Below are 71887 nucleotides of genomic sequence, written 5' to 3'. Positions count from 1 at the left end.
AACACATGACCAGAGATCCAATGATGTTTTCCTCTCTAGATGAGAATGTGGGTGGCTATAGTGACATCATCTTTAGTGACAATAGCCGGGGCAAAGTCAAAGGAGTTGGTACAATTCCTATCTCAAGTGATCATTCTCTTTCAAAAGTATTGTTGGTTGATTCTCTCAAGTTTAATTTCTTAGCGGTCACTCAAATTTGTGATTTTGGATATAAGTGTAGTTTCACTAAAGATGATGTGGTAGTTACTAGCTTGGATGGAAAAGATCACATCTTTACGGGATTTAGACATGAGGATGTATATCTTGTGGATTTTGCTACTAAAGAGGCAAACTTGTCTACTTGCTTGTTCACTCAATCATCTTTGGGTTGATTATGGCATAGAAGGCTTGGTCATGTTGGCATGAAGCAACTCAATCGACTTTTGAAGCATGATTTAGTAGTTGGCTTGAAGAATGTGAAGTTTGAAAAAGATAAGTTATGTAGTGCATGTCAAGCCGGAAAGCAAGTTGCAAATACTCAACCCACTAAGAGTGTCATGTCAACCGAGAGACCATTGGAATTATTGCATATGGATTTATTTGGTCCTACAACATATAGAAGTATTGGTGGGAATTGCTATTGTCTTGTGGTAGTGGATGATTACTCAAGATATACATGGGTTTTCTTTCTTCATGACAAGGGCAATACATATGACACATTCAAGAAATTCTTGACAAGTGCCGAAAATGAATTTGAGCTCAAGGTGAAGAAAGTGAGGAGTGACAATGGAAGTGAGTTTAGGAACACAAGAGTTGAGGAATGGTGTGATGAGAGAGGAATCAAGCATGAATTCTCAACCAAGTACACTCCGGAACAAAATGGTCTTGTTGAGAGAAAAAATAGAACCTTGATTGATATGGCAAGATCAATGCTCTCCGAATACAATGTTTCGGATAGCTTTTGGGCCAAAGCAATCAACACGGCTTGTCATGCCTCTAATAGATTGTATTGCCATAGATTTCATAACAAGACTCCATATGAGTTGCTCATTGGAAGAAAGCCAAATATCTCATATTTTAGAGTGTTTGGTTGCAAATGCTATATTCTCAAGAAGGGAACTCGGTTATCAAAGTTTCAAAGCAAATGTGATGAGGGTTTTCTTGTTGGGTATTCATCTTGTAGCAAGGCTTATTGGGTCTACAACAAAACACATGGCATTGTTGAAGAAGCATATGATGTTGAGTTTGATAAAACCAATGGGTCTCATAATGAACAAGAAAATCTTGATGATGTGAGAAGTGATGGTTTGAGAAATTTAATGAAAAATATGTCAGTTGGTGATGTTGGACCAAGAGAAGAAGATGAAGATGAAGATGGTCCTTCTATCTCTATTAGAGTTAATCCTTCAACTTCTATCTCAAATGATCAAGCACAACCAATTGTACAAGATTCAAGTAATGATGATTCTCAAGTACAAGATCAAGTTGGTTCATCTAGTGCACCTTCTCCATCAACTCAAGAACCCATTGTTCCTCAAAGAATTCATCATATTCTTGCAAAGGATCACCCGGTGGATCAAATCATGGGTGATATTAGTAAGGGTGTCCAAACTCGATCTCGCATTGCTTCATTTTGTGAACATTATTCTTTTGTATCTTTTCTTGAACCTAACCGTGTAGATGAAGCATTGAGAGATCCGGATTGGGTGAATGCTATGCATGAAGAATTAAATAATTTCTCCCGGAATCAAGTTTGGTATCTAGTTGAGAGGCCCAAGAATTATAATGTTATTGGCACTAAATGGGTCTTTAGAAACAAGCAAAATGAAGATGGAATGGTTGTGAGAAATAAGGCAAGATTGGTAGCTCAAGGCTTCACTCAAGTCGAAGGTTTGGATTTCGGTGAAACTTTCGCTCCCGTTGCTAGATTAGAAGCTATTAGAATTTTATTAGCTTATGCTTGCTCTCACAACATAAAACTTTTTCAAATGGATGTGAAAAGTGCTTTCTTGAATGGCAAGATTAGTGAACTTGTTTTTGTTGAGCAACCTCCCGGTTTTGAAGATCCCAAGAAGCCAAATCATGTATACTAGATCTCTAAAGCTCTTTATGGTCTTAAGCAAGCTCTACGAGCTTGGTATGAAAGATTGAGGGACTTTCTTATCTCTAAGGGCTTCGAAATTGGTAAGGTTGACACTACTTTGTTCACTAAAGAAATTGGTAAGGATTTATTTGTTTGTCAAATTTATGTTGATGATATTATCTTTGGTTCAACTAACCCAAGTTTTTGTGAGGAATTTGGTGAAATGATGTCTAGGGAATTTGAGATGTCCATGATTGGTGAATTGAGTTTCTTTCTTGGACTTCAAATCAAGCAACTCAAGGAAGGCACCTTTGTGTGTAAATAAAAATATGTGAAGGATATCTTGAAGAAACTTGGTATGGAAAATGCAAAACCAATCAAGACTCCTATGGCCACCAATGGGCATCTCGACCTAGATGAGGGAGGTAACCCGGTTGACCAAAAGCTTTACCGTTCTATGATTGGTAGTTTGCTTTATTTGACCGCATCTAGGCCCGACATCATATTTAGTCTTTGCATGTGTGCACGATTTCAAGCCGCACCTAGAGAATGTCATTTGACCACCGTCAAAAGGATCTTGAGATACTTGAAATATACTCTTAATATTGGCTTATGGTATCCCAAGGGTGCTCATTTTGATTTGGTTGGATTTTCGGATTCGGATTATGCGGGGTGCAAGGTTGATAGGAAGAGCACTTCCGGTGGTTGCCAATTTCTTGGAAGATCTCTTGTTTCTTGGTCTTCAAAGAAGCAAAATTCCGTGGCTCTTTCAACCGCCGAAGCGGAATATATTTCGGCCGGAAGTTGTGCACAATTGTTATGGATGAAGAAACTCTTCTTGACTATGGTGTGAAATTTGATGAAATTCTCTTGTTGTGTGATAATGAAAGTGCTGTGAAGATTGCTACTAATCCGGTTCAACATTCAAGAACCAAGCATATTGATATCCGCCATCATTTTCTTAGAGATCATGTGAACAAGGGTGATATCAAGATTGATGGTATTGGCACGGATGATCAATTAGCCGATATATTTACCAAGCCTTTGGATGAATCTCGGTTTTGCAAGTTAAGAAATGAGTTAAATATCATTGACTTCTCAAATGTGGCTTGAAAACTAGCACATATGGCATATGGTTCTTTCTTGCACGTTTTGTTTCATTTTTCTGATTTTTTGAGGTATTTTTGAGTCATTTATGAGTTTTCATGATTTTACTTGATTTATTTTTGAATTCTTGTTGTAACTTGCTCATATGAGTCTTTTGGAGGTTTTCATGCAAGATTTGAGATTTTTGGATTTTTATATGAGCAATGATCCCAAATTGATGTTGGAATTGAGAAAGTTGGCAAAATTTTGGGCTGTCTGAAATTTGGTACAGCGGACGGTCCGCGGGTAAGAGGCGAACAGTCCGCCGTTCATGAGACTTGTTCACCAGAGGCTCTGCAGAGAAGTTCTCAACCACAAAATTACACTGCGGACGGTCCGCCAAAGGACCGCGGACGGTCCGCTTATCATCGGTTCATCCGGCAAGCTTCGGATACACCGGTGGTTTGCCACTGAGCAAGGAGCGGATGGTCCGGCGTAGGTCTGCGGACAGTCTGCCTGTGTTGGGAAGAATTTGCCAGAGGCAGTTTTAGTCGGGTGTCAGTGTAAAAATTCATAGGCGGACGGTCCGCCAGGATACCGCGGACAGTCCGCGACTGGACAGAATGGTGGGGTCGGCCAGACTTGACTTATAATGGGTGTCCCTCTCACTACCCCCACCAAACCGCACACCTCATCCAAAAGCTCTCTCTTTCTCTCTCAAGCACGTGGAGGAGACGACAAGGTCAAGGCTTTTTGGCGTGGTTCCCGGACAGTCCGAGAACATCCCCGGACTCTTCTCAAGATTGTACATCGTGTCCTCTCGGTATTTTGACGAATCCCTAACTCTTGTTCTTGGATAACTTTATTGGAAAGAGTTAGGGTTAGATGCTCCGATCTGTTTTTGGACCATGGATTCTTGAAAATACTTGGGGGATCTTGTTCCTAGTGATGAGGAGATGCTATAGTTAAAATTTGGTTGGTGGATTTGAATCAAAACTCAAAATATGGGTGAATCAAAGTTGGGGGCGATTTTGTGTTCCTGCGCAGAACAGATGGGTCGCGGACAGTCCGCCTGCTGAACGCGGATGATCCGCCGTGGTGGTTCATGAACCGCGGACGGTCCGCTTTCAGAAGTGTGGACGGTCCGCCAGTGTCAGATTTTTCAAATGCCTGCTGAACTGACTTATATCATTATGGATTGGTTCTATTGCTTTAGTAATTGTTCTTGTGGTTAAATCTTGATCTCAGGCCACCCCGGAAGACACTCAAGGCCACTACTTCCAAAATCAAGAAGGTTGTGTCTTCCAAAATACAAAGAGACAGTGATGACTCTGATGATGTGGATTACGCTCCCAATCTCAGTGAGATGGCTGCAGCATCTTCAGTGAGTAATGTTGGTGATGAATCTTCAGAGGAAGAGACTGAGCAAGTTGAGGATGATGTTACAGATCTGATGGGGCTAGATCTTCCTAGCCGACAGTGGACTGCAGAGAGCTATGCCAATGCTAGAGCAGTGAATTAGTTCAGCTTGCCTCGTGACACCAACATCCTCTTCTTCAAAACTGAGGTACAGAAAGATGCTTACTTTGGTCATCTAGTTAAGAAGAATGTATTCAAACATCAGACCATTGACCCATGCTATATGAGATCACAAGAAGTCATGTCTGATCTAGTTGATAGATTTGAGGCTATGGGGTTAGTAAATTTTTCTGCAACATAGATGTGATTGGAATGAAACAGTCATACGTCAGTTCTATGCCACCTTAGAGATCAATATGGTAGAGGAAACATTTTGGTGGACAACTGGGAAGAGAACTTATTTTGCTATATTTGCACAGTTTGCTAAGGCTAATCAGTTGGATTATGATTTCATCACTAGTGAGCAAAGTGTGAATGTTGTGTTAGAAAACCCTCTAGATGAGAATGACTACCCCATGTACTATGAGCCTGCACTATCTTGGTATTGCTAGAAGCTTTGGGGGCACTCAGGGTCTGAGGCATCATCCTGCAGTGATTAATAAGATTGTCAGAGTCACATTCATGCCTAAGAGTGGCAACAAGGACAAGATTAGAGGGCTCTATTGGAATGTGATATCTCATATCATGAACGGAAATAGAATAAATGTCATTGCTCTTATTATGGATCAGCTTGCAGATTTAAGGCTTAACATGGAGATGAACTTATATTTTGCTCCACATATTATGTCCATCATCAAGGTCAAGTCTATCTTCAGAGGGATATGTGAAAGCAAGCACACTCCTTTCAGGCCATTCAAGAATGATAATACTTTTCTTTTGAGGCCTTTGACTCCTTTCCCTGGAGATGATATGGATGCTGAAGCACAGGGGTAGGATGGTGCTGATGATAGTGATGATGATGCTCACATGGCAGCAGTGGGCTCCTCCAGCTGGCTACTTTGACCCTTACTTTGCATCCATGCAGGAGAGCATGTCCTCTCAGATTGCGGGGTTGGCTAGTCAGATGCAGAATCAGATGAACCTCAACTTTCAGAATATGCAGCAGTAGATGTTCCAACCCATGATGGCTCAGATGCAGGGGGTTCAGCAGAGTTTACACTCAGACATAGCAGCTCTTGACTCACGCTTTGAGGATTTGCCCTCTTCTGAGCAGTTTGAGCAGCTTGAGCAGAGGCAGGAGCAGCTAGAGCAGCGCTTTGATACTTTCAGCACAGCCTTCACCGGGTTTTCTGACCACTTCTACTCAGTATTTCCGGCTCCAGTGCCGCCTCCAGAGTTCTACCCGCACCAGCCGTTCTACCCACCACCACCTCCTCCACCGCCGATGAATTGACTTTCTTGGCAATTGATGCCAAAGGGGAAGAAGGAGCTTTGGAGTGCTTGGATCTAGGGGGAGCTCATGGAATTCTCATGGAGATCATTAGCTTTCGGCTTCCGCTTGCTACTCGTGTTTATTTGTGTTGAACTATTGCATTACATGTTTATGATTTGTGTCTTGCATGAACTCGATTTGAGACTTGTGTTTGGATTTGAACATTTGGTTTGTAATGTGTGATAAACTATGTTGGTTTGTGTTACTCTTATCTATTTATGTTCATCTTGTGGTTGTGAGGTTGTGCTAACCAAGCTAAAATTCATATCATATATATCTTGTATCTTGTATGCCTCGATTTCCACTTGTAGGGAAAACTCCGTCAAAATTTTCAAATATATATATGTGCTCTTGGTATTCATGCAAATTTATATGCACATATCAAGGGGGAGTTCTCTCTACTCATCGAATTTGGTGAATTTATTCATACCATATTCTGAAATTTTCAATTCAAAGTCCACCTTATGCCTAGTGTATAAAGTTGACTTGAACACTTTTATCACTCCAAAATTTAGTGATGTCATCAATTACCAAAAAGGGGGAGATTGAAAGCATCTAGGCCCCTAATTTTAGTTTTGGTAATTAATGGCAACAGTTTGTGGATTAACGATTTCATTTGAGATAATAAGTATAGGTTGATCCACGGATGAAAGAGATTTGGTTGTGAATGTGTGGAGTTTTGGAGATGATGAGCAAAGCTCGGGCTCAAGGCAAAGGTATAAAATAGGGGTTTTGTATTTTACCGGTCACAAGGTGTTTAGTGGATGAAAAGTGACCGGATTTATTGAATAGATAGCCGTACTATCAAGAGGGGTCGAGTACTCGTGCTTGACGGGTCGTTAGTGCCATTTTGCTCAAAATATCTAGGTGCATGCATGAGGGCTAACGACGTTTTGAAAAGATTTGAAAAAGATTAAGTTTGAGAGCTGACTGCACAAGCGCGGACAGTCCGCTCCATGGAGAGCGGACGGTCCGCACTCGTACCAGTGAGCATGTTTGGCTCTGGTGGAAATTAGATGTGACTGGCGGACAGTCCAGCCCAGGTGGGCGGATGGTCCGCAGATCTAACTCAAATTGTACTAGAGAGGGTGTTTTCTCTGGTTGAGGTTATGACCTGTGCGGCGGACGGTCCGTCCCTGGGGCGCGGATGGTCCGCCGGCTATTTGACAGTTTGTACCAGAGACATTATTGTCTCTGGTGGATTTCAAGGATGAACGGCGGACAGTCCGGCCCTAGGGCGCGGACGGTCCGCCGGCCTTTTTCAAAGTTGTACTAGGGACGATGACCGTCTCTGGTGGTGTGGAACACATAACTGCGGACGGTCCGCACCTGGGGCGCAGACGGTCCGCCAGGGCTGTAATGGCTAGTTCTGACACGCATTAAATGCTCTCTGACTCACTGGTTTATAACGGCGGACGGTGCGATTTTTGAACCGCAGACGGTCCGCGACTTCGTAGAAAAGAGTGTAACGGCTAGTTTTTGAAGGGATGTCTATATATGCCCAATGCCCGGCCATTGGGTCACTCTCTTGGCCATTTGGGCTGCATACTTGACACTATAGAGCTAAGGCATCCCTCTCTCACACACACTTGCTTGGAGATTGCATTCTTGAGAGTGTGAGGGCTTCCTAGTGCATTGCATCAATAGTTTGAGCTTTGTGGCACTAGGAAAACTTCAAGCAAGCATCATCGACTTGGTACTCTTGGGAGTTGCCGCTCCCTAGACAGCTTGGAGAAGAGGATTTCGTGGAGCTCCTCCAAGGAGATTGTTGAGGAGCCCCAATTTCGGTTGTGAGAGGTCTTGTGCTCACCTCACCGGAGTGGTGAAGAGCAACTCTAGTGGAATCGAGGTGTGGAGCGGTTCCTTGATTCAAGCCGGCTCAAGATCAAGAGGTTCTTGATAGAGGAGCGGTTGATTCTTGGAATCCACCTCAACGTGGATTAGGGGTGACCGGTAAGTCATCGACACCACGGGATAAATTCGTGTGTCAAGCTTGGTTACCTCTCTTGCTCACTTTAATTTTTGTTTTTACTTTGAGTAATTTACTTTACTAGAGCTTGATTTGTATCTTGTAACCCTAGGTTGCAAACCCATCTAAAGATAGTAGTAGCATGACATATGGCTTTCCTTTGTTACTAATTAAATTTCTCTAGTGTTGTTGGTTTTAGATTTTAAACCGCCTATTCACCCCCCTCTAGTCGGTGTTGTTGATCCTACAGGGCTCCCCTTGTACCGACTCTTGAGGAAGAGTGAGCGATTCACCTGGACCGCCGAGGCCCCGGAGGCGCTCGACGGGCTCAAGGCGCTCTTGACAAGGGCACCGATCTTGGTCCTGCCGACCGACGGCGAACCGCTCCTACACTACATCGTGGCCACAACACAGGTGGTCAGTGCTGCCTTGGTCGTTGAGAGAGGGAAGGAGGGACACACTCTCAAAGTACAACGCCCTGTGTACTTCATGAGCGAGATTTTGGCCGATACAAAGCCGCGTTACCCCCAAATCTAGAAGCTCTTGTTCACCATGCTCATCACCAAGCAGAAGCTACGACACTACTTCGAGTCGCACCTGGTGACGGTGGTCACGTCCCCCCCCCCCCCCCCCCCCCCCCGCTGGTGAAGTCGTCCGCAACCCCGATGCCACTGGGAGAATCGCCAAGTGGGCCTTCGAGCTGATGGGTTAGGGGATCTTTTACGCCCCGCATACCACCATCAAGTCTCAAGTGCTGGCAGATTTCGTGGCGGAGTGGACCAAGACACAGCTACCTCCGGCCCCTCTAGACGGGAAGTACTGGACGATGTTCTTCGATGGCTCGCTGATGAAGAAGGGAGCAGGACTCAGCCTCGTCTTTGTCTCCCCCCTCGGCTACGCATGAAGTACGTGATCCGCATCCACTTCCCTGCATCAAACAATGTGGTGGAGTACGAAGCCCAGATCAATGGCCTGTGCATTGCCGTTGAGCTGGGCATCCGCCGCCTGGAAATCTGAGGGGACTCGCACCTCATCGTCAACCAGGTGATGAAGGAGTCAGTCTACCTCAGCCCCAAGAAGGCTGCGTACTGCCAAGAAGTGCGCGAGCTGGAGGACAAATTCGATGACCTTGAGCTCGTCCACATCCCCAGGTGGCTGAACAAGGCCATGAACGTGCTGGCAAAAATGGCGTCGAACCGACGGCCAGTTCCTATGGGCATCTTTGCCAGCGACCAGCAGAAGCCCTCGATTCGCTATATCGAGGAAGATCAAGCAGATGCTGATGCACCGGCGATGGGCATGGGGCCTCGGCAGCCAACCCCCGACCCATCTGATCCCGAAGCGCCAGCAGAAGACCCGGGGGCCCAGCGGCCGACCCGTCCATCAACCGACCCTGAGGTGATGGAGCTCAATGAGGGGTCAGTGACAGAAACTGATCCCACGAACGACTAGAGGAAGCCCTACATCGACTGCCTCCTCAACGGGACCCTCCCCGCTGGCGAGATGGAGGCCCACCGGCTCACCCACTACGCTAACTCTTACGTTCTTGTCGACGGGGAGCTCTACAAACGAAGCCATACGAGGATCCGATAGCGGTGCATCCCGATCAAACAAGGAAGGCAGCTGCTGATAGATATCCATGGTGGAGTCTGCGGGCATCATGCCGCACCAAGGACCCTAGTTGGAAACGCCTTCTGACAGGGGTTTTACTAGCCCACGACGGCGGCCGATGCCGAGCAAATCGTACTCACCTGTGAGGGGTGTCAGTACTATGCTCGGCAGACCAACCTACCGGCCCAAGTGCTCCAGACGATCCCCATCACATGGTCATTTGTGGTCTGGGGTCTAGACATGGTTGCCCCCCTAAAGAAAGCACCCGGGGGCTACACTCATCTGCTTGTCGCCGTGAACAAGTTCACCAAGTGGATCGAGGCTAGGCCCATCACAACCATCAAGTTGACACAGGCTTTGGCCTTCTTCCTCGACATCATCCACTGTTTTGGGGTCCCAAACTCCATCATAACAGACAACAGCACACATTTCACCAGGAAGGAGTTCCTCGAATTCTGCGATGACTACCACATCCGCATTGATTGGGCCGCGATGGCGCACCCCTGTACGAACGGGCAGGTCGGGCGCGCAAATGGCATGGTCCTGCAGGGGCTCAACCCCAGGATCTTCAATCAGCTCAAGAAATTCGTGGGACATCGAGTTGCTGAGCTCCCCGCTGTCCTATGGAGCCTGAGGACGACCCCCAGCTGAGCGACCGGCTTCACGCCATTGTTCATGGTATACGGCTCTGAGGCAATCCTACTGACTAACCTGGACTTCGGCGCTCCAAGGGTCAAAGCCTACAACAAACAGGGCGCAGACACAGCCATCGAAGATGCAATGGACCAGCTCGACGAGGCACGTGACGTCACCCTCTTATGATCGGCCAAGTATCAGGAGGCCTTACGAAGATATCATCATCACCGCGTGCGAGGGCGAGCCTTCAATGTAGGAGACCTGGTGCTGCGCTGTGGGCAGAGGAACAAGGACTGCCACAAGCTTTGCCCCCCATGGGAGGGACCCTTCATTGTCGCACAAGTGCTGCGTGCAGGCACCTACAAACTTCAAACTTCCGACGGGGAGGTCTTCACCAACATGTGGAACATCGAATAGCTACATCGCTTTTACCCTTAGTTTGAGCAGCTTGCACGAACCTTTAGTGAAACCAAGAAAACTTGTCCCACTTCTTTTCCTTTCTTCAATCATTTGATCAAAGTGACACCCATCCCCAGCCATGGCTTGGGGTCGGGCCTCACTCGAGAGCTATTAGGGCTGTACACTCCCTCGAGTTTTTTTTTGGGTTTTTCGAACAAAAATCACGGCAGTACTCCTTTCATCATGGTCAGGTCGGGCGAGTCGAGTCGAAAACAAGGGTGCCTCCAGCGTCGCGGGTCGGACTACTAGTAGCCAACATCTCGATAGCCAGGTGCTCACTCACCTGCATGCTCGGAGCGCGTCCCTAGTTCTCACTCCGCATTCACCAGCTTAAGTGATAAAAAGGGGTCAGCCCGCATCTTTTCCCAACTCATCGCGAGTTCACGGCAATTCAAACAAAAATGAATTTAAGTTTTCACAACGTCTAGCAAGTTTGTATCAACCGACCCAACAAAACTCTAAACAAGTGTCTACTTTTTGAGGGCGACCTCGTCCTCCATCTTTTCAGCCAAGACACGGGCAAGAGGTCCTTGATCTGGTCCAGCTCGGCGTCATCGTAACCGGGCACCAACCCCCAGCTCATCTCCTGCAGGTCGATGTTGACATAGTGGGTGCGGGCGATCGCAAACGAACATTGGACACCGAAGTGCAGCGCTCGCTTCACCTCATCCCGAGCCCCGTGAACTGATTGGAGCAGCTGGGGAACAAGCTGGCTTGTCCCCTCGCCAGCAGGCGCTCTGAGGTCCTCCAAAACTAGCTTCACGGCCATCTGCAGATTGCTGAGGTCAACGGACTCCCGCTCGAGCACCTCTCTCACCGTGCCCAGCTCCGCCTCTAGGCGCTGCTAATTGGCGCCCTCTTTCGCGAGTTTCGCATCAGTGGCTGTGCGTCAAAAGCAGCATCCACATTAGAAGGACTGTCTTTCGAGATCCAAATGAAGGGTCTGGACATGAAGACACTTACCAACCGCCCTATCCTGCAATGCCTTCACTGTGGCTGTCAAGTTGGTGATGGCCAAGCGTCCGTTGCCGACCTCCAAAGTCAAGCTAGCCACCGCCGCCTCGGCTTGCTCCCTTAGGCCTGGTTAGCTCCTCGCGGAGAGTAGCCATCTGCCGCTGGACGCCTACACAGAGAGGAGGGTCAGTGGCAACCCAACCATACGGCAGGTAAACACTAGAAGGCAAGACCTTTACCTTCGAAATCTTCCCACACGGCCTGCACCTGCTCCGCTGCTTCATTCGAGGCCTTCAGCGTGGCATCGCGCTTCTGGCCGGCCATTCTGACTCGCTGCTCGAGCGTGGTGGCGTCTGGAGCTGCTCGAGCGTGGCGGCATCTGAGGTTGCCTGATAGTGGACCTCCTCCAGCTTGCGGCGTGCGGTGGCGATCTCTTCGGACAGTGCTTTGCGACAGAGGTCTTCCTCGGCCAGCGCCTTGCGTTGGCGCTCCTCTTCAGCATGATGGGTCTGCTGCCGAAGCTTGAGGGACTGCGAAGAGCAGAGAAAAGGTTTGGAAGCCCCTATCAACAAAAGCGATAACATCGACAACAATGGGGAGCAGACGCGCCTTACCTCACACGACGGGATGACGACATTGCGCAACACCCCTAACATGGAGGATAGGGCATCCCTGACGTCTCCCCACTCGGCGTCCTCCAGCTCGTCGCTCACCACGGGGGGAATATCGGTTAGGCCTCCGCTGCCAACCCACGGGGGCATGTCACCACCAAAGCAAGCAAGGGAGGGCGACCCTCCACCTACGTGGCCTGGCGCCATCGCGAGCACTAGCCTGTTGACGGTCACTAATGAGTCATTTTGACCATCAACTCATGCACAAAATCAACCATAATGTGGAATAAATGTTAGTATAGGTTTATTTATTAACAAATTCCATAGATGGTGTTTGAGAATGTGTGCAGGTGATTTCTAGCTAAATTTGCAGCAAAATGGTGTGGCATGATCCAAGACACGACGTTCCGATGAATCAGAGCATGACACATGTCATAACATAGATTAGAGGGCCCACTAGAGCAGGAAACCGACATAACAAAAGAAAAATCCCAGGCTAATGATACGTGGGCCCAGAATGCAGCCCATCAGGACAAGGGCAAGGTTGGTTGGCCCCACTGGGTGGCCGGCCGACCGCCTGGTCGGCCGACGGCCTAGTGGGCGCCACCGCCTCAAGTCTGCTACGTGGAGGAAGATCATTGGCTCCTTAAGTCGGTTCTTGGAGGAATTGCTACAGAAGAAGCTCCTCTCGGCCGTGGCTCCCTCCTATGAATATAAGGGAGGGGGTTAAGAAATGAAACACACATCACACACTTCATCCTGCTCACTCTCATTTGGGGTTTTGGAGCTTGCCTGGTAGCTATGCTGCCTAGTAGAGTTTAGGAGATAGGGGTAGAGGTACTTAGGAGGGGCGCCGATAACGGCGCTCTTCTCCAAGTTGCGCCTCTACGAGAGTGAAGGAGAGTCGGGGGAAGTGCCAGGTTTGTCGGCACTCTTCTCCGCTTGTTCCTCGATGGATGCTTATTCGGTTGTAAGTGTTTGAGACTTTCTTATTTAGAATTAGAGTTTGGTTGCAAGTTATTTCTTCTGGCTTCTATTGAATTGAGTGTATGCTTAGAGTAGCATTTGATCCTAGCTTAAGACTCCATATAGAGAAGGATAATCTTGGCCAGGGTTAGGATTAGTACGGAATAGCGTAGACGTGGTGTCTAGGCTAGACTTTACCACTCAGTTGTTCTATATTCCCATGGATTGAGAGGTAGCCAGCAGGTGGTGACAGCCCTGTTCGAGCCCTAGTAACCCTCCACATTCGGTAATAGAATAGAGCTTTATTACCGGAGCAACTGGCTTGTTTAAGTCAGGGGAAACCAGTAGCTCGAAGTATAAGGCGAAGTTATCTCTTCTTCTAAGCATAGATTCTAGATCTTACGAAGCCCTCTCTGTCCTATCCCTCCTACACAAGTGTGTATGTCCTTGGATGAGCCTGAACCCGTAGATAGTGTACTCACGTTCCTCAGTGGATACGATACCCTGGAATACTCCTGGGTGAAAGCTACAGCGGTATCCGTGCGCTTACGGATTTTATTCGTGACGTTACAAAATACCAACAAAGCCCATGGGAGGAGGGAGATTCCTGCACTGACAACCTCACCACGGGAGGGACAGTGGCCTTGTCGCGCACTTCCTACACCACCACCTCGGTGTGCACCACGGCATCATCCCGAGGCAGGACCTCCATCTCCGCACCGTCGGCCATGATCGCCACATCTGGCACCGTGGACGGTCCCTCCAACACCACCACATCCTCTTGCCCCGCCTCGGGGGCTATGGGGGAATCGTGCAGAATAGCATCCGGAGTCGTGCCCCTGCAGGGAGAGTTTGGTGCGGTGTCCCTCGGCTCTGCCGTTGAGGAAGCCACTGCCAGCACCGGGTACAAGAACAAGTGTGGCTCGCCGTCTCGTGCCCTCGTCGCCCCTGGCAAGGGCTGGCTCTGCTGCGGTTCCACTCCGACGAGCCCCCGCGGCGGCACCCTCTACTTCACAAGGGTCTTCCTTGGGGCGATCAGCAGCGCCCTCACCTCGCCGGCGGCACTACAACGAAAATACGCCAACAGATAAGAAGAAAAACCTGCACCACTACACATTAAAGAAAAGTAGAGAAGTATTGCCAATGTACCTAGAAAAGTAGGCAAGTGTTGGCGTAGTGCCCCGGCTGGCCGCAGTGAAAGTAGGTGCGAGGGGGTCCCTGAGCCTGCTGTCCGGTAGGAGCTGCCGGACGTGGAACCTGTGGTGCCGGTGGAGCAGCACGAGCCGGAGGTGCCGGTAACCTCTGGCCCTGCCCCGCCTGCTGCTGCTGTCGAGGCGGGTACTGCTGCGGTGGCCTCTGCTGGTACTGCTGAGGAGGCCGGTACTGAGGCTGCTGGTACTGCTGAGGCTGCTGGAGGCGAGGACGAGTGTTGCTGCCAGAAGCAACGGGGACAATCTCCCTCTTCTTGTCCTCCATCTCCAAGTGCTTGCGCTCAGTGTTGAGCGCGCTGTCAACTAGATGGTTGAAGTCGTCGAAGCGGAGGTTGAGCAGCGCATACTGGAGGTAGTCCTCAAGGCCCTCCATGAAGTGCTCCTACTTCTTGCGGTCATCCGCAACATCGGCAGGGGCGTAGCAAGCAAGCTGCAGAAAGCGATCACGATACTCCGTGACCGACATAGTCCCCTGAAGTGACAAAGATAGATAGACCTCGAATGATTAACTCAAGGTTCATAAGAATAGAACAAGGGGCATTAGCTCAAAAGAAACCGTTGAATGATTATATTTAAGATTACCTGCTTCAGTGCAAGGAACTCCTTCTGCTTCATCTTCATAACGCCCGCGGGGACGTTGTGGCTGCGGAACCGCTCCCGGAACTGGAGCCAGGTGAGAGACTCGCGGTCCTGAACTGGGTGGGACTCCCACCAGTCCAAAGCTACCCCTCGCAGCTGTCCTGCTGCGTACAGAACTCTCTCCCGATCATCGTACTGGGCGATGTCCAGCTGACGCTCCACTGCACGGAGCCAGTCGTCAGCCTGAAGAGGGTCGGACGTGTGAGAGAACGTCGGCGGGTGACCCCTCAGGAACTCAGCACGCCTGTCGTGAGGCTGCGGCGGTGGAGGAGGCGGAGGCTGAGTGTGAGCCTGCTGAAGAGCCTGAACAGTGTTGTTCAGGGTGGCCATCATCTGCATCTGGAGCTGGAAGTACTGCTCCGGAGTCAAAGGCGGCGGCATCGGGATCCCGGTCCCTTGGGTGTTCTGACCCTGGTTGTTCTGCCCCTGCTGGTCAGAACCACGCCTGGTGTTCACCATCTGATTTTGGACAAAAGATTTCACGAGTAAGGATATTGCAGGAATAAATTCAGATGGATATGATAACTCTTTGCGGAAAAAGACTCAGCCATGATAAAGTAGATAGGATAGAGTGGACTGTTTTACCCCCAATGATCTAACTCATTTTATTAATTAGTTAACTTTAACATAAGAGTGATTTTCTTTAAACAAATTTAAACTACTAAGCTATGCAATCAGTCAAAAATCCAAATCAAACATGTAGCATAATAACAAGCAGACAATTTTCACGACTTAGCCGAGTTTAGCATCCGACTCAACTAACACAACGCGTCGCAGAACGTGCTATCATATTATTATAAAAGGGTCACTAGCTAATACTCATGGTGGTCAGATGACTGATTCAGGCCAAAATCTACGAAAACTATTCTTCAGAGAGAAAAAACAAGGCAAGACGGGTAAAAGTCATAGAAGTCAAGGGGTATAATAGTAAAATAGTTTCAGCAGGCAAGGATTGGAGAGAAGTCCTAAAACTCGACCAGTTCTATCTAGGCTTCGTCCTACAGTCGATACGGCTCTGATACCACTCTGTAACACCCGGTTTATAAAAGAACATAAACCAAGCAATCATATACGTGCCAGGATCAAGTCACACGTATATACAACAGAATGAACAGTATATCATAGCACATATCACGTAAAAAGATATAATAAATCGTAATACGAATGTTATTTATTATATTAATGACATAAATGTCTGATGCAGCGGAAGCGAAGTACAAATACGGTAAAAGCTCTCCGAAGCTGAGCAGGGCGCCACAGGGACGTCGACTGGGAGACGAACGCCTAGAAGTCCTCGTAGTCCTGGTAGCGCTGAGCGAACTCCCTCGTGTCGGCAGGAACTGAGCAGCAGTAGCGTAGCCAAGAGGAAAAAGTAGAGAAGAGGCAAGGGTGAGTACACAACTTGTACTCAACAAGTATAACACAAACTATGAGGCTCTAAGGTTGGCTGACTCAACTGCATTAGCTTTTAAGTCTTAGCAAGATTTTATTAAAGCTATTTACCACGAGTTGATGAATTACCATTAACCCAGTTACATAGTAATTAATCAAATTTAATCATGATACTACTGAGAACCAAACCAAAACCAAGCCAGCAAGGTAACCCCGAGAGGCACCTCCCTCGTCGGAAGGAGATAACCCCACTAATCAAAAGGAGGATCTGGGCCGCTCATAACCGTGAGCGCGGCTAGTATACCAGTTTTACACTCTGCAGAGGTTGCACATCTTTACCCACAAGTCGTGAGCTACGCTAGAGGTTCATCACACTGCCTTAGGTGAGATGACTAGCGACTCACTACGAGGCCGTTACAAAGAATCTCGTTGGTAAGGCGTAACCGCAAGAGTTAGGTCAGCGATGATGGGGCCCACCTCACGGGGGTACAAGCACAGGTACGCAAACCAAGCACAGACCAGCCGGAGGAGCAGGGACCATTGAAGCTTACTACTCTTGCCCCGCAGGTAAGTTACTCCAAACCAAAAAGACCTAATTAGTAAGCCAAGTCTATCCCATTCTAGCCTTGTGGTAGCGCTGTTGTCCCAGGTTGTCGCTCTATGAACCAGTCCTTATGGAGAGTGGCCAACCAAGCACTAAGCACCGTGCTGGCCCCCTAAACCATGTTTCTACAAAAACCATCTTTTAACGAGACGTGAGCCACTCATCCACACAGAGGGCCACTCTCAGAATTAAGTTCAAGTAAACCATTAATCAATTTAATTAAAAAGGACCAGAATGTGTTATAGCGCAGCAACCTAGCACAACTAACCAAAATGCAACCCAAGGATATATAAAGGATATAAAGTGGCTAGGAAATCCTTATAGGCATACAGTATTAAAATGCAGTATGAAATGGTATTTAAAGATGATAGGTTGCTCATGTTATACTTGCCTTCCTCGTACTGCTCCTGCTGCTGCTCAAAGTGCTCGGAAGACGGCTGCTCCGGGTACTGGTACTGGGGCTCCTCAGATGGATCAACGTCTACTCACGAGCACATGGCCAAAACAATGCACAATAATAAGCATACAAGCAAACACTAACAAAAACTAAAAAACAGTACATCAATACATAAAAACAGCACATTAAACTAGTCTAAAGCTATTCTACGCGTTACAACGATTGCGTGGACATAAAGAACGCTTAAAACGGAGCTAAAACGCATTTTCTAGGCTAAAAACAAGGTTCAGGGGCTTATTTGTAATAAAAACAGGGTTCCAGGGACTTTTCTGCTAAAATCAAGGGCCTAGACGTAATTAACCATTAAATCTAAGGGCTAGCGTGCAAAAGACCAGGTGCTGGATGGCGGGTTCAATTTTAAAGAAGCTCAGGGGGTAAAACGCTAAAAACAGGACCTCTGCGTAATTATTTTTGAATAGGATCGGACTGCGGGTTGATTTAGGCAAAGTTGGGGGTCTCTTTAGAAAAAGAGCCAGGCCAAACCATTATCTTTGGATCTCAGCCGTCGGATTGAGATCTGGTGGCTTAGATCTAATGCAACTCCGATCTAATCTCGAGCGTCGAAACCAGATCGGGCGGCCAGGGTTAAGCGGGTGCGGGAGGCGGCGGCGCTCGACCGCCGGCGGTTCTGTCCGCGGCAGCGCAGCGCCAGGCTCGCCGGAGCTCGTCGAATCCGATGGCCCAGGGTCAAATCGACCCGGGTTTGGATCGGATGGCATCTACGCAACAAGGGTATTCTACTGGGGCCAAAATCGGGGCTCTGCAGGGGTCAGGGCGGCGCTGGGCTCGGCGGCGGCGGGTTGGCGCGACGAAACACGCCGGCGAGCGGCGTTCTGGGCTCGAGAAGAACCTACTGGCCGTGACAGCTAGTGAAAAAGGACGAGAAGGGGGTACTGATGCTTACCACGGCTCGGAATTGAGCAGACGGGCTGTGCAGGGCGTTGGCGTCGCGGACCGGCGGCGAGTCGCGGGCGGCATTCGGGGAAGTCGCTGCAGAGGGGAGGTTCGGGCTCCTGGGCTCCACTGACCGGTGCACGGTGAAGCTGCGAAGGAGCTGCGGGGTTCAGGGCGGCCGGAGTACCAATGGAGTTGAGTAATTTCGACGGCGGAGGTGCTCACCGGCGGCGGACCGTGGAAGAATTTCCGGCGAGGGGCGGATTGGAGTCGAAGGCTGCTGGCTCGGGAAGATCCCAGGGCACGAGGCGGAGCTTTTGCACGGCTCTGCGGAGGCTTGAAGGCGGCGGAGCGGTGAGTCCACGCTGGTGTGGGCTCTGTTCCGGCGCGGGGGTTGCGGGGTTGGCACTAGGGTTTGGAGGTGGCGGCGCTGGACGGGATGAGACGCAGGGAGGTGCGGGGCGCCATTTATAAAGCGGCCCGGTGATCTTGGGAAGGCGTGCCCCAGAGGGAAGCCTCACCGGGGATCACGGAGCGGAGGTTACGGCTGGACGCAGGGGAGGCAGAGGAGGGAGACGGGGCTGACAGGGTGGCCCGGTCTGTCAGCGGCGCAAGCGCGCGCGGCGGGCGGGGCTGAGCGGCCGTGCGGGTTGGGCCGCTGCGAAGCGGGGCGCGAGGCTGGCGTCGCTTGGGCCGTGAAAGTTGGGCCTGGCGCAGTGGAGGGGTTTGGGCCATGTGCTGGGCTAAGGAGCGGGCCCAAGGGGAAGGGAGGAGTGGGCCGCGAGGGGGCTGGTGCTAGCGGGTTGGGTTGTTGGGCCTGGTTGAGGAAGTGGGCCGAGGTCTGATGGGCTGGGTTGAGGGTTTTGTCTCTATTTCCTATTCCCTTTCTATTTCTATTTCAAAACAAACCAAACACCAATGAATTCAAATCCAAATTTGAATTCGACACCAGCACTCAAACAAAAATAACAGAGATGCTCCGGCATGATGCAACAACAAGTTTAAACCTATGATAAAATTTTAATTTCTTAAGGAACAAAATTAGATTAAATGCCGTTCTAAACACATTAAACCTTAGAAAATTAAATAAAGCCATTTAAATTTATTATAAAATGCTGAAATTTAAATTAGGGTGTTACAGACACGGAGCTCTCCGGTCGCAAGCACAGTCCTGGTGGATGGGAGGCTGGGGGCCATCCCGAATAGCGGAAAGCGCCGCGCCATCAGCGCCATGATCCTCCTCGAGTTGTAGGCACCGATGACCCCAATGCCGGCGAGTCCGTGCTCCTTGAGGTGCCTGATGGCACCCAGTAGGCCCGCGAACCTCTCCTTCTCCTTCTGTGTTGGCCCATGCCCCCACTCGCGCGGCACCCCTGCCACGGGCTGGCCGATGAAGGTGGGGAGGGAGGCATCAGCATAGTTCTTGGCATAGAACCAGGTAGAATGCCACCCCTTGTTGGTTTTCACAAGTCTATGGTCCATGTACTCATGGGCACGAGTATGGTGGAGGTGGATGGGGGCCTATCGGAGGCACCATCGACACATTCCCCACCTTCTCCGTCTGGAGCGAGACGGCGAAGAAATAATTCCAGAGCTCGAAGTGGAGTTTGATCCCTAGAAATCCTTGGCATGGTGTGATGAAGGCCACGACGTGCTGGATCCCATTGGGATTCAGGTGCTGCAGCTCGATCTTGTAATGGTGGAGCAGCCTGCAGAACAAGTTGTAAGAAGGCATCGTGAAGCCACGCTCATGGAAGTGTGCGAATGAGAAGATGTAGCCAGTGGGCGGAGCCGGTGCCCTCTCATTGTCGGGCATAATCCACTCCTACGCCTCGGTCAGGGGGCAGAGCTGCCCCTTGGCGACGAGCCCGTCTAGGTGTTCGCGGGTCACGTCCGAGCGCTGCCACATCACCATGGCGGAAAAGTGCAAGGGGGGAGAATGCGCAGAGGCTCGGGGCCCGTAGGCAGCGGCGGCGGCGGTATGAGTGAGGTGAGTGGCATGTTTTCTCTTCTATTTAGCACTAATGTTTGGCAGGAGAACGAAGCGCCACCCTCCCAATTCGATTAATAAGGAGGAATAGGGGAAGGTGAACCGTTGCCTCGAACCCTGTGACCGCCATCATGATGGCGGCCGACCACGTTCGCCTGCCACGTCCCATCGGAATAGGGCACCTACATTTCTACAGGTGCGGCCCATCGAGAAGCGTGCTCGCTAGCGAACGGACCAAATTGCCCCGAAGGTAAGGTTGGGATACGGGCTGAAAATGCCCCGACAGCCCACTATCGGTTCTGGGTTCAAAGCCTGGCCCATTAAGTGGTTCACAGCCACCCAGGACACCCATGAGTGAGGGGCATCTGAGTCCTGATTTGCGCTCGATCCATGTTTTTCCCCGAGGGAGGGTAGCGAGCTGTCGGGGCCGGTCGAACGGCCCCGATAATACAAACGGATCGGCCGTTAGGAGAACTGGGGTCAGTCACCAGCTGACCCATTCTAGCTCCCTAATGAACGGGAGCTGGGGCCCCACTCAGACTGACCCAATATCAGCTCACCGAGCACCACGCTTCGACCAACGAGGAAAAACATGATGCGGCTCAACTCTCTCTCCCTGAACGAAAGGGGCGCTTGGGGAGAAACAACCCAAAGACGAGCCGGCCCCCCTACTGGTGCCCTAGAAACAAGAAGGGCCTCGGGGGTCAGACTTGCAAGGAGACCTAATGCGGGGTCGCAACAATGGCAGGGTCGGCGGTGCCCGACCCACGCCCGCCGACAGGATGGGGACCCGGGGGCTCGGCAAGGGCTCTCGACGCACCCATGGACAAGACACCAAAACAAAGGAAGAAGGCGCCAACACTTCGATAAAGATCACAAAGTGCAGTCGGCCCGAGGCCATCGCAAGGTACATAAAACATTGCCACCACGAGGATGGCAATTTTTCCATCTTGAGGAAGAATGAGATAAAAGATGCAAAGCCAAGAAGAAAATCCTCCTCGCAAGCTTTCTTCTAGCATCCTTCTCCTTGATAGGAATGCGGCGGGGGACAATAGCAGACAACTTAACCACCACCACCATAGCTCAAGCTTCCTCATTGTCCCAAAGGGTAGCAAGGAGCCTTTCCTCAGCTTCAGCCAACACCGGAGTCCGAGTATTTCGACGAAGCCCATTGAAGCTGAGGGATGTAGGCGTACCGGGCCCGTTCATTGACCAAGCAGTTCCTGAGAAGAGCGACGAACGATGGACGGACCAGCATCTCTCCCAAAGCATCCCCTGCCGCTCACAAGCATTCTTCTAGCATCAAAACCTGGGAGAACTGCGAGTCCCATCGGGGGCACGCACGCAGGAAGAAAGCGGAGCCATTGTAAGAAACTATGCCTAGCTATGACCAGAAGAAGTATGGACTTGAACAATGCTCCTGGACCCCTTTTATAGCCGCGGAGGCATGCGCGGGCAGGAGGCTGGGCCTACTGCACTGGCACACCACCTTCCCTCAAAGGGATGTGATCCCTCACAAGGGAAATAGGAAGAGTCCTCGACACGCGGGACATGACGCGACTTCACGAGGGCTGAAGAGTGGACGGCGTCAGAATTCAGCACCGCCCCCATTAAGGAAATGGGATGCCGCATGATGTGAAATCAAGGCCCAAGCAGGATGGCAGATGGCCTGACTTGTCTCGGTCACCCCCAACAAGTCCCATCGAACAGAACGAGCGTACTGAAATGACCGAAGGACACAAGGGGTAGCTAGCTGACATGATCACCAAACCCTCTGAGCGAATCTCTGATTCCCTCAGAGCCTTGGGGCCTACACCCACTAGGTGCACTCGTGCGCACCCACCAGAATCTGGGAGGATCCCGCCTCATCTTGTCAAGATGGGAAGGGCTCTCTAGCTGACACGCTCGCTAAAACCCTCTGAGCGAATCCCTAATTCACTCAGAGGCTCGGGGGCTACACCCAGTGGGTACGCTCGCGTGCACCCACTGAGGACATTGAAGAATCAATGATGCCACATCACCTGTGCTGATAACTCGTCATCCGCAAAGCAGAACCCCCACGCGGTTTCCACCATAACCGTGAGGGGGAGGGGACGGGGGCTACTGTCGGGGATGAACACAATAGGTACCCCCAAATATAAGGCTTTGGACGGATCGCTGACACGAGAAAGACCGTGAGCCCGTTGAGCGCAAGTGCTTCAACTATGTTACAGCCCACGAACGGCCCAGCGGTAGGAGAACGGCCCACAAATCGACAACGGGTTCCGCCAGGGGAAGAGCTCCACCTTGCCCGACCCCGCGGATGAGTTCCACCCCGCCGGATCCCTGTGGGCAGGTTCCGCCTCACCTGACCCCTTGGGGTAGGGTAGGGAATCCGACCCCCGTGGCTGAGAGCCCCGCACCGCAACGTGGCGGAGGGCCGACCCCGAGGGAGTCAGGACTGATCCAAGGGACCGGTACGAGTGGTCACATCAAGGAAGTGGGAGCCTGATGGCTCCATGACCTATGACGCATCGTGAAAGACACCGGGTTGACAAGTCACGCCCGGGGGGAGGACGCCGCCCAACCGCTTCTCCCAAAGTTAGCACCGGGAAGTATGCTGACTGTCATGATGAAGGCCATGACCAGACGCACAACTATGTCACCCCAACAAGACATCCCAAAGGCACAAGTGGGCACCGCTGGCACTCGATTATGCATGCCACGCACAGTTCCAGCTCAAGCAACGCTGAGCTGCCAACTCCCGTCAGGAGGGAGCGCAGCGTCCACAGTACCATACGAAATGGTATTGTGCAACCTATTCTCAGTGGCATCATCCGTAAATGAGTTGGATGGCCTATGGTGCCACTGGAAATAGGGTCTACGAGGGGTCCTATCCCCACTACTGTGGCTAGCTGCAGCCATGGTGACCATCGCTGCAGCAACAGAAGCAGGACATGGCATGTCCACGCCTTTAGCATCATCAACCTGACCCACATAAGGGCCCACGGCGAGGGGGACTGAACGACCAAAGACTTTCTCCCCCCTGGTTTGGTTCCCTTTCTCTTGTAACCTGGCGCCCTTCCCTTAGGGCTAGTTTGGAAACACAGAATCCCACCGGGAACTAGGCCTTTTCCCCGGGCAGGAGGCCCACTGGGAAATCGGCCACGGGCAATGTTCTTAAGGTGTCTCCTAGGCGACGACTAGGCGTCCAGGCGCCCTCGACATGCGGGACATGACGCGACTTCACGAGGGCTGAAGAGTGGACGGCGTCAGAATTCAGCACCGCCCCCATTAAGGAAATGGGATGCTGCAAGATGTGAAATCAAGGCCCGAGCAGGATGCCAGACGACCTGACTTGTCTCGGACACCCCCAACAAGTCCCATCGAACAGAACGAGCGTACTGAAATGACTGCCGGACACAAGGGGTAGCTAGCTGACATGATCGCCAAACCCTCTGAGCGAATCTCTGATTCCCTCAGGGCCTCGGGGCCTACACCCACTAGGTGCGCTCGTGCGCACCCACCAGAATCTGGGAGGATCCCGCCTCGTCTTGTCAAGATGGGAAGGGCTCGCTAGCTGACACGCTCGCTATAACCCTCTGAGCGAATCCCTAATTCACTCAGAGGCTCGGGGGCTACACCCAGTGAGTACGCTCGCATGCACCCACCGAGGACATTGAAGAATCAATGATGCCACATCACCTGTGCTGATCCCTCATCATCCGCAGAGCAGAACCCCCATGCGGTTTCCACCGTAACCGCGAGGGGGAGGGGGAGGGGGCTACTGTCGGGGATGAACACAATAGGTACCCCCAAATATAAGGCTTAGGACGGATCGCTGACACGAGAAAGACTGTGAGACCGTTGAGCGCAAGTGCTTCAACTATGTTACGGCCCACGAACGGCCCAGCGGTAGGAGAATGGCCCACAAATCGACAACGGGTCCCGCCAGGGGAAGAGCTCCACCTCGCCCGACCCCGCGGATGAGTTCCAACCCACCGAACCCATGTGGGCAGGTTCCGCCTCACCTGACCCCTTGGGGTAGGGCAGGGAATCCGACCCCCGTGGCTGAGATCCCCACACCGCAACATGGCGGAGGGCCAACCCCGAGGGAGTCAGGACTGATCCAAGGGACCAGTACGAGTGGTCACATCAAGGAAGTGGGAGCCTGATGGCTCCATGACCTATGACGCATCGTGAAAGACACCGGGTTGACAAGTCACGCTCGGGGGGAGGACGCCGCCCAACCGCTTCTCCCAAAGTTAGCACTGAGAAGTATGCTGACTGTCATGATGAAGGCCATGACCAGACGCACAACTATGTCACCCCAACAAGACATCCCAAAGGCACAAGTGGGCACCGCTCGCACTCGATTATGCATGCCACGCACAGTACCAGCTCAAGCAACGTTGAGCTGCCAACTCCCATCAGGAGGGAGTGCAGCATCCACAGTACCATATGAAACGGTATTGTGCAACCTATTCTCAGTGGCATCATCCGTAAATGAGTTGGATGGCCTATGGTGCCACTGGAAACAGGGTCTACGAGGGGTCCTATCCCCACTACTGTGGCTGGCTGCAGCCATGGTGACCATCGCTGCAGCAACAGAAGCAGGACATGGCATGTCCACGCCTTCAGCATCATCAACCTGACCCACAAAAGGGCCCACAGCGAGGGGGACTGAATGACCAAAGACATTCTCCCCCCTGGTTTGGTTTCCTTTCTCTTGTTACCTGGCGCCCTTCCCTTAGGGCTAGTTTGGAAACACGGAATCCCGCCGGGAACCAGGCCTTTTCCCCGGGCAGGAGGCCCACACGGAAATCGGCCACGGGCAATGGTCTTAAGGCGTCTCCTAGGCGACGACTAGGCGTCCAGGCGCCCTCGAGGTGGTAGGCGTCCCCGTCGCCTTGCCTGGATGTGTATGGAGTCTTCCTCAGGTGCAAGGCATCTGCCTAGGCGTCCAAAGGCGTCCTCTGGATGCCATGGAGGATAAGGCGGGCGCCATCCTGGTACAAAGGGAAATCGAGCGGGCGGCGGGAAATCGAGCGGGAAACAAAGGGAGGGCGGGAATCGGGCGCGAAATCAAGCGGTGCTGGCTTAATCGACCGAGGAGAGAGGGAAACACGAAAAAGAGAAGAGAGCACGGGAGAAGAACTCACGCCGCGGGGCGGATCTCAGAGAGGCGGCGACGGTGACCCCGCAGCCTCGCGCATCTCCCCGTCCGCGAGGAGGAAAGCGGCCCAGCGCATCTCTGCCGCCCGTGCGGCCCCGCTGCCTCTACTGATCCTCGACACCGTGTGGCCCCGCCTCCGTGCACCTCCTCTGCTGGACTGGTTCCTCGTGCGACCCCTGCAAGACTGCAATGGCCAGGTAATTCCTTCCCTCTACTCTGCTCTCTAGTGTTCCTTCCCTCCGCTCTGCTGGTCTGCTACTCTCCGGTCTTCCTTCCATCAACTCTTGTCTAGTCTTTGCTCTGCTTTATGCCTCTACTGGTAGCTTTAGTAGTGCGTGGCTCTGTCTGTTAGTGGCAATGTAATTTGTGTCTCTTTTGTTTACTAATTGAGCCATGTGATGTTGCTTTGTGCTATGGACTAGCTAATGTATACTTTATTACTATCAATTGGATTAGTATAATGTTTGCTTGATAATACTATATTCCTTTCTCTGTTGTGCTGCTTGGGAGAAGAGAAAGGATGGCAGGAGCAATTGGGAAGGGAACAATCTATGGTACAACAGCTCAACAAAGGTATGTGTATGCTACTAATTTTTTTGCTATCATAGTATATTTAGGAATTAGGATATGTCTATGGCGTCGCCTCGCCGCGCGCCTTATACGCCTAGGCGTTGTGAGGGGGTAGGTCACCACGAGTCGCCGCAGCGCCGTGAGAACATTGGCCACGGGTCCAGTATCCCCACCGTTTGGAAGTCCACAGCACGGGGGTGCCTGACCCTATCCTCGCATTTTCCCGAGGGCGAGCGCTCCCCACCTCGAGTGATGGGTCCCCTCATAAGAGAAGACTTAAATGTGATACAATATCAGTCCCAGGAGGCTGATGACACATTTATTACATCAGATGGTATATCACCGTACAACTCTACGCGGTAATGGGCAGTGAAACGCCACTATCGCGAGGATAACAACTAAAACCCACACAACGATATTAACTACAAAGAGGTCATCAGAGTCTTACGCCATACGGAGCTTCCTGCGGGTGACCCTATCCACAGGCAAGGTTGGGTGCAGGACGGAACCTCTACTCAACGTCTTCGGGAACGAAGTCTGGGTCTTCCTCTGTAGAAATTAAAAAAAATGGGGTGAGTACAAACGTACTCAGCAAGTCCAACCACACCCGCGGAGGGGGTATAAACAGAATATAATGCACAGGGTAAATCAAGGATAAGGCTAGGATTTCATTTGCGGAAAGCAAATTTTTATGTATGGGTTTATTTGAACGAAAGGGGATTTTCAAAAGCCATTATCTTGCACTGAGTAACACGTAGGATTGATCCACACATGATCCAAGTTTTAAATTGCTACCGGACTCCTCATTCGCCGTAGCACACGGCACAACTGTCGGACACTCTTCCAAAACAACTCACGCCAACCCATCCATTTCCAGAAGAAACACTAGTTGTGTGACCAAACCGTAACTCGCCCAATATTGTGGGCACGGCTATTCGAATAGGTTTTACACTCTACAGAGGTGTGCAACTTTACCCACAAGTGGGGTACCACAACACGATCACCTTAGTGTCGGTGTAGATCCCAACAAAGCCATTACCCACCTTAGCTAGACCTGACTAGCCATCACGGGCTCCATCATGGGGCCATTGATCTAACACTGAGGTTTAGCCGGGCATTAGTCACCATGACCCTATCCCTTCTCCTTGATCACCCGTTGCTCTCAGCTCTCCTGATGGCTATCAGACTAACTAGTGGGGTTTATGCTAAGCCGTTGCCACATACAACGGTCGAGTGGTTTGCACGATAGTTGATCTAGGCAAGATGACACATCAACTCGGTCCTTAGTGGTGACAGGATGGATATCTCCAACCTCCTTGCTCAACCACGAAGGTACGAGCCTCCGATATGGCAATGCACACAGGAATGCCATCCATCCATCCCATCCTAACTCTCTTTTTCAAACATTTCACATTTCCCTTCTCACACACTCACACGTTTTCCATTTATAAAACAAGTTGTAACTAATTTTATAAGCACGAGGTCATAAGCGGCATTCTAGCAGCGGTTAACATCCAAACAGAATATATCATATCCAGACATTAATCTAGGTGGTCAAGGAATGGTTATAACAAATCAAGGGGTGGTTATCCAACCATGTTTTCAGCAATAAAAACATATGCAGTTTTGTAAAATAGGCTAATAGGTTGTGTTTGTAAAACTGGGATAAAATATGCATCAAAGGGCGGAATTGAACTTGCCGTTCTCAAAGCCTTTCGGGAAGCCCTGATCGAGGTACTGTCCTTCAGGTTCGGGGTCGCGGAGCTAGTCCCCATTCACTTGCTCACAGTACTGCTCGTCGACGGGTTCTCCCTCGTTCACACCGTGATCTACAACGCACACAAGCAAGCACACAATCAAGAAAAAGAAATAAAGATTTTATTGTTGAGCTCGAATTGGAAACGATTGAGATATGGAGACAGGAGTAATATTTTTGGGCAGTTTTCTAATGGCATGGCCAAAATTATATTAAAAATGGCATGGTAAAGTTTCGGGGTGATTGGAGGATTTTTCGCGCATGGAATGATAAGTTAACGGGGTGTTTAGAGTCTAACATGGATACAAGGGCCTATTTGTAAATAGTTTTGGGATGGCAGGGGCCTGTTTATAATATTCAGAAATGTCAGGGTCACTTTTGGAAAGAGCAGGGATCTATTTAGAATTATTTTCATTTAATGGAAGGGTTTGTTTGCAAAAAGGAAAATAGGAAGGGCCTTCTTTTGGAAAAAGGGTTATAAAGGGTTGGGAGCTCTTAATCGAATAGAGGGAAAGGGAGGGGCCTTTGGGCAAAACAGCCCTTCATCCCCTACCTCTCGACAGAGAGTAGAGGAGGGTCGCAGGGGGGGTGGTGGCGCTCCTGGTGCCGGCGGCCCAGGGCGCGGGAGCGGCCGGGGTTAGGGGGAAAAGGAGGGCGGTGAGAGGAACCTATTCCCCACCTTGGCTTGGCCTGCGACGCAGCGAGGAGACCGGCCCACGGCGGCAGGCGGCGAGCAGCAGAGGCGACCGTGGCGGCGGCGCTGCGGGCTGGGAAAGAGGTCACGCGGTGGCGGAGGTGGTCGTGGGGGTGGAGGGCTGTGAGGGGCGCCTATTTATAGGAGGGTTAAGGCGGTGGAGAGGAGGGGCGCCGGTGGTGGCCGGCCGGCAGGCGTCCCGCGGCCATTAATGGTGCTCGGGGCGTCGCGGAGCTGCGCAGTGCGCGATTCGCGGCGGTGACGCGACGGCTCGGCAGAACAGGGCGCGCAGGGGTGGGGAGACGAGCATGTGGAGGGGCCCCGGGCGCTGTGCTTGTCGCCGAGCGGGCTCGAGCGGCGAGGTGGCGGTGCTGTGCGAGCAGTGTGGCTCGGCGGGCGGCGCGGCAAGGTGGCCAGGCGGCGCGGCAAGTCGGCGAGCGGCGCGGCCGCGTGGCGCGTGAGGGAGCACAGGGGCACGCGTGCCGCGCGTGGGCGCACAGGGAGTGTTCGGCGGCGATGGCGGGGCGCCGCGCGTGGCTCTGACAGCGGCGTTCGCGGCGAGCGTGAGCGTCGAGGCGGGCAGGGGGCACGGGTGCGCGCAGAGGTGGGGATGGGGTGAGCATGAGGTGGCCGCGAGCGGGGAAGGCAGTGGCCAGGGCTGGGCGCGCTCGGCACGCCACGCGTGCGGGAGAGGAGGGAAGCAGGAAGAAGGAGAAGGAAGGCGGAGGGAAAAGAAAAAGGGGATAAGAAAATGGAGAAAAAGAAAAAAAAAGGGAGAGAGAGAGAAAGAGAGATCGCACCAGCGGGTTTCGCGGCGGCGACCGCGACCGGACGAGCACGCGCGCCGGTCTGGCGTGACGCGCGGAACGAGGATATACAGGGGACGGGACGGCGATTGGATTCGGATGTCGGGACAGGTTTTTCGGGAGATTGGGAGATCGGGTGGGGGACGATTTCGAATGGATTGAGCTCAACGATGCAAAGATATTTGAAAATATTTTTAGCGCGTGATTTATTTTCGTAAATTTTTGGATGTCACATCGAGGGTCCGGGCGGTGCTTCCCCGAGCACTCACGACGCCTCTCCGTCTGGTCTCCGTCCAGTCTCCGCCTCTCTGCCGCCCAAGGTCACGCCGCCGCGCCGCTGTCGAGGCCGTGCCGCCCTCCATCTCCTCCCCGGCCTCTCCTCCGCTTCTTCCCCGTTCAGCCACCGTCGTCTGCCACCCCGTCTGTCTCCCCGTCCAGCGCCTCATCGTCACCGGCCCTCGTCAGCGTCGCTCATCAGATCCATGGTTTCCGTGCCGCCGCCAAGTAGGTCCTCCTCCTCCTCTTCCTCCTTCCTTAGCAATTTCTTTATCAATCAGATCTTGTGGATGACGCTTATGGACTGTGCAGCTGAGTGTGCTGGGGGTGCGCTTGCTAGATGCATCAGATTAACCTTTGCAATTTCTTTATTAGTGCCCTGTCTCCTCGAGTATCTGCTTGCCTATCCAACCTGCTAGTGCTAGCTTTATTTGTCTATCTAGCTAGCTAACTGTACCAGCATCAGATTACCTTTTCTTTTCTCTTAATCCTTTTGAATTCTTGGTTGCGGGTGATAGCTGAACTAATCAGACTTTGCTTTGCAATTTCGCTTTTGGAGCTCTTCTTTTGTGAATTCCTTTTAGCATTTTTGAGACTGAATAGCTGAACGTACAAACTAGCTAGCAGTAGCGGATCATATAAAGCATTGCCTCAACTACTTGATTACAGCTCCACCTTACATTCTCAGTGAAATTATATATGCGGGTCAGAATGTAGTATTGGTTTGATATATGCTGTCCCAAATGTTGGAAATTAGTGATCACGGTTGTCAATTTGTTTATGAGAGGTAAACACCATATGCTTGTTAATTATTAGCACAATTTACTGAACCTGCAGTGCTCCACACGGGATGTTGCTCTTAGCAGCTTGTAATCATGGTGACCACATCTGAACCTGGAGGCTCCGAGAGAGTGAGGTTGAAAATATAAGGAAATCCGAAATAGTGGAACTGAAAAATACACAATTTGGATAAATTTGCAGGTATATTGCTCCACATTTAATTGATGCAATTGCTTGGTTGATGACTCAGTCGGAGTGAACGTTTACTTGTAAGAGAAGGTAAACTATGTGGAGAGATAGAGACTTCTGACCACATCCTCTTGCAATGCCCTGTGGCGCTGTTCCTTTGGGTGTTCCTAAAACAAACCTTTGGTTGGGCCGCATATCCAAGCTCCTTTGGGGCCCTGATGGAAAACCTCCTTCTAAATAACAAAGGCAGAGTTAGACATCTGTATCTTTTCTTGTGTGCAGGTGCACTTTGGACGCTGTGGAAAACAAGAAATGATCTCGTCTTCAACGCCAAGATTGTGCCGGCACCGGTGGTGGTGATTCACAAGACCATCGCGCTCCTGACGCAGTGGAAGATCCTTCTAAAGAAGAAAGACCGAGCCAAGATGGAGCTTATGATCGGAGAGATGTCAGCGAGTGCGTTGTCAGTTTAGTTTCGTATCTGTCCCTACTCCGTTGTTGGATGCGCCACCTGTCGTGGCTGCCGTAGTCTTAGAGTAGTACTGGCTCAGTAGAGGTATCATCCGTGGTGCACCTTTTGCTACTTTTGTTTCTCTGTGCCAGGGGGCGTCTGAGTGCCCTCCCGTTCCTTGTAAAACCGGCCTCCCCGGTAATGTCGATCATTGTAAAGATGCGATACGCTTTCAATATAAAGTTGGGCGCCTTTGCCTTTGATTGAAAAAAATGTTTACTTGTAATCCTCATATATAGTGCTTGCTTGGATATACTGTTAAGAAAACTTTTCATCATCAGATGGATTATGTGCTAAACCAACAGTTATTTTTTTAAAAGAAGTTATCCAATGTGTGCAATTTTCGGGTCGAGCCAGCTGATGATGTGACTGAAGTCCTACCCTTTTGAATTGCACGGTTTTCTAATTGACTGAAACATTCATTTTTTATTTTTTTAAAAAGATGTTAATCAACGTGTGCAATTTCCTGGAAGATGACATGACAGCTATCTTCATCTTGTTTTTTTCTTGAATGCGCAGGAGAACTGCGCATACTATCTTCATCTTGTTATCCAGTGTACTGTACGTTAAGCTTAATGCTTAGGGAGGAGACTTTTGGTGGTAGGTTTATGTCTGTCTGCTCGACATGCTAGCTGCTTGTGAACTTGGGAGAGATTTAAATCTGAAATACAATCAGGTTTGGGTGAAACAGAAGTATCAGTTTTGGGTGAACAGAAGATAGAGCGAAGCGTGAGCATGCTTATCACTTCATCTATCGAGGAATGCATTCCTACATTTGTTGGGTAATAAAATTCTCATTTTATTATTTTTATTGAATTTATCATGATTTGCAGAACTCACCATTCAATTCTACTGGTACAATGGCAGGAAGTGGTAACACGTGTTAATTTGACAAAAGGTATCACCACTTGCATATCTGATTATACATATCTAATGAAACAAAGAGTATTTATAGATGTTTGTGGAGCCAAGTGAAGAAGCTTTCTTGTTTTCTATTAATTCAGTTCTAGCTTATATTGCCTGAGATAAATTGTTAGCTTTTAAGTTCAAGATTTAGCACCAGTACCTTCTGTAGTGATAGCACTTGTACCGGCTCTGTGTTTTGATATCAAGTTGTCAAAATATATATGCACTTTGTCCCGAATGATGAATGTAGTTCAGTTCGTAAAACTACTGGAAGTAGGAGATCAGATCTTAGTAAAGAGGAGCTTGTTTCATTCATGCATTTATGCCTGCATTCATTTTTAACACATGAACTACTAGTTGCTCATTGTCTGTGCAAGGCAAAAACCAGTACCTGTTATTGCGTGGGCTCTGAAACTCAAAGATAGAAGTACTTGTTTGTTAACAAAAATTACTTGAGTTGCTGATCTTTGCTGCTTCTAGATTAAAAATATATATGCTTCCTTTTACTTACCTGTTCTTTAACATGGTCAGTTATATATAACTTGCAAGCTTTACCTGATCATTTTCTAGACCATTTTCAGCAGTGACTCCATTTTACTATTGATCTAATTGCAGATGTCTACCAACCAGAGGCTGGATTACACCAAGCAGAGGCTTCTTGAGGGACTCTACTAGCTTTGTATATATGTCTATAATATTTTAGTTGGCTTCTAAATTTGTAAAAACTATCCTTTATATGTCTCTAGAATCAACTGAGTGAATGTTGTTCCACCATTTGTAGCTGAAACTTGGTACTTTCTCATAGATTGATTTGTCTAAATTTCTAGAAAATATCATGTATGTGATGGCTCCATGACTTTGGTGACAGATTTTTCTTATTTATCAGCATGTCATCCGAAATGTCATACATTCTTGGTTGGTATTTTTTTTTTAAAAAGAACATGCATGGTGGTGATACAGTTGCCTGTCCCCACAGCGCTGCCCCGCGTCAGTAGCAAAATAAACCCCGCGTCAGAACCCAGACTTCCAAACAACGACCTGGAGTCGGGGGCGGCGCTGCCCTCCGGGGGAGCGGATTCCCACGTCCAAATTAAATCCCCGTGGCTCAATTTTTCCCAGGGCTAATCAGCCACGAGCTGCCAAACTAGCCCTTAGAGGAGGACGACTCTACGATTCTCTAGGACAACGACTCAGACGCATCACTCGCAACACAACACACAGACCTGAGAGCCCTCTCTCTCGCCTCTCTCGCCTGTTTGTAACCCCCTACTGCAAACCAATGCAAGAACACGAGCAGCTCGAACTGGACGTAGGGACATTCAGCCCGAACCAGTATAATCCTTATGTCTTTCCTTGCACTACCATCTGAGCCAGACGCGCAAACAAATTTACTAGTCGGTGATACGGAACACCGACATGTAGCATTTTATTTCCATAAGCATTGTGTTTCCAGAAGCGTCACGAAATTGATCTGATCATCCATTAAGTCAATTTTTCTTACCATATATATGTCTGCGCCTATGTAAGTCTAATAGTTGCAGATTCTAATTGATGATTTGAATTCATATTTTAAGTATGGATGGCTTGAACATTTCTAGACAACTAGGGTCCAGCTTTATTTGATAACTGAAAATTAGTAAACCTGAAGTGCATGTGTTGTTTGTACTGTTCCTCATTTTGCAATAAATAATCAGAAATGTCATCATGGGACTTAGCATGTATTCTCTGGGTCATTGTCTAAAGAAACAACAGTGTCTTAGCAATGCAAAGAAAATTTACGTACCATAATTTTCATTGACGCAGGTATTTTTTTTTGCTCCATTAGATTGAAAGTGCTAGTATTCTGCAGAAGATGCTCGAGGTTTACTCAAAGCAGCAATCAGGATCCAGATCCTTTTGTTTTCCTGAGAAATAAATTTATGTCTGCAGTACCTTTCTCAGCTTAGTTTAATCTCTCTATGAATGCTAGAAGATTTTTTTCCACAAATTATATCTATTTGCGTCGATGGAGCATGAAAGTGTGCAATGATTTTTTAAAATTACTGATATGTTGTAGTAAGAGTTACTACGTGAAAATGATATGTGCATTATTTTATGAAATAAAAGAATCTGATAGGCCCAAATTTTGTTGATCACAAATGAAATATTATCTTGGTACATGGGTTTTGTTGGGCTGCATGGCATTTATTGACGAACCAAATTGTCACAATACACATGTCGTGGCTAAGAATTTGTGACTTTTTTGAGCTTTATAATGAATTTTTTTCATAAATAGAAGGATCGTTACAAACTTTACAGGAAAAAACTTATTTCATCATAGAATATTTCTTAGTATAGGGTATAGGTGACGAATGGATTTTCATCGTGTAAGCATCACAAATTATGAATCATAATGAAAACTCAATTTCAGTGACATAAATGAAATGTCACGAAAGGCCACATGTGTTGTAGTGTGCTAATTCACGATACGGATCTATTAATCCTAATTAATCTATCATTATCATATATTTACTGTAGCACAACATGGTTAAATTATGGATTAATTAGGTTTAATAGATTCATTTCGTGAATTAGCCTCTATTTATATAATTAGTTTTGTAACTAGACCATATTTAATATTTCTAATTGATGTTTAAATATCGGATGCGCCGGGATTTAGTTAGCAGTTGTCATTGTGTTTGTCGTGTTGGCTGTTATGTGTGTGATTTGACCTGACCTCAACGCATCAGGTGCCGTTACTTCACCTGACCTCAACGCATCGGGTGAAGCACATTCAGAGCAGTGCGCAAACCGATTCAACCTCCGGCCGGCCCGGCCAACTGCATTCTGCATTGGGTTGAACGCTCGGATGTCTAGTGCTGCAGGTGGGCAGCCACAGCCTGCTTGGGTTCGATCCTCACAGATGGCAACCTGGGTGTCTCACCGGGTGCTGAGAAGGTGCGTGCGTGAGTGGATGTGTGCGTGTAGATGTATGAGTGCCTCAGTGTGGTATGTTCTGAGACTACTTGCACTACTACAGAAAATGTTTGTAGAAGCAGGTAAAATAACATTTATAGGGGTGGCTGCAATACCCGCTCATACTTCTCGCACCTACAAATACTATTTGCAGGGGTGGGCAACGCGTTTGCTCCTGGAAATCCATTTTCAGGGGCGGGTGACCTCTAGCCCGCCCCTGCAAATGGATCCGTCCCTGAAAATGGATTTTCAGAGGCGGCTCACCCTCTAATCCACTCCTAAAAATTCATTTGCAGGGCCAGGCCATGAGGTGACCCGCCCCCGGAAATAAACATCCCGCCTAAAATTTTGCTAATTTGAATTTAAATTTTTTCAAATATATTTCTTGCTACCTTTTAATTTTTCTTTTCTCGCCAATTTTGACCTATCAAACTAGTGCGCGATCGAATGTTATAGTGATCGATATGGAATATGCTTCATGAATATAAATAATTGCACATACAGAATGGAGATATATATCATTACAGTACATCATTAAGAAAAGAGGATACATATGTATGTTCAAATCATAAGAAAAAGTTAGGGGTACATCCATGCATATTACACATTTCATGCTACTCCACCCCGCTTCTGTAGATATGGAAGATAGTTAAGGTATCCAATCGTCCAGCCTAGAACTTCATCAAAATAAGCTAGAGCACAGATGAGTGCACTCTCCTCCACTTTCCAATGATAGTCACATATAGTACTATAAATATCGAATAGTGGAGTGTTAAGCTGATTTGGCCTGTAGAAGGTGAGTTTTGCATGGAACTTCTGACCTCTGGTGAAGAATTTCTCTACACCCGTGTAAGTTAAATCCAACTTTTCCAAGACTTGACCCAGAATCGTCCGAAAGCTTATTGCTGCATGGGTACTATCATAGAGGAGATCCTAGAAGGTGATAATAATGATATAAAAGTTGAAAGATGTAACATAAGAAAAGTTAACAACTATAAAAAGAATATCTTATACCCTATTCTGTTCATTAAACTAACAAAGCCTCTCAGCGGTCTGAATAACATTGCTTTCTCCCACCTCGAGTTGCTTTATTTGAAAATATGAAAAGTCTGGCACGAAGTACCCATGGTCCTGAAGCTACTCTAGGTAGGCCTCCACGGCTAGCCTCTCATAAGTTACCCAATTTGGTGCTATTCCACCAATTGCGGCAATTGAAACCATTGGGATGGCCTCTCCAGGTGCCATCAAGGTGAAATCTATGTTTCAAACAGATACTTGAAAAGAGATATGTACTTTTTTGAAATGAGGTTGACGAACAACCTCGATTTGCACTACATGAGTAGTACCACCCATAGCTTTGACAACATCTTTGAGCCATCTAATATTGTTGATAAGCTGTATTGTATGTAAGTAAATTTAGAAATTATTCATGTGTACTAAAAAATATATTAAAAGAAGGAAAGGATATTACAGTATTGGGAATTGATCCGCGCGTTCGATTGCCGAACGGCAAGCCAACTGCACCATAAAAGTGAACTCCTGGACTATGAGGCAACACATCCTCGAACATGCGGCAGCCACCACCGCGGCGGCCACCACCACGGAACATCAACTTTTCAAAGATAATTGTGCCATAAGACATCATAATATTGGTTAAGATCATAATGTCACTAACTAATTTACTAACTAAATCACTAAATAATTTTCAAATAAATAATTCTCGTGTACTACCTAATGCACTAATTTTTCACTAACTTAGTGTGTGTGTATGTTTGTGTGTGTGCTCTGCAAGGTTGGCCAAAAATCAGTTCATAATATTAATTTACTAAATTACTTGCTAACTAAATTACATTCACAATCATATTTAGAGTTCAAATAAAAAAAGAAAAAAAACTAAAATCAAGAAACTTACCTTGGCTCGGGGAGGAGGTGGAGGCGCGACCGTGGGGAGGGTGGTGCCACGGGAGGAGGAGGTGCTGCTTGTGTGGGTGCGGCCGGCGGGGTCGAGGCCGACGAGGAGGCGCGTCGATGGCACCGCAGCGGGGGCGTTGCGGTGCCGAGGTGGGCACGGTGGCGAAGGCATGGCGCGCGCGGAGGACGGCCGCGGGGAGGAGAGCGCAGCGAGGAAGGGAGCAGCGGCGGCGTGCGTCGAGGCCGTAGATCCACGGGGAGGAGGAGGAGGAGGAGGCGCTGCTAGGGCCCGCAGCCATAGATCCGCGGGGAGGAGGAGGCGCCGAGGAGGAGGACCCCAAGGAGGCGCCGCACCCGAGGAGGTGGCCGGCCGGCGGCACGCGGGAAGAGGAGGTGCGGGTCGTGCAGGCGCCAGCGCAAGAAGGAGTTGGAGGCATGGCTCGGGCCGGCGCAAGGAGGAGGAGGACGTGGCTCAGCAAGGAGGAGAGGAGGAAGAGCGGTAGCGAGGGGAGGAGCCAGAGGAAGACCGGCAATGGCGGCGCGTGGGGCGGCGGCGCAAGGAGGAGGAGCGCTCGGGCACTCAAAATATCGGGAGCCTAACTGCGTGTCCGCACGCAACCGAAATTTTTTCAAGTCCTGGCCCCCTCCGTGGTGTGTGTGTGTCTATATATAGATATATATATAGATATATATATATATAGATATATATATATAGATATATATATATAGGTTGATTTGTAGGGGCGGGTGACACCCCACCTGCCCCTAAAAATAGTTTTCAAATTATTCTGCAAATTCAATTAATTTCAAAAAATAGCAAAACACATCCAAAAAATTTAAAATTTGCACCCTAAGCCTATTGTGACCTACAGAACTAGAAAAAAAATATTACAACCATATTTTAGTGTATATAATAGTTTAGGGTGTGGAAATATCAAGGTATGGCTCTCCCTCATCACTATCCCATACAACTCAAGCCACACTTTGTGATTTTCACAACCTTAAGCATTATTTGTACTGAAATGTTCTTGGATTATTTTTTTCAAGTTCTATGGGTGACAATAGTTTTATGGTACAAATTTCAAAAAAAATTGAATTATTTTACAATATTTTTTGAATTAATTGAATTTTCAAAACAATTTTGAAATTGATTTGAAGGGGCGGGTGGCACCCCACCCGCCCCTAAAAATATATTTGCAGGGGCGAGTGGCGCCCCACCCGTCCCTGAAAATCAATTTCAAAATTCTTCTAAACATTCAATGAATTTATTAAGTTCTCCACGGAAATAGGCCTCTGTCCTTCGTGCATTGTACATCCATGACCTATCCATCTTTGAACATCGACAAACAATTTTAAAGGGTTAAACAATCTCTTCAATAATTTGATAAATAAATGGTAAATCAATATATACTTCTATATATATGTAGATATTGGTTACATAGAAATGAGGCTAAAACATAAAGATTGGATGCAAATAATTAATCAAAAACTTTGAGACAAATAGAGCCCCAAATGGCCATATATATATATATATACTCTAATATATGCGTAGAAATTGAAAAATGTCAAATTAACATGTAAAATCTATAAAAAAAATTGAAACCCAACATTGAAAGTGCATTTGGCCCTCTAAGTGGGTTTTGGTGTTGATGACATGCATAATTAAGGAGGTAACATGTTTATCGAGCTATGAACAGGTTTAAAATTCACTGAAATGAAAAAGAGCAAGAAAAGACGCCAAATTTGTTTAAAGGACGGTGTTGAACTTCAAAGAAGACTCTTTAAATAATTTCTATTTTGAATTTGAGTATAGAAATCACCGTACTATTAAGAGGGATGTGAAAAGACTGCTTGAAGATGTCAAAGTGCTTAATTGAGAAACTAACCAGCCATGAGAGACACAAAACACTCAATCGAGCACTTAACCCAGCAAAATCAGTTTTGGTCGGAAGTTCCGACGCAGCATCAGAAGTTCCGACAAGGGTCGGAAGTCTCTGGTAACTTCCGACAAAGGGTTCTCGGCCAGCTGCATTTTAACTGGTCGGAAGTTCCGACCCAGTGTTGGAAGTTCCGACAAGCATATTAACAGCACAGCAACGGCTAGTTTTTGAGGGTCGAGTATATATACCCCCTCACTCCCCTCTTCAGTTGCTGCTGACTCCACTCGCAAGAACACACTCCTAGGGCTTGAACTCCACTCCCCAAACCTTTATTGAGCTAAACCTTGTGAGGATTTGAGCTAGGTCTTGGGTGAGAGTAAGATTGAGGTGTGAGACGTGAGCATTTGAGTGTGTGAGCAGCCAAGTTCGTTTTAAGAGCACTTGAAGCATCTCCAACCGTCGATTCACGTTTGTTACTCTTGAAGCTTTGCTTCTAGACGGTGTGTGCGCCCCGGGAAGTTTGTATCACCCCATCCTTCATGGATTTCATATTAAGTAACTCAATCCTCCTTTGTGGTTGATTGAGAGAGGAAAAGGGTCAGTGGACAACCTTGCACTTTGTGAGCTCCTCAGCGGAGATGTAGCTTCTTTAGTGGGAGTGAACTTCGGGAGCAAATCTTATGTCTCTTGTTCTTATTGTTCTTACTTTGTTCTTGTTGACCTAGACCTTGTTATGTTCCGATCTACGTTCTCGTGTTGTTGTGCTTGTGTTGATCACCTGCAGGTTGCTCCTAGACATAAGGCCGAACTTTTGATTCAAATAGGTTTTTGTATCTCAGCCTCAAACTCGTATTTCTGTCAAATTCATTTATTGTCGGAAGTTCCGGTCCAGTGTCGGAAGTTCTGATCCATCGGAACTTCCTACACTGCGTCGGAAGTTCCGACCCTTCTGACCGCTTCGAAGAATTTTCAGTTTTGCAAGTTCGCCGATTCACCCCCCTCTAGGCATCACCAAGATCCTTTCAAATATATTATTGAACAATCATATTTTTTTTTAATAAACTATCATGCATGTGTGTAAATATAAGAAAAAAACTTCATCTCTCTCCTCCATAGATCTAGGAATTGGATTACTTAGAAATGAGGCTAAAACATAAAGATTGGGCCCAAATGATTACATAACCTTGTTCTCCTACTAAAATAACCTAACTTCATCCAAAAATTTGAGGCAAAAGAAAATCAAATTCAAAACCTCCCTTCCCCTTTTCACTTTTTTTTTTATTTTCGGATAGCACCTCCCCTGAGCAAGCAATGGGCTGTTGGGAGGAGGAAAAAGGGCTGCGCCCTGATTTTTACGGGTACTTTTAGGGGTTGGTAATGGCGCCATCCGCCCCAAAAGATGGATTTCCAGGGGCGAGTCAGATGCTACAGTAACCGCGCTCCATTTTAGGAGCGGGTTATATTTTGACCCGACTCTGGAAAAAAAAAGGCGTTGCTACAAATTGTTTTTTAGTAGTATTGAGCAGTCTTGTCTGCATTGAGTACAGTCAGTGTGGGTCAGTGTGGGCGTCTAACCCCTTACCTGACAGTCCGGTCCTCCTGGCTACTCTTAAAAAAAAAAGAAAAATTCTGCATTGGAACTGCATGCCAAAGTATCGGTTCTTTGAGCGGCGATGCACGCCTCCCCTCCTTTCCTGCATCGGGACTCCACGAAAATATACGGTCTTGACTTCTTGATCATTGAAAGTTTACTATATAAGGTCACCCCTCATGCATCACTGCATCAGCAGCACACTCGATCCATAGTGTAAAACCAAGAGACAGTAGTGACACCAGGACACGCCACATGGCCCCAACCACCTCCGATGCCAGCGCTTCCACGCTCAGCATGAAGCTGCTAGTGGACACCAAGGCCCAGCGCGTGCTGTACGCGGAGGCCAGCAAGGACGTCGTCGACTTCCTCTTCTCCCTCCTCACCCTGCCCGTAGGCACCGTCGTGAAGATCCTGAGCAAGGGCGCCATGGCCGGCTCCGTCGGCAACCTCTACGGGAGCGTCGAGAAGCTGGACGAGACCTATGTCCGCTCCGCCGGCGTGAAGTCGGCGCTGCTCTCGCCGACCGGCGGTTGTGCCGGCAAGCTCCTCCAGCTGCCGGAGGCGCCGCAGCCTCCGCGCACTCAACTTTACCGGTGCGACCGACACAACTACTCCCAATGTTACGACATCATGAGCAGGTCATCCGGCTACCCGTGCCAGCAGCGATATTGCGGCGGCAAGATGACAGTGCCGGTGCAGATCGTGGGTCCGACCACGGGATCCGGTGATGACGAGGCAGCGACCGCCGGGTTCGTGCAGGGCGTAGTAACGTACACGGTGATGGACGACCTGAAGGTGGCGCCCACTTCTACCATCTCCGGGATCACCCTGCTCATCAACACCTTCGGCATCACCGACATCGGCACGCTCCGGGAGAAGATCGTGCAGCTGGGCTACGACGAGGTAACAATGATGTGTCAATGTACACAAATTTGACTACACAAAATAAATCATGTTTCTCTGCGTGCGCGTTTAAACGATTTCTTATTTTTTTGGCATAGGGTTTGGAGATCCTGCGCGTGGCGCTGCAGTCCAAGACCGTGCTCACAGACGTCTTCCTTGGGAAGAAACGCAAGGCTTGATGAGGCAGTGCTCGGCAGCTCGCTAGCTTTTCGTTTTGTTTGTTCGATCCTGTCCCAGTATGATTCCTCCAGCCGGCCAGGCGCCAGCTGCGCGTCTTTTGCTTCGCCGTTTCCCTCTGCTGGTCGTCGTGTGCATCTTTTGTGTGCTTCTTCGTGCAGTCATTCGCTCTCTGCAGGTTCAGTCATTTTGAGTAGTAGTAACTTCTATCTTGCCATTTTGTCACGCAATTTACACTGAAACGTGCATGCATTTATCCATAGTACTACGACTTTTCACTGAAACGATGAACAAACGGACGGTGTTTTCTGTCAGACCTTTGGTTGGCAAACACAGCAATGAACGGTCATGCACTGTGACGGAACCGCCAAATTAAAATTCTAAATTAAGCATAATAAACGTCATTTGAACATATCGGGCACATTAATTTAATGATTTAATTTGACGGTCCTTTCTAAACCCACGGCCCGATCGAAACAACACCGGTAGTCCCACGCGAAGCCGGGCACAGATGGTACAAAAACGACAAATACTTAAAAATATCGAGGGGTGACAACTGGTAAACAAGAGTTTTACAAACTGAGTTCAAATACCCAAATATCTTACATAGCTTGCATGTTCAAATAATTTACAAACTTTACAATAGAGTACCCAAGGCTCAAATGCAAAAGAAACTATAAAACACTACTCTAACTGGCTCTGCCTAAATGCAACCGGTCAGACCGGTTCGCCCAACCGGTCAGACCGGCCTGCATGAACCCCCGGAGCGACACCGGTCAGACCGGTCCAGCAAAACAGACAGGGTGCACATCCAGCCCACACATGCGCACCCCGCGACCTCCTAATCTACCTATCCGGTCCCATGACCTCCCATCCCTCTGCGTCCCGGCGGACGAACTTAGCGCAGCAGGGACAGAAGTCAATGTCTGGGTGTCCTGTAACAAAAATTGGTGGCAACAAACCATGAGCAACTAATACTCAGCAAGACTTACCCGACCAGTGGGTATACTTAACCCACATATCTAGACATGTAAGGCATTTGGCTGGTTATTATTTTGCAGAAAAGCAACTAAAGTAACTCCTTAATTTCATTATTTTAGCTCTAGATTCTATGTAGATTATTCATAATCTAATATTTGCATAAACCAAATCTAGAGCAAACATGGTGGAGCAATAAATAATAATTCAATATGTTCATCATCATATGTATAACTATCATTCCATCATACACTACGATGCGATGCAGTGATCAAGGTGCTCATATCCGAGAGCGACTGACGGTGAATCGATCCGATTTAACCTTGCAAGGTGGACCTAACCAACATGGCACGCGTATGCCCCGTCAGACCACACGCACCAACCCTTCCCCTCCCCGCCTCGAACTACAGAACCGCCCCACCTACATATAGTCAGCTAAGCTCAACGAGAGACCAACAATAATAAACATATGCATCCCGTTTTTCCGCGACTACTTGACTCGCCCTAAGAAGTGGTGATAAAGTTCTGTACTTTCGAAGCGAGGCAGTACTAGGCTTACCGGTTTCGACTACCTCCTACTCTCGGTATGTGGTTAGTACAATTCGAATATGATCAACAGGGCCAACAACGGTACGGTCCTTAACCGACACAGACGGGACTAAGACACCCAAGAACCCTGTCCTGCTGCCATACCTATATATCATCCTCATTTCCCGTCCGGTCTCAAATTTCCATATCAAATTCAATAACTCATGTACTGGAATATGAATATATCCTATATCTCGTGAGTAACCGGAAATTACTCGACTTCTAAACATCCTATATCTCGCGAGTGACAAGAAATCACTTGGCTTGTACCGAGAACTATTAAGCATAGCATTTCTATCGTCCTATATATACTAGTATAAACTCAAGGGAACCTAGGGATCATACAACTAGAATTTTAAGCAACTCCTGAACATAATGCACACGTAATAAAATACATATAGTGATTCATAAGTTGAAATAATAGGATATGCACCGGGGCTTGCCTTGAGTCTGCTGCTCAACACTGGGGTTTACTGGGCCTTGGGCCGACTCCTCGCGAACCACCTGTTGTAGGGTTTGCCCCTGCGGCTCCTGTGGCTCCGCAATCACCTCATACACAACCTCCCCCGCTGCGGCTGCTACAAGTATGCATATGATATGAGTGAATGCAAATATGGTTTTAAAATTTTTGAACAGCCGATATCCAAAAACAATTGCTAACAAATTGACTTGACTTCCCTAAGTACTACACATCAAAACAAAGCTAATCCAACTGGTTTTATGTTTTTAGCATGCTCCTAACTCCAATTATGCATTTAACAAGTTAGAAAAGCATTTTATCAAATATAAATAAAACTTCATATAAAAAGTTGTGAAACAACCCATTTCATGGTTCCATCATATAGAGCATGAAGATACGAAGCTAACAAAATTAGTTTTGTATTTTTCTAATTTTTATGCAATTTTCTACGCATTTTAGAAGCACTGTGCTCAATGCTGATCAGAAGTTCCGACCAGGTGAAGGAAGTTCCGACGACCGTCGGAAGTTTCGGGTAAGTTCCAACAAAGGGTCTTCGGCCGATTGGAATTAATTTGTCGGAAGTTCCGACATGGGGTAAGGAGTTCCGATAAGCACATTTTCAGCCAAAAACAGAAATCGCCAAAAACAAAAATCCTTATTGGGGAAAAACTAGCCAACCAAAATCAAAATCCTTTTAGATCCTAGTTGATGGATGCATATAGAGACGATTGACCAAGGGAAATCACTTAGACCCTCCTAGAAAGATAGATCGGGCCGGCACAAGTGTAAACACCTTGAACGAACCTTTCTTGCAGCAGGAGTTCGAAATCCAAGATACCCGGGGAGGAGATCATGGGGAGGAAGGTCCCCCCCCCACCCGATTGGAAGCTTCCTTGGCCTTGCAATCAAGTTTAGATGGAGGATTTGCACTCTAGGGCCTCATGGAGAGGGAGAGCTTGTGAGGGAGAGGATGAGCTCGTGAGGGAGTGAAAGGGAGAGAGTGAACGTGAGGGAGAGTGAGCTGTGAGGGAGAGAGCGAGAGTGGTTTAATGATGTGGGGCCCAAACAAAACGGTTGACCCAGCTCCAACAGGTCAGACCGATTACCCCGACCGGTCAGACCGGTCCGGCCCATACTGATAGAAATTTTGCTATCTTATGGTTTGTTGTTTAAGTTCGAAAATAATAACCCTGATTAAATTTAATTAGGGTTGATTAACACCTAGGTGTTACATGCACTACCGGCCAATCAATAACTACGGAGTAGGTCATTAGTCGGCATAATCACGCGTTAAGTTTTTTCTGACGATTCGTGTGCTGGACGTTTCCACTGGGCTTGTCTAGGTCGACCTTGCATTTGTAGCAATCAGTCCCATCACTAGTATAAACACGGTGGCATTGTCAGGCATCGGCACTCAGGATGCATGTTGCACCGGGTCGACTCGATGACCCAAAACCCAATCAACATGTAATGGTGTTAAAACTCTATAGGTTGTAACGAACATGGCACCATTTATGCCATTTCGAGTGATTTTTGTGATCGTATGACAACGCAATCAATGGGACTAATGGTTTTGTTGATTGAACATTTCTAGATCCCAGGGATAAAGTAAAAATGCCATACAAATCAAAACATGAAGAAACAACTCAAAGAAACGCTGAATTGGATGAGTTCTACTGAAATCAGTAGCACCGGTTTAACTGATGGCTGTGCACCTGTTTAGCTAGGTTGCATCGGATACACCGATGGCTCAGCATCGGTGCATTATGCAGTATGTTCTGGAGATCAAGTGAAGACCCAGTGAAGAAACATTATAGCATCGGTTGAACCGATGGTGTCAAGATAGGCGTCAGTGCATTCAACGTATTATTGTCCAGAAATGATGTCAAGCGCGCAAGAGCCACACGTTCGGCACCGATTGAACTGATAGTGCATCGGAGCATTGCACCGGTGCAATGGCATCAGCAGAAGAGAGAAGCGCAACGGCTATGTGATGGTCCAGTGTGATCGGTTTAACCGATACCCAATTATCGGTTAAACCGATGGTTCTGCAGGCATGTTAGGAAGTCCAACGGCTAGTCCAGATGCTGTGTGTGACCAGTTGAGCTGATGCCTACCCATCGGATGAACCGATGCCTACACATAAAAGCTGTTAATGGCTACAAACGGCTAGCTCGACTTGGAGGCCTATATATATGGGTTCCCCCGACCATTTGAAGATTGGTGGAGTCCAAGTGAAGGTGTAGACACATAGAAAAAGTTCTCCAAGCCATACAAGTGCTAGATTAGCTCTTGAGTGAGTGAGAGAGCAAGGTGTAGTGCCTTATGAGCTGGTTCTAGAGTGAACCAACACTGTATTTCGGTGCGCCGGCCTCCTTGGAGCCTTGGTGGCTCGCCAGCACGTTTACGACCCTCCGGCTTGGTGTGGAGCGGCGTCGATGATCTTGTGTGGGGGATGTGGAGACCCCCACCCTCTGTGAAGAAGCTCCTTAGTGGAAAGCAGGATAAAGGTGACCATGATTGTTTTCACGGAAGAGACTTGATTGCCGGAAGCAATACTCTTCGTGAGTGCTTCAACAACGTGGATGTAGGGGTGCCTTTGTGGCAATCCGAACCATGGAATAAATTCTCTTGTCGAGAGATTGCTTCCTCTCATCCCTCCTTTTAAGCTTCCTCATTTCATATTGCAACTTGTGTGGCTTTACTTTTCTAGAGTAGTATCTTGCTAGAATTGGCTACAGGTTGCAAAACTCTTTTGGGATGAGGGTTTCACACTAAGGTGAATCATAGTTGCACATTTAGATAGCTTGATTTAGTTTAAGTTTTTGTACAAACTTGTTGGAGCCATTGGTTAAGGTTTTAAGTTGCCTAATTCATCCCCTCCTAGTCTTAGGCAAACTATCATTTGTGCAATTCCAATTTCTAAGTTAGATGCTTCAACTTCTTGCATTGATTTAATTGATGAATCTTGCTCTAACCCTTCCAATGATAAATATAATGAGAATGTTGTTGTAGAATCATGTGATGATCTCATTGCCAAGGAGAATGATGAGCTCAAGCAAGAAGTGAAAAGGCTCATGAAGGACTTGTATAGATTAAAAGGCAAAGGCATAGAGAGCAATATTCAACATTCTCAAGATAACCGTGAAGACATGCTGAAGAAGCTTGAGAAGGGGTCCACCGTGACTTGCTTCAAGTGCCACAAAGAAGGCCACAAGTCCAATAAGTGCCCTCAACCAAGGAAGAAGCTTCCGGATGAGAAGAACAAAAAGAAGCTAACAATCAAGAGTTCTCTCATCTACACCAAGCCCAACCGAAGGAACAAAAGCAATAGCACATCCTATGTGATAAAAAAAGAAGATCAATGGCAAGGTGGTTGCTCATAAGATTGGGAAGAAGGAAAGGAATTGGAACCGCTCCATTTGGGAGCCCAAGGAAATCATCAACAATATGAAGGGGCCTCAAATGGTGTGGGTTCCAAAAGATACTTGAAACCCAAGATTGGCTTCGGGGGATTTGGAGGCTTAGCTTACAAGATGAAGTGAAGTTTCAAGCTAAAAGAAGCTAAGATCACAACTTGGATATTTGTTGTCCAAGTCCCCCTTAAGATATTGGTAGCTAGACTTCAATTTATGCATCATGTAGGTCCATTGACTTTGTTAGGTTGTTTGCATGCATTGCATTCCCTAGTGTTACATGATGGGTTGCTTGTGTCATGATTCTAACCCATGAGCAACCTACATGGTTTGATAAGTGTGTAGAAAGCTACACAAAGTTATCCTTCAAGGTATATGGACTTCATGAGGTATGTATTTCATTTGTGTACCATGAACACAAGCTATAGGGTAGACTTCCCATTGTTGTTAAAAATAATATGCATACAATTGTTTGGTGTTTCAAACACTAAATGCACATATTTAGGGGGAGTTTATCATATGGATTGTAACTTTGAGACTAATATGTTTGCAAGTTTATCTTTTGTAGTCTCACAACGGAGTTAACACTCTAAGAGAATATTATTCACGCTCAATGTGAACAAACAACTCTAAAAGAGTGACTAAATAAAATAGTGTGCTTTCATACATATTGAGCCATATTCTATTGAACTTAAATGCTCATATCTAAGTTCATAGACTATGTGCTCATACATTTGCTCATCATTTTAAGATTTTAAATTGATATCAAGTTATTTTCAAATCGGTACATGCAAGGTAAATCAATATCCCCCGGAGGTATGCAAGGTTCTAAACTCATTCAATTGGTATCATTGTCAATTCCTTATTATTTTAGAGCTATCTTCGTGTATAATATGGCCTAAGCTTTGATGTTCAAACATCTAGTTGTGCACTTGATTTTCACATTATCATGTTGTGCACATACTTGTGGAAAGCTTAGCTCATGTCATGCTAGTTCCGTGATTTTATGATCCACCTTAATAATTTTCAATTGGTATCTTCATTGATATCATACATTTGGATCATGATTCATGGAGTTAACTCCCTAGGCTACTAATCCTTCCTCTTGAGCTATATTGTTTTGCAAGAGACTTTTTAGGTGATTTGATTCCAAAGAGGGAGAAATGTGGATCAAAGAAGGTATTTTTCCAAGAAAGAGGGGTATATTCAAATGGGGAAAAAATGCCGAGTGGATCAAGTCAACATATTAAGGGGTAGTGGCAAGTAGGAGGAGGAACAAAGGGGATCATGGTCTTAGGGGGAGGCCAAAGCCATCATTGGATGGTGGTAAGCATCCAAGTAAGTGTAAGTGGTTCAATTTGTCAATTTTTACAAATTTTATGCTTGTTTTGTTTGTGTTGTCATCAATCACCAAAAAGGGAGAGATTGTAATGATGGATTTCTAGGGGCGGGTCGGATGCTACAGTAACCACGCTTCATTTGTAGGCGCGGGTTATATTTTTACCCGACTCTGGAAAAAAAAAGAGGGCGTTGCTACAAATCATTTTTGTAGTAGTTTCGATCAGTCTTGTCTGCATTGAGTACGGTCAGCGTGGGCGTCTAACCCCTTACATGACTGTCCGGCCCTCCTGGCTACTCTTAAAAAAAATAAAAGAAAAATTCTGCATTGCGACTGCATGCCAAAGTATCGGTTCTTTGAGCGGCGATGCACGCCTCCCCTCCTTTCCTGCATCGGGACTCCACGAAAATATACGGTCTTGACTTCTTGATCATTGAAAGTTTACTATATAAGGTCACCCCACATGCATCACTGCATCAGCAGCACACTGGATCCATAGTGTAAAAACAAGAGACAGTAGTGACACCAGGACACGCCATGGCCCCAACCACCTCCGATGCCAGCGCTTCCACGCTCAGCATGAAGCTGCTGGTGGACACCAAGGCCCAGCGCGTGCTGTACGCGGAGGCCGGCAAGGACGTCGTCGACTTCCTCTTCTCCCTCCTCACCCTACCCGTAGGCACCGTCGTGAAGATCCTGAGCAAGGACGCCATGGCCGGCTCCGTCGGCAACCTCTACGGGAGCGTCGAGAAGCTGGACGAGACCTATGTCCGCTCCGCCGGCGTGAAGTCGGCGCTGCTCTCGCCGACCGGCGGTTGTGCCGGTGGCAAGCTCCTCCAGCTGCCGGAGGCGCCGCAGCCCCCGCGCACTCAGCTTTACCGGTGCGGCAATTACTACTCCTCCCAATGTTACGACATCATGAGCAGGTCATCTGGCTACCCGTGCCAGCACCGATATTGCGGCGGCAAGATGACAGTGCCGGTGCAGATCGTGGGTCCGACCACGGGATCCGGTGATGACAAGGCAGCGACCGCCGGGTTCGTGCAGGGCGTGGTGACATACACGGTGATGGACGACCTGAAGGTGGCACCCACGTCTACCATCTCCGGCATCACCCTGCTCATCAACACCTTCGGCATCACCGACATCGGCACGCTCCGGGAGAAGACCGTGCAGCTGGGCTACGGCGAGGTAACAATGATGTGTCAATGTACACAAATTTGACTACACAAAATAAATCTTGTTTCTCTGCGTGCGCGTTTAAACGATTTCTTATTTTTTTGGCATAGGGTTTGGAGATCCTGCGCGTGGCGCTGCAGTCCAAGACCGTGCTCACAGACGTCTTCCTTGGGAAGAAACACAAGGCTTGATGAGGCAGAGCTCTGCAGCTCGCTAGCTTTTCGTTTTGTATGTTCGATCCTGTCCCAGTATGATTCCTCCAGCCGGCCAGGCGCCAGCTGCGCGTCTTTTGCTTCGCCGTTTCCCTCTGCTGGTCGTCGTGTGCATCTTTTGTGTGCTTCTTCGTGCAGTCATTCGCTCTCTGCAGGTTCAGTCATTTTGAGTAGTAGTAACTTCTATCTTGTCATTTTGTCACGCAATTTACATTACTTGACCTGCTTGCTCTATGCACGAGATCTCGCCTGCAGCTCAAACGTGCTTGCATTTATTCATAGTACTACGACTTTTCACTGAAACGGTGAACAAACGGACGGTGTTTTCTGTCAGACCTTTGGTTGGCAAACACAGCAATGAACGGTCATGCACTACCGGCCAATCAATAACTACGGAGTAGGTCATTAGTCGGCATAATCACGCGTCAAGTTTTTTCTGACGATTCATGTGCTGGACGTTTCCACTTGTGTGAGAACCGCCCAATTTGCACTCGGATTAGGTGAAATTATCAATTAATCCCTTAAGAGAAGGGTTAGCACATGTCCGTCTCTTGACGCGCCACATGCTAATCCACATCTTAAAGGCACTTAATCAACACAATTCACCTGAAACGAGAGCAAATCCGGTAGTCTCGGCACGTGTTTGCCATATGCCCAGGATTAAGCACACGTACCGTTATACAAACGAATACATCGCCTAAGAACCACGAAGAGCAGTTTTATATTACCAGAGTTCAACACATATTCGATATAGGAGGGTTCAAACTAACTTCCATTTTAAGCCTTGGGCTCACGACAGCTATATTAAACCGAAACTTAAAGTTTATTGCATTTACATACTCTCACAGAGTTCGATTACAATAAAAACATACTAAGATAATAATGTCTTGCTCAAGGACACCATTCCAGCCACAATGACCTACTCCTCCCACGCACTTGGATCAGCGGGGTAGAAGTGGTCGAACACCACTTCCGGCTCACCTGCAACAAGGTTTAAAAAACAACATGAGTACAAAAGGTACTCGCAAGTCTTACGCGATTAAATACACTGAGATCATGCAAGGCTCAAACAAAGCTTTAGGGTTAACTAGTTATTGCATAAGTATAAGCTCTCTAAACTATCACCTAGCAGAATTAATTAATCTTGCCCAGCCCCAGATAATTTTAGTTGGTTAAAAGTATACTATAATTGGTCATAAAGATGACATGAACTCTCTTCAACATACTCGAAACTCTCTACGAGGAATTCGACGAACAATGAGCTTGCAAGGGTGTACTACTTTACCCACACGACGTGAGGACCATGCGACTCACCCAACCGATCACGTCGGGCAAGGGGGTACTCACGTCAATCGTTCCCAACGAGGCTCAACCGTTGAGGGTACGCCTAGCTTGTGTGGAGAGTCACTTAGGTCCACCGGGGACACCCCTAAGCCTCTCTACATAGCCCCTTGGCCACGCATTTAGGACCGGGCCTCAATGATCAAGTCAAAGGAGGTAATTGGCTCATCCGTACCATTATTTGGATATATAGTAGCACGAAAGGGTGCTCAAAGTTGATGGCATCCACGGACGGTCCTTAAACGATCCAAGCCGACGATGCCCATGTGACTTCATTCTCTAGGCCCTACCATTACGATCGAATCATGAAACTATTCTTCCAACAAAACCCAAACCGAACCAGTGCGATCAAGGAGAACCGGTAAGTGGTAAGTGTAATACTACAGACTATTCTTTCTAGCAAGCAAAAAAGAGTACTCTAAGCAGAGCTAAGTATCTAGTCAGGTTAAGTAATTAACTGACTAACAAGTGACAAGGACATGGGTAACAAATCAAGGAATAACAATACATGAAAATAAGTACAGGAATGCAATACATACATAATATATATAACCCAACATTACCAGGTGAGATAACTAACTTACTCAAATTAAATAGGAGCAAGGAATCATGCTTAGTTGCTTGCCTTGGTTAACTTCGGGCTCGACCAGAAACTTGACACCGGGCTCGGGCTCAACAAACTCGACGGGCTCAACGGGCTCGCTCTCCGACGGCTCGGTCACTAAAATGCATGAAGTGATGCGTATGCATTAGTATGATGCGGTGACATGAAAATGGCATACTATGAATGAAATATGGATGAAACACTATGCAAAAGCACATGAACGTAACACATGCGATTATAACAAACAACACTAATGCATAATGATCCCAAAGTCAAGATAAGAATTAAGAGATATGGCTTACACATTACAACGAACTCATGAAAATTGAATTTGCAGTAAAAGCATTTTTCTATAATTACTTACAAATATAACAAGTTTCAGCTATTCTAAACAAGCAAATTCAGAAAAGGCATCCAAACTTGATTGAACAAATCCAAGAAAATTACTACAGATACTAGGCATGAGGACAAAGCTAACAAAACTGGTCTCACCATTTTATCCTTTTTCTACAACGAGTTATGCAATAAACAAGCTTTCAAACAGAGCATATGAAAACACACTAAAACCTTAACAAACAGAAGATAAACATTAAAACAAGTTATACTTCTGGAACGAGCATTTCAAAAGGAACCTAACAAATTTTAGTTTGCATTTTTCTGATTTTTCTATGATTTTATATGAATTTTAGAAGCTAACAGCTAATTTATGCATAAAAGAAAAAGATACTTTACACCAAAGCCCCTGGACTTTTCTTGAATTGCAAAGCACTATTCAGAACTATTCATATGAGTCATAGACATTGCAACAAGGCCCCTGGAATTGTTTCTATTCTTGCGCAGGGTCCCTAGCATGACCGGTGGCGCTTCTAGGCCAAAATCTGGCGAGGTGGTGGCCGGCCGGCGGCAAGGGAGGGGTGAGGGAGCATGAGGGCGATGAGGGCTACCTGTAGGTGTGCTTGGTTGGGGCTGGGGGCGACGAGAAGTGGGGGCGCGGTGGAGCAGTGCCCCGGCGGCCATGGGCGCGGCGCACGGCAGCGCTTCCGGCGAGGGAGGGCAGCGGTGGGTAGGCCGGTGAGCACCAGCAGGTTGAGGGCGACCTGTTCTGAGGGTCAGTTTGGGCGGAGGAGGATCGGGGAAGGGAGCTCGACGTGCAGGTGGTCTAGGCGGTGGCGGTGGGTCAGTTTCGGCGAGGTGGTTTGTCGGGCGGTGGACTGGCAGCTCGGGGAGATGGAGTGAAGGGTGGTGAACACACGCAAGGGGCTGAGGAAGGTTGGAGCTAGCTCGGGCGGCATCACGGCATGCTGGGCGAGTCGGCGGCCATGGCGGCCAGTGGTGAAGCTCGGGTGCGAGCAAGGGAGGCCAGCGTGGTCTGGCAAGGAGAGGAGGGGGTGAGGAACCTGGGCGAAGGGATAAGGGCGCGGCGGGATGGGCACGGCGCGGGCGAGGTTGCGTGGCACGAGTGGCGCCGTGGACGACTTGAGCACGGGAGCGGTCGAGAGCTTCGAGAGGAAAGAAGGAGATGACAGGCGGGGACTAGTAGTCAGGGGTGTTACACTTGGCTCGTTGAGGTCGACCTTGCATTTGTAGCAATCAGTCCCCTCACTACTATAAACAAGGTGGCATTGTCAGGCATCGGCCCTCAGGATGCAGGTTGCACCGGGTCGACCCGATGACCCAAAATCCAATCAACATGTAATGGTGTTAAAACTCCATAGGTTGTACTGAACATGGCACCATTTATGCCATTTCGAGTGATTTTGGTGATCATATGACAATGCAATCAATGGAACTAATAGTATTGTTGAGTGAACATTTCTAGATCCCAGGGATGAAGTAAAAAGGCCATACAAAGCAAAACACGAAGAAAGAACTCAAATAAACGCTGAATTGGACGAGTTCTACTGAAATCAGTAGCACCGGTTTAACTGATGGTTGTGCACTGGTTTAACCAGGTTGCATCGGATACACCGATGGCTCAGCATTGGTGCATTATGCAGTATGTTCTGGAGATCAAGTGAAGACCCAGTGAAGAAACATTACAGCACCGGTTGAACCGATGATATCAAATAGGCGTCGGTGCATTCAACATATCATTGTCCAGAGGTGATGTCAAGCGCGCAGGAGCCACACGTTCAGCAGTGGTTGAACAGATGGTGCATCAGAGCATTGCATCGATGCAATGGCGTCAGCAGAACAGAGAAGCACAACGGCTATGTGACGGTCCAGTGTGACCGGTTTAACTGATACCCAATCATTGATTAAACCTATGATTCTGCAGGCATGTCAGGAAGTCCAACGGCTAGTCCAGATGCTGTGTGTGACCGGTTGAACCGATGCCTATGCAGAAAAGCTGTTGATGGCTACAAATGGCTAGCTCGAATTGGAGGCCTATATATATGGGTTCCCCAGGCCATTTGAAGATTGCTGGAGTCCAAGTGAAGGTCTAGACACATAGAAGAAGTTCTCCAAGCTATCCAAGTGCATATTAATCAAATCCTTAGGTTTAGCACTAGCTTTGAGAGTGTAAGTGCTAGATTAGCTCTTGAGTGAGTGAGAGAGCAAGGTGTAGTATCTTGTGAGCTGGTTCTAGAGTGAACCACCATTGTATTTTGGTGTGCCGGGCTCCTTGGAGCCTTGGTGGCTCGCCGGCACGTCTTTGACCATCTGGCTTGGTGTGGAGCGGCGTCGACGATCTTGTGCGGGGACGTGGAGACCCCCACCCTCTGTGGAGAAGCTTCTTTGTGGAAAGCAGGATCAAGGTGACCATGATTGTGTTCACAGAAGAGACTTGATTGCTGGAAGCAATACTCTTCGTGAGTGTTTCAACAACATAGATGTAGGGGCGCCTTTGTGGCAATCCAAACTACGGGATAAATCTTCGTGTCAAGAGTTTTCTTCCTCTCATCCCTCCTTTTAAGCTTCCGCATTTTATATTGCAACTTGTGCGGCTTTACTTTCCTAGAGTAGTATCTTGCTAGGATTTGCTATAGGTTGCAAAATTCTTTTGGCTAAGTGTGGGGGCTCCGCGCGGGACACTAGAGTATCCCTTACTAGTGTAGACATGGTGTCTAGATTAGCTAAGTGTTGCTGGATGTCAACTATACCCACGGTTTGTGGATGTAGCCGGTAGGTGGTGACAACCCTGTCCGAGCCTTTTAGTAACCTTCCACGTTCGGTATGGGGGGGGTAGGAGGTACATAAAGTCGCCGGGGTGTATGGGCTCCACCCGTTACTTCGATAGTGATCTCCTTGTTGTGTAGTTTAATCTCTGACGAGCTAACCAATGAGAAGTGTAGATATAGCTAGCCTAGCACAACTGACTCGAGCTCTGACTTTTACCTTGCTCCCGGCCTAAAGCATCTTTTATCTTTCTTTTATTTATTTATCCAAGAGGGTAGTTTGTGTGTGTGTCACACTACCTCCTACCATGTTATTATCTTACCCCTATTTATGCATGAGAATATCCAATCTAGATAGAGTTCACCAACTGATCTATATATTCTCTCACTCACCGCATTCCCTGCGGAAATATAAATGACACCCCGGTATACTCTCGGGTAAAATGCTACAGCGGTATTCCGTGCGCTTGCGGATTTATTCGTGGTTCATGAAATATGCCACCCCAAATTGGCGTTTGCGGGCGTCATCGCTGGTGACGTTGGTAGGCGCCAACAAGCATTTTTGGTGCCGTTGCCGGGGAAGGCACAGAGTGAAATATATAGACAAAGTTGTGAACAAAATTGAAATTGGTATTCGCTTGCTAAACAGGCTAACTTCGCTTTGTTTTCTTGTCTTTGTTGATATGAAAACAGGGTAGTGTATGACCGGTTTCGACTTGCCGCAAAACTTTCATTCCGATCCAGAGTCACTTTTGAGGAGGATGCGAGCTCGTCTCGTATCACCTCAGAGATCACTCTCAGCAGTTGATCCAGTCATTGCATCATCGTCAGCTCCTAGAGCTATGGCCCAGAAGACACTCCGTGATTACTCTGCTCCATCTGCTAACCAGTCCCCACCAGGCCCGTGGTTAACACCGGAGGAGAAAATTTCGAGATCAAGACAGGTTTCATTACGATGGTGCAGGCCAGCCCATTTTGTGGCAAGGCCAATGAGGATGGCAGCGCTCATCTCCAGCAGTTCCTGGAGCTCTGCAGTACTTTTGTTATCAAGGGTGTATCGCAAGATGCAATTCGGCTCCGTCTATTTCCGTTCTCTCTCCTAGGGAGAGCGAAGCAATGGTTTTATGTTAATAAGGCTGCTGTGGATACTTGGAACAAATGTGCCAAGGCGTTCCTCTCGAAGTTCTTCCCGACGGGCAAAACCAATGCTCTTCGTGGTCGGATTTCAAACTTCCAACAGGCATCAAATGAGTCAATTTCGGAGGCTTGGGAGAGACTTCAAGACTACATTCTAGTGTGTCCGCACCACGGAATGGACAATTGGCTCATTCTAAAGAACTTCTACAACGGGTTGACACAGTCATCCCGTGATCATGTAGATGCCGCTGCGGGTGGAGCTTTCTTCTCGCTAACCAGTGAAAGAGCTACATCATTGATTGAGAAAATGGTTTCCAACCAAGGTTGGAGCGATGATCACCTCCAACCGTGCCAGCGAGGTATGCACTCCGTCAAGGAGTACGACATGCTCGCTATGAAAATTGATCTCCTCCTCAAGAAATTTGGGGATTATTCCCAAGATAAGGCTCAGATGCAAACACTTCAAGCCTTGGAAACTCGCATGACATGCGAGGTCTGCGGGAATGTTGGACATTCGGGCGATAATTGCCCAGAAACCCAAGAAGAAGCACTATTCCTCAATGGCAGCAATGGGTTTCGTCCACAAGGAGGTCAAGGGTGGAATCAACCACGCCCATACTACCAAGGAGGTAATGGGAATTCGAATTCTTTCAGTCCTAACCAGCCTACCTTGAGAGATCTTGTCTACGGCCAAGCGAAGATCAATGAGTCCCTTCAGAAGATGTTAGCCATTATAGACAAATCTATAGAGACCATCCATGCCAAGATGGATGGATTCTCCACGGCAATGAAGAACCAGCTGAGTTTCAATAAGGCGCTAGAGACTCAATTGGCTCAATTAGCTGCTGCTACACCTGCTGTTGAACTAGGGAAGATTCCAGGGGAACCCGAATTAACTCTGGAGAGCGTAAATGTCATCAATGCTATGTGGAAAGAGCCACTTAGCAGTACACCCCTCAGCTATGCAGAGAAGCTCACACGCCCAAGAAGAGGTGCGTGGGGCGAGTTAGCAGCCACAATAAGAGAAGATCCCGGAACCCTAGTGATCAGTTGCTCAATCTTTGATTATGAATTTGATCACGCCCTTTGTGACCTTGGAGCCAGTATCAACATCATGCCCAAGGTAACTTTCGAAAAGCTAGGCTATCCATCAATTTCCCCTACTACTATGTGTCTTCAGCTGGCGGATTCCACGATAAGATATCCAGAAGCAATTGTGGAAAGATTAATGGTAAAGGTCAAGAATACATACATATTAGTGGACTTTGTAGTCCTTGATATGGAAGGAGATCTTGGAATTCCGCTCATACTTGGGCGACCGTTCCTCAAGGATACAAATGCCAGAATTGATGTGGGGACAGGAAGAATCAGCCTCCGTATCATGGGAAAGACCATGAAATTCAAGTTCCAGAACAAGAGGGAGGTATTCCTGATTCATGATGATAGTGAGAAACAAGGGCTATGGGCAGAGCCAGGTTGGGATGATCAAGATTATCATCCCCCTTCCAAGCCAGCTTGGGAGGATTGGGAAATTCATACTCCACCAACCGAGCCAATGGTGGACGACCAGAAGATCTCTGACTTCATCACCAACACAGTATGGGAAGATCTGGAATTGTATACCTACGTCCGAGGATCCTATTCCTGCGCCGCATACGCCACCAAAGAAGACCAAGAAGGTGTGGCGCAAGAAGAACATGACGTCATCGACCGCTACTACTTCTCCAAGTACGGACGAAACAACCTCAACCTGATCAGGTATGGAGAAAGGTCCTGCTTTTTGGACCCTAAACCAAGAGCTAGCTTGGGGGAGGTTCCCTCCCCTAAGTGAATTGTATCCCTTTATTTGCTTTCAATAAAATTTGATAAAAAAACTTTCAAAAACAAAATAAAAATTTACTGCTTTATTTCCCTTTTTCATATGCGCGATAAGAATGTTTTAACTCCTTTTGATAAGTTGAAAGGATAAGTTTTGCTTTTCTATATCATATCTGTTGTGCCTAGTTCGAAAATAAGAGTTCTCTTGAGTTTAAATCTGCTGGTTATGCAAATATCTTGTCATTGAACCTGAAAGTTCCATGGGTTGCATATGCCTGATCCAAGTCTAAGTTGTTGTGAGTTCAGATATGGTAAGTAAGGTTGTGCAATCTTGTTCTAGTGATGCTTGAAGTCTGGAGTTGTTTTCAAAAATTTAAAAAGGCAAGTTGCCCAGCGATATGCAATGTCCTACCAGAGCCATATGTCATATCCCATGAAAAAACCTTTACACATATGCTGCTTGATATTCTGTTGAGTTTTGTCAAATTGTGTGACCCTAGTGAGATGCTTTTTATGCTTACTCAATCATAAGCACATACACGTCCCATCCATTTGCTACATTCCTACACTGGGAATTGGCACCACTATCCATCCATTCCACATAATAAATGCTCCTTGTCTTGGTGATCTCTCTTGTAGAATATCCCTGAAATAAAATAAAGTTAGATTTTTGGTTGCCCCAAAAAGAGAAAAGATGGCATGCCAAAGAAGCATGACCCAAAAAAAAGTGAGAGAAAAAGGGGTAGCCATGTCTCAAAAAAAAGAGAGAGACATAGGGATGATTCGAGAGAGAAAAGCCATTACCTCAAGGAGTAGGCCATATCCATCCATCCATCCATCCACTCATACACTTGCACCTTTTGATCGAGATTGCATGACTTGTTTCTCCATGGATCCTCTCTTTGACTTTACAATAAAAAGAATGCAAGTGTGCCCTGTTCTTATCCAAACCTGAGCTCCACAAAGGCTTGTAGTAGTAGGGAAGATCAAAGGCAGATACTACCCTGGTAAGGAAATACAAGTTGAGTGTCTCGAGAGAGTTATCCTAGGATCTTTGCCATGTTTTCAAAAAAAAAATCTTTCAAAAAGTATCTGCAGATGGATTGTGGATCTACGAACAAGTAAGTATCACTCTATTCACTGTTCTAACTCTCAACAGCCCAAGACAAGGAGATAGCTAGAAAGCCCCATGAAGGAGTATGGTAATTGAGCAAAGGTATGCTGGCCAACTTATTTAAGCTTATAGATGAATCTCTTTGCTTCAGACTATGACATGACAGGTAAGGTACGAGTCAAAGTGATTTTCTGATCAACAACCTGATTTGTCCTACTTTGCTCGGGACGAGCAAAGGACAGCTTGGAGGGATCTTGTTGATGCTCACTAACGACCATTTCCTGGCGTCAACTTGATCAAAAAATCATGAGAGTTTGCATTTCTTACACGCATCCTTATCCAATAAAGTCCCTAAACCACACTTTACCTTTTAGAATATGCAAGTTGTGTTTTCAAGCTAATATGCAGGTTACAATCACACTTTGGCCCAACATAAAATCACAGAAATTATCAGAGCACCGATTTAGGCTCAGATGGACCAAAAGTGATGCAAGAACCCAATTCAAACAAGTCAAGATAGGCCAACCCCAGCGTGGATCAGACAAGGAGGCCCAAGACAGCCCACCAGAGGAAGTTGGGGGCAGTTGGTGGCTCGGGCAGGCCGACCAACCTACCTGGTCGGCCGACCTGGCCAATGGTCCCCTACGTCAGTTGTGCTGGCTTCACCCCGTGGCTCACTGCTATAAATATAAGGGGGGTGGAGAATAGAACACACATACACACACACACCACTCACCACTCCTCTCTTGCATTCCTTGCATAGTCTTTAGGCTTAGTGGAGTTTAAGAGAAGTATAGGAGTCATCGAGTCACTGGAGTTGCTCGAGAGTTCTGATATGGGTTCATCTCTAGCTCTCTCTTGTAATATTCGGTGTTTGTATTAGAATTAGACTGTGGTTACCGATATCTGCTTGAAGTATGTTCTGAGTTATCGGATATATGCTTTTTGATATGGTTGCGTTATCATTCCATGCTTGCATTGTATGATCGCCCTGTGCTGGAGATGGCTAGTCTTTTATTCTTAGAACTCTATCAACTGCTCCAGTATTCATATGATTGCTCTAGTGTGATGTCTGTCCATCCAAAGGGTGGGGGCTCCGCGCGGGACACTAGAGTATCCCTTACTAGTGTAGACATGGTGTCTAGATTAGCTAAGCGTTGCTGGATGTCAACTTTACCCATGGTTTGTAGAGGTAGCCGGCAGGTGGTGACAGCCCTGTCCGAGCCTTTTAGTAATCCTCCACGTTCAGTATGGGGGGTAGGAGGTACATAAAGTTGCCGGGGTGTACGGGCTCCTCCCGTTACTTCGATAGTGATCTCCCTGTTGTGTAGTTCAATTTCTGACGAGCTAACCAATGAGAAAGTGTAGATATAGCTAACCTAGCACAGCTGACTCGAGTTCTGACTTTTACCTTGCTCCCGGCCTTAAGCATCTTTTATCTTTCTTTTATTTATTTATCCAAGAGGATAGTTTGTGTGTGTGTCACACTACCTCCTACCATGTTATTATCTTACCCCTATTTATGCATGAGAATATCCAATCTAGATAGAGTTCACCAACTGATCTATATATTCTCTCACTCACCGCATTCCCTGCGGAAATATAAATGACAGCACGGCATACTCCCGGGTAAAATGCTACAGCGGTATTCCGTGCGCTTGCGGATTTATTCGTGGTTCATGAAATACTGCCACCCCAAATTGGTGTCTGCGGGCGTCATCGCTGGTGACGTTGGTAGGCGCCAATAATAGATTAAAAGGCAAAGGTATAGAGAGCAATGTCCAACCTTCTCAAGATAATCTTGAAGACATGGTGAAGAAGCTTGAGAAGGGGTCCACCGTGATTTGCTTCAAGTGCCACAAAGAAGGCCACAAGTCCAACAAGTTCCCTCAATCAAGGAAGGAGCATCCGGAAGAGAAGAACAAAAAGAAGCTAACAATCAAGAGTTCTCTCATCTACACCAAACCCATCCGGAGGAACAAAAGCAATAGCACATCCTATGTGATAAAAAAGAAGACCAATGGCAAGGTGGTTGCTCATAAGGCTGGGAAGAAGGAAAGAAGTTGGAACTGCTCTATTTGGGTGCCCAAGAAAATCAACAACAATATGAAGGGGCCTCAAATGGTGTGGGTTCTAAAAGATACATGAAACCCAAGATCGGCTTCGGGGAATTTGGAGGCTTAGCTTACAAGATGAAGTAAAGTTTCAAGCTAAAAGAATCTAAGCTCACAACTTGGACATTAATTGCCCAAGTCCCCCTTAAGGTAAAGGTAGCTGGACTTCAATTCAAGCATCATGTATCTCCATTGCCTTTGCTAGGTTGTTTGCATGCATTGTATTCCCTAGTGTTACATATGGTGGGTTGCTTATGTCATGATTCTAACCCATGAGCTACCTACATGATTTGATAAGTGTGTAGAAAGCTACACAAGATTATCCTTCAAGGTACGTGGACTTCACGAGGTATGTATTTCATTTGTGTACCATGAACACAAGCTATAGGGTAGACTTCCCATTGTTGTCAAAAACAATGTGCATACATTTGCTTGGTGATTCAAATACTAAATGCACACATTTAGGAGGTGTTTATCATATGGTTTGTGACTTTGAGACTTTGAGACTAATATGTTTGCAAGTTTATCTTTTGTAGTCACAGAACGGAGTTAACACTCTAAGAGAATGTTATTCACGCTCAATGTGAACAAACAACTCTAAAAGAGTGATTAAATAAAATAGTGTGCTTTCATGCATATTGAGCCATACTCTATTGAACTTAAATGCTCATATCTAAGTTCATAGGCTATGTGCTCATATATTTGCTCAACCTTGGTGTACCAAGTGCTCATTATTTGAAGACTTTAAATTGATATCAAGTTATTTTCAAATTGGTACATGCAAGGTAAATCAATATCCCCCGGAGGTATGCAAGGTTCTAAACTCATTCAATTGGTATCATTGTCAATTTCTTATTATTTTAGAGCTACCTCCGTGCATGATATGGCCTAAGCTTTCATGTTCAAACATCTAGTTGTGCACTTGATTTTCACATTATCATGTTGTGCACATACTTGTGGAAAGCTTAGCTCATGTCTTGCTAGTTCGTGATTTTATGATCCACCTTAGTAATTTTCAATTGGTATCTTCATTGATATCATACATTTGGATCATGATTCATGGAGCTAACTCCCTAGGCTACTAACCCTTCGTCTTGAGCTATATTATTTTGCAAGAGACTTTTTAGGTGATTTGATTCTAAAGGGGGAGAAATGTGGATCAAAGCAAGGTATTTTTCCAAGGAAGAGAGGTATATTCAAAAGGGGGAGAAATGCCGAGAGGATCAAGTCAATATAAGAAGGGGGAGTGGCAAGTAGGGGGAGGAACAAAGGGGGATCATGGTTTTATGGGGAGGCCAAAGCCGTCATTGGATGGTGGTAAGCATCCAAGCAAGTGTAACTGGTTCAATTTGTCAATTTTTGCAAATTTTATGCTTGATTTTAATTGTGTAGTCATCAATCACCAAAAAGGGGGAGATTGTAACGAACATGGCACCATTTATGCCATTTCGAGTGATTTTGGTGATCGTATGACAACGCAATCAATGGGACTAATGGTTTTATTGAGTGAACATTTCTAGATCCCAGGGATGAAGTAAAAAGGCCATACAAAGCAAAACACAAAGAAAGAACTCAAAGAAACGCTGAATTGGACGAGTTCTGCTGAAATCAGTAGCACCGATTTAACCCATGGCTGTGCACCGATTTAAACGGGTTGCATCGAATACACCGATGGCTCAGCATCGATGCATTATGCAGTATGTTCTGGAGATCGAGTGAAGACCCAGTGAAGAAACATTACAGCACCAGTTGAACCCATGGTGTCAAGATAGGCGTTGGTGCATTCAACGTATCATTGTCTAGAGATGATGTCAAGAATGCAGGAGCTACGCATTCAGCACCGGTTGCACCGATGGTGCATCGGAGCATTGCATTCGTGCAATGGCGTCAGCAGAAGAGAGAAGCGCAACGGCTATGTGACGGTCCAGTGTGACCGGTTTAACCGATACCCGATCATCGGTTAAACCGATGGTTCTGTAGGCGTGTTAGGAAGTCCAACAGCTAGTCCAGATGCTGTGTGTGACCGGTTGAACTGATGCCTACCCATCAAATGAACCGATGCCTACACAAAAAAGCTATTAACGGCTATAAATGGCTATCTCGACTTGGAGGCCCATATAGAAGAAGTTCTCCAAGCCATCCAAGTGCATATTGATCAAATTCTTAGGTTTAGCACTAGCTTTGAGAGTGTAAGTGCTAGATTAGCTCTTCAGTGAGTGAGAGAGCAAGGTGTAGTGCCTTGTGAGCTGGTTCTAGAGTGAACCACCACTATATTTCGGTGCACCGGCCTCCTTGGAGCCTTGGTGGCTCGCTGGCACATCTTCGACCCTCCGGCTTGGTGTGGAGCAGCGTCGACGATCTTGTGCGGGGGACGTGGAGACCCCCACCCTCTGTGGAGAAGCTCCTTAGTGGAAAGTGGGATCAAGGTGACCGTGATTGTGTTAACAGAAGAGATTTGATTGCCGGAAGCAATACTCTTCATGAGTGCTTCAACAACGTGGATGTAGGGGCGCCTCTGTGGCAGTCCGAATCACCGGATAAATTCTCATGTCGAGAGTTTGCTTCCTCTCATCCCTCCTTTTAAGCTTCCGCATTTCATATTACAACTTGTGTGGCTTTACTTTCTTAGAATAGTATCTTGCTAGGATTGGCTATAAGTTGCAAAATTCTTTTGGGATGAGGGTTTCACACTAACGTGAACCATAGTTGCACATCTAGATAGCTTGATTTAGTTTAAATTATTGTGCAAACTTGTTGGAGCCATAGGTTAAGGTTTTAAGTTGCCTAATTCACCCTCTCCCCCTATTAGGCTAGAGCACCCGATCACTTTCATAGGTCCGACCCACAAATTTTATGGTGCCATCTGGGTTCAACTGTGTCGGTTACTGGGTTACACAAGAAATTAACAGATGACCAGGTGGAGAGGCTTTAAAAGTTCGGATCGTGATTAGCTTAAGAGAGGGAGGAGGTGAATTAGACAAACTTGAAACCTAAACCTAGGCTCAATTCTAGTTAGCACAAAACATAAACTAGATCATGCTATATATATGTGCTACTAGGGCTCAACTAGTGTCAAAACCTCATCCCAAAGAGTTTTGCAACCTATAGCCAATTCTAGCAAGATACTACACTAAAAAGGTAAAGGCACACAAGTTGCAAGTATGAAATGCGAAAGCTTAAGATAGGGATGAAAGGAAGCAAACTCTTGACACAGAGATTTATCCCATGGTTCGGTTAGGCACAAAGTCACCCCTACATCCACGTTGTTGAAGCACTCACAAAGAGTATTGCTTCCCGGCAACCAAGTCTATTCCTGGACTCTTCTTGACTCGCCACCAAGACTATGTCAAGTCACCACAGTCATCTTACATTGATCCCATTTTTCACTAAGGAGCTTCTTCACCAAGGAAGGGGGTCAACGCGTCCCCCCACACAAAGCCATCGCCGCCGCTCCACATCAAGCAAGAGAGTCGAAGACTAGCTGGCAAGCCTCCAAAGCTCCAAGGGGACGGCACACCGAGACACACTTGTGGTTCACTTCTTGAACAAGCACACAAGGCACATGCCTTGCTCTCTCACTCTCTCAAAAGCTAATCCTAGCACTAACTCTCACAAAGCTTGTGCTAAACCTAAGAATGTGATCAATGTGCTCTTGGGTGACTTGGAGAACTTCTTCAATGTGTGTGGTTGTTGGTGTTTCTTATGCCCAATAGAATAAATATTCCGCAAGTGCACAGAATCACCGTTGTAGCACTTCACCTTGGAGTATTCCAGGGTATCGTATTTTTCCTCAGGGAAGCACTATGATAAAGAGTATTGTAAATCGAATGATAACCGTACTAGCTTAATCAACCAACTAACTAGACGGGGGTAAGCCAGATAAGTGGATAGGATAAATAGCCAGTCAATGATCGTGTAACACATAGAGGCTCAACTCCTTAGAGAGGTAGCAGCTAGGAGGACAACGAGCGAGATAAGACACCTGATACACTTCTGAACTATCGAGCTAGCCTCTCTAGAGCAGACTAAACACCTAACTAATCTTCGGGGAACAAGAGCTTACTTTGGCGGCCTTAGGGAAGGACTCGGACTGGGATGAGAAGGGAGTCCAACGGCAGTCGGCACTACTGCTATGAAAGCACCCGAATGTGGTGGACTACAAGGGACGGACAGGGCTATCACCACCTGCCGCCTACCACAATGGTACCGTGGGGTGGAACACACTTTCTAACTAACACCAAACTCGGACACCATGTCAATACTCGGTGTTAGGATTTCTCCCCAGGCCTTTGAGAGAAATCCCCCTCAACCTAGAGAACTAACTTGAGTTACTCTAGTCCGGGCGAGAAAACCCGTAAGGTAAGATCCCGAAAATGAGAAAGATAACTTAGCCTAAGCTAAAGGGTAAACTTCTGCGCTCAAGCTGAACTCTCAGACTTGAGAAGATAAAATAATGGGGAAAGTAAAGCTGACTCAGATAAATAAAGAAGATAACTTATATTGATAAAGTCAAAAGAAAGATACAAGAGCTATACCAAACTTCTGACGACTCCGGAATCCCGAGCAAGCTCGACTCGACTCTAACTCCCAAACTACTAACCAACTCTAGAAAGTAAAGAGAGATTGAGCTCCAATGGTGTGCGTGTTACAACTGAGGGATGAGTGTTCTATTTATAGGCTTCCAAGGTCAGCTCCGGGCACTTGAAGCATGTGGCGTCAGTTGTAAGTAGGTAAGGTTGGTGCACTTGTCTTCCACGCTAAGCCAGGATGAGAGATGCTACAGAGTGGGGCCGGCCAACCACTTCTAGGCCGACTGGCCTAGCATTGTGGCCACGTGGCCACCGCCTTCTCCTGGACGTTTCTGATCTCCTCCTGGTGTCGGTGTGAGTTGCTTGGAGTGTACGTGGGCACATGCTAGGCCGGCTGGCTTAGGGGAGGCCGGCCGGCCTCCTTCTGGCTCGCCTCGGCCCTCCGTTGCACCGACGTTGCACTTGTACGCTTGTGATCTTCCTTGGGTGGTGGGTCCTTTGATCCTTGTGCAAGCCTTTCGGTCTATTCGATCAAACTGACATTCAATCCACGACTCAGAGGCATTGTGGGTGTGTCACATTGCCCCTGGATCATAGACATGGCAGTGTTTTCAGGGGTGCTAGGCCGACCGGCCTAGGAGAGGCCGGTCGGCCTGGGTTTTCACCCGAATTCGTCCAATTTTGGTACATGTTCACCTGAAGTCAACACTCATCCAAAACTTGTGGAACTTGTTAGAAATAAGTAAAATATGAAAGGAACATAGTGTAAAGCTCAATTTATTTCTAAGAAGTTGACGGCCAAAATGTGAAATAATGGCCGTCAACACCTCCCAAGCTTAAACTTTTGCTCGTCCTCGAGCAAAGCTTAAACTGAGTCTCGGTGGATCAGGAGTTGCGTCGATGTTCACACCCTTCAGGTACCTTGTGCACAACATATTACTCTTCCCGTATGTACTGTGAATAAGATGGCTCATACCTAAGGTTCTGGTGGATGGGGCGTATTCGTTTTTCATCCCTCGGTCTTGAGCGGTTGAAGGACTGAACAACCTTCACCAGAATGTTTCTGCTGCTTGTTCAGGTTCCTAGCTCGGAATTTTGCATATTTTTCAAAAGAGGTTGAGGTTCCCCAATGGCACTCTCGAGTCACTCAAGGTGTATGATCATGGGTAGGAAGAGTTTTGCATACCTTGGTTACCTGTATTACCGAGCTGAAAGGTGATCCGCAAAGGGTTGGTACTTAGCCAAATTCCGATCTTATGGAAGGTAAAATGTCTGGGGGAGAAGAAGGAAATGGACTCACACTTGGATGGAATTTGGTCTTTTATTTGAACTCCATATTTTGCAACTCTTTTGGGAATGGAGTATGGAACTTCTTTTCTTTCTTTCATCATTTTTTTAAAGAAGATAACTCCATACTCCTTTGCTGATGTAACATTGAATTTCTTTGGAGTTCTAGGATGGTAAGACCTTTTGGGATGAGTGGGCACACTGTGGAGATTTTGGGTTTGTGATTGCGGGCGAATTGTGTCTGGCGTACATGGATGTCAATACCCAGAGTAGGTGACTGATAGACCAGACATTTTGAGGCTAGCAAACAATGGGTACGTGAAGGAGAAAGATCGGTAGATGGCAGGTACCATTCCCCGGGCGGACACGCCGTTCGACAAAGCTCAAAGTAACACAAGATAGCTCATAGCGGTTCATGAAATTTATAAGCTCTGGATAGGTCATATTAAACCAAGGGAAATCCTTCACCATGATTAAATTTTTCAAAAGATTTCCGAGAGGTTCCCTACTAGAGCAAATAGTTTAAATCCGGTTTGGACTATCTCGAATCCCGCAATAACTTAGACTTTGGAAAATAAACTCATGCCTCCACACATCTAGAATTTCAGTGGAACTATTATGTGCCAACTATTTCAAGTACTATGAGAGTAAAAAGCTGTATACGAGGCACATACAAGGCATGAACAGAGCAACCATTCATCATTTCCAAAGCAAGAGCTTACACGGATTTCCACTCATATGAGTTTTATTCAAAGCATGAAAATATTTTTGGGATTTTTGTTATGAGATTATTATTATTATTATTATTATTATTATTATTATTTTGAACTTTATTTAGAATTGGCATGGCTGCTGAAAATAACGGACGGGAATGACAACTTACCTGGCGGTGTGATCCCCCCAAGCTTCGATGAAGCTCAGTCCTCCTCATCGGAGTCCTTCTCTTCCTCGTCAGGGTACTCCTCCTCTTCCTCCTCAGAGTTCTCCTGTTCGGGCTGCTGGTATGGCTGGTGCTGCCGGAACGGCTGGGACTGCTAGTAGTCCAGCCCCAGGTGGATGAAGACGTTGGATACATCATACTGTAGGGCTTATGTCAACCCCCAGCACTACTGAGTGAGCTGGGTGTTGTGTGTCATTGTCTCTTGCATTTGCTGCTGCTGTGTGCCAAGGGTGGTGATGCAGTTCGAAAGGTCCGAGATGCTCCGTAGGATTGGATCCTCGTAGTTGAAGCGTGCTGACGATGAAGGACCCACCTGTGGACCATAAGATGGATGCATACCTAGAGGGTAATAGGGTCCTTAGTCACCAGCGTACCCACTACTGCCAGCCTGATATGAGTTCGGATCGGTATGGGTGTAGTACCCATATGCCTCCTCGAAACTCATGTTCTGTGTGGAAGGCCCTGGCTGTGCAGTAGTGTGGACCGGAGGTGCCTGACGTGATGGTCCTGCTCCGGCTTGCTATTGTTCGCGTCGGGTCCTGCTCCTCATCTGTGGCCCTGCAACACTCCGTCGTGCGGGTTCTCTTTTCTCTATCTGCAAGGTTAGACTCTTCACCGAGTAGAGAGAGAGAGTCTCGGGCATGGCAGCTCGATCTCCCTATCGTATGGCGGGGTAACACATAAAGATAGAGTTTTCGGGCCCCCTCTCGTATCATGTGCCCTTGCACAAAATGCTCGAGACCGACCTCGTTTCTGTACGCCTCCGTCTCAGGCAAGAAGGTGACTTCGGCGCCATCCATCGCTTTTACATATCTCGCAATGCGAGTGACCAAAGAGGTCACGTCGATGGGGCTTTTGCCCGAAATCATCTTCTGCCAATGAGCAAGCATGCTCCTAATGGGAGAGAAACAAATCTTGTTTGCCATAGCGTGCAGACACTGCAGCTCAGGCAAGCTGCAAAGGCGGAGGTCTGCACGAGAGTGCACGACCATGCCGAGCCACTTGGTGAGAAACCTCAGAGTGGGATTATGGATGGAGAATATGCTATTCTTGCTACTCACAGGTTCATTAGAGATTAAGCTCCACCAAGAATTATGGTCGTACTGGTACTTTTCAGCAAGCGTGTTGGGGTCAAGGATGCATCTTTTGTGAAAACCCAATGCGATGCTGAACTATTTTAGGGTCATTTCAAATTGTTCGTTAAAGAACCGAAAGTAAACTTTAGTTTTGGAACTGCTTTCTTCAACGGCAAGAGATATGAGGAATTCCATGGTCAAGAGGTGCGAACCTGGTTCAACGACGTTGGTGAAATCCTCCCACCCAGCGGCGGTGAATGCTTGATTCATATCCTATTTAAGTCCTATTTTCATGAGGAAGTAAGTTTCTAACCTCTTGGCATGGCCGAAATTTTTCCTCTTCAATAGCTCAAGTGCTTCCCACTCGTAGTCATTCTTGACGTCAATTTGTTCAACCATCGTCAGGATCCTGATGCGGAAGTGGCTCCTTGGGACTGCGGGAATTTCTTCTTCCTCCTGGGATACATGTGTACGGCGACCAGAGTCGACCGACATATTATCCCGGGAAGAAGATGAACTCCGCGAACTTCTTGAGCTCCTCGAGAGCGCCCTCTTGATTTTCTCCTTGGCTCTTCCGATCATGATTCCTGCGAAATGCTAGCACAAGCAATACCCAAAGGATATAGAGATTAAGGAAAGGGTTAGTCATTCTTGCGCGGCATTAATCCACCATAAACGTACGTCATTCAGTGTGCCATGATTTTTATTCAAAGGAAATATTTTTGGTGTTTTTGATTTATGAACTTCACTAACTACTGAATTTTATTTGTTTTTGAGTTGAGCTAGCACTCAAGTCCATCACTTAATTAGCTCAAAAGAGCTTGATTAAGAAAAGAGACTTAAGAAAGGGAGAGGAGATGCTTGAGCTCGGGCTGAGGCAAGTGAACCTGAGCATGTGGTGTGCTGAGGGACGTCGTGCTCGTCGGCTTTTATAGACGGGCACAGAGGCCAGGCCGGTCGGCCTGTGGCAGGCCAGTCGGCCTCCCCACGGCAGCCGTCAAGCCATGGTGACGATCTACACTCCTAGCCTTGCAAGTTAGTGGCCTAGGGTTGGTGGTGGCACAACGTGAATGGCAGGGAAAGGCCGGCCAGCCTAAACAGGGCCGAGCGGCCTGCCCTCCTGCACATTCTGTGCTCCACTTTGTTGCTTTGCTTCGCGTGCACTTCATGCTCCCTGTCCCCTGCTGCTCCTGGACAAAGTGAGACGAGGTGGGGCTGGCCGGCCTACAACTTGGCCGAAAATTTTCAAAAAATTTTGTGAAGTTCTTTTAAATGCAGAGTTTCGAAAATTAAACATGTTTTTGTTTCAGAATCAAATATGCCATGCAAGAGGTGAAATGGAAATTATGCAAGGAAATAAACTATCCTATATACAATGCGATGATGGATACGTACCATGTACCTTATGATGAGGGCTCGGGTTTTGAGTCTGGAGCAGGACTCTCCATACCTTTGGTTCGGTTATCATCGCCGGATGGAGTTCCTGATGATGACACTTTCTTTCACCACACTTTCTTGGTAGCGGGCGCTGCTTCGACCTCTTTCTTCTTCGATTCCAGAAACTTCTTACGTTGGATTCTTCGTCTCGCGTTTCTGTGGTTGTGAAGCTTGATTTGCTTCGTCTCCAACTGAATCTGAAGGCTTTCCACGAATTCGATGAGGGCTTCGATGGATGGGATAGATGGCTTCTCTGGCTCTTTCTCGGATTTCTTTTTCTGGTTGAAAGCTTTGACTTGTGAGCACTGCTCGACCTTCGGTTTGAAGGCGAACTTCTCCTTCTGCCCATTCATGTTGAGCTGGATTTCTTCGGCTCCCACATCAATATGTGCATTTGCCGTGCTCAAGAACGGCCTTCCCAAGATGAGAAGCGTCTTGGTGTCGACTTCCATGTTGAGAATGACAAAGTCGACGGGGATAAAGAAATTCCAGAACTTGACCGGAATGTTCTCCGCAATCCCCGCGGGGTAGCGAACCGATTGATCTGCTAGCTGCAAACACATGGCAGTAGGGGTAAGCGCATGATGGTTAAGTTTGTCATAAACTACCTTTGGCATGACGCTGACGCTTGCCCCCAAGTCACATAGAGCATTGGAGAAATGTTGGGTCCCGATTGAGCATGTGATGGTAGGGTATCCTGGGTCCTTCTTCTTCACCAGGAGAGGATCGAGTATAGCTGCACTACATTCCTCTGTTAACTGCACGACCTCGGTGGTGGGCAGAGTCCTCTTGTTTTCAAAGATATCTTTGATATACTTGGCATACGTGAGTACCCGCATTGCATCAAGAAGCGGTATATTGACATACAGCGTCTTTATATACCTCGATGAACTTGCCGAATTGTTCGTCGGCCACCAGCTTCCTTATCTGCTCCAGAAACGGTAAGGCAATTGTATTGTGGTAATCCCGTGAAGTTCTAGGGGGTTCCACGGGGTCTTCCTAGATTGCAGAGGTGTTGGTTTCGACGGCCTCCTCCTGCACCTCGTCATCAACTTTGGTATGGCTGGCGGTTACAGTCTTCCGCCGAGTTCCTGCATCCTGTGGGAAAGGTGGCTCTCATGTTGACTTATGACTATGCATAGTCACCACACTAACATTTTGCTTTGGGGTAACTTCCAGTTGCTCGGGCAATTTCCCGGTGTTAGCGTTAGGACAAGAAGAGGCTAGCTGAGCTACTTGAGTTTCTATCATCTTGTTAAAGCTCAACTAGTTTTTAATAACAGAATTAAAGCCCTCTAGCTGTGCGGCCATAGACTCAAAAATCTTGTCATTAGCAAGAAATTTCTTACTAATGCTGTCATTTATCTGCTTCTGGCCATACACTAGGTCCTTTAAGGTGGGCTGAAAATTGTTATTGAAATTCATACCTTGTTGTTGACCGAATGCGAGGTTGGGCTTTGAGTTCCAACCCTGCTGAGGATGGAATCCTGAGTTGGGATTGTTGTTGGTTCCAACGATGTTTGCGTCCTCTTGAGTCAATGGGCAAGAGCTGCCCGAGTGCCCAGTCTCGCCACATGTTTCATATGTCATCTGAGACTCCATTACTTGGTAAACCTCCTAGTGCGGAGATTCCAGCTTCTTCATGAGAAGATCCATCTTGGCGGCCAACATGTCGACACTATCGATTTGGTGCACGCCCCTAGGACGGGCTGGCTGCCTTTCACCTTTCCAACACTAGTTGGAA

At 47.4% G+C, this 71887-nt stretch overlaps 3 protein-coding genes and 1 non-coding gene across 4 annotated transcripts; 3 read left to right on the top strand and 1 right to left on the bottom strand.

Annotated features, from left to right (window-relative positions):
• Positions 1 to 9819: 9819 nt before the first annotated feature.
• On the top strand, positions 9820 to 10230 carry LOC120639947 (uncharacterized protein K02A2.6-like). Its single transcript, XM_039915861.1, has one exon. It carries the CDS (start codon positions 9820 to 9822, stop codon positions 10228 to 10230), a length of 411 nt encoding a protein of 136 aa, XP_039771795.1.
• Positions 10231 to 40596: 30366 nt separating this feature from the next.
• Positions 40597 to 41723, top strand: LOC120642911. The gene is made up of 2 exons (XM_039919494.1): positions 40597 to 41278; positions 41377 to 41723. The coding sequence occupies exons 1-2, from the start codon at positions 40628 to 40630 to the stop codon at positions 41455 to 41457; spliced, it is 732 nt and encodes a 243-aa protein (XP_039775428.1). The 5' UTR covers positions 40597 to 40627; the 3' UTR covers positions 41458 to 41723.
• A 7012-nt stretch (positions 41724 to 48735) lies between these two features.
• LOC120642910 lies at positions 48736 to 49861 on the top strand. Its single transcript, XM_039919493.1, has 2 exons — positions 48736 to 49427; positions 49526 to 49861. Exons 1-2 carry the CDS (start codon positions 48774 to 48776, stop codon positions 49604 to 49606), a joined length of 735 nt encoding a protein of 244 aa, XP_039775427.1. The 5' UTR covers positions 48736 to 48773; the 3' UTR covers positions 49607 to 49861.
• A 6037-nt stretch (positions 49862 to 55898) lies between these two features.
• LOC120643220 lies at positions 55899 to 56005 on the bottom strand. Its single transcript, XR_005662910.1, has one exon. It is a non-coding gene; the product is annotated as a small nucleolar RNA R71 (small nucleolar RNA).
• Positions 56006 to 71887: the final 15882 nt, after the last annotated feature.

This window comes from Panicum virgatum, chromosome 7K (genome assembly GCF_016808335.1).
Source record: "Panicum virgatum strain AP13 chromosome 7K, P.virgatum_v5, whole genome shotgun sequence".
Lineage (NCBI taxonomy): Eukaryota > Viridiplantae > Streptophyta > Magnoliopsida > Poales > Poaceae > Panicum > Panicum virgatum.
This window is presented reverse-complemented; position numbering and strand designations above follow the sequence as displayed.

Coding starts and splice junctions, on each gene's coding strand:
- LOC120639947 (XM_039915861.1), top strand. CDS start 9,820: ATGGTTGCCCCCCTAAAGAAAGCACCCGGGGGCTACACTCATCTGCTT.
- LOC120642911 (XM_039919494.1), top strand. CDS start 40,628: ATGGCCCCAACCACCTCCGATGCCAGCGCTTCCACGCTCAGCATGAAG. Junction 41,279..41,376: donor TGCAGCTGGGCTACGACGAG/GTAACAATGATG, acceptor TTTTTGGCATAG/GGTTTGGAGATCCTGCGCGT.
- LOC120642910 (XM_039919493.1), top strand. CDS start 48,774: ATGGCCCCAACCACCTCCGATGCCAGCGCTTCCACGCTCAGCATGAAG. Junction 49,428..49,525: donor TGCAGCTGGGCTACGGCGAG/GTAACAATGATG, acceptor TTTTTGGCATAG/GGTTTGGAGATCCTGCGCGT.